Source organism: Amblyomma mixtum, chromosome 10 (assembly GCF_055824585.1).
Source record: "Amblyomma mixtum isolate Tamu chromosome 10, ASM5582458v1, whole genome shotgun sequence".
NCBI classification, from domain to species: Eukaryota; Metazoa; Arthropoda; class Arachnida; order Ixodida; family Ixodidae; genus Amblyomma; species Amblyomma mixtum.
In genome coordinates, this window is record NC_143021.1 from 13,605,504 (window position 1) to 13,677,323 (window position 71,820).

Here is a 71,820-nt window from a genome sequence, read left to right on the forward strand (position 1 = left end):
TGTAACGTCCCGAAGCGACTGAGGCTATGAGGGACGGCGCAGTGATGGGCTCCGGAAATTTCAACCACCTGGGGTTTTTTAACAACTGTGTAAAGGTTTTTATTCTAAGTCCAGCTCGCTGGGCGTCGGTACAACAGCGTCACGACGAAGACGTGCGCAGCAGCCAGTCAGGAATGCAACAGCACTTTGTCTACCTTTTCGCTGCGCTGGGCCGATTGTCTTCGGTGCGCCAAGGGTTCGTAGGGTGTCGTCACGAGTGGAGCACAAAAGGCAGGCCTGCCGCGGTGTGCGGCACAGAAGAGGATGCACAAGGGGCCAAGCCAGCAAGGCCCTCGGCAGGTGCGCCAGACTGTCGCGTAGAAGACAGTTGCTTTCGTAATTCGTCGTAGCTTTGACACGGCTGGATGACGGTAGCGACGGAGCTGTGATTCTTCGCCATGAACGGCCATCAGGAGAGCGTAATCGGCGATCCTTTGAAGGCCTACTTGACTTATATTTTGCAAACCGTAAAATGGTTGTTCTTTCATAGTACACCGCGGATAATGTTACCCTGAAAGCGCTGGGAGCGAAGGGTCAAGGTGAGCTTAAAGTTAAAGGGGTAAATGAAAGCTGGCATCAATTTTACAAATACAGGCCGCTTCATACAACGTTGCAGTTACTTAACTATTAAAATTAAATGTCCAAGGAGTCCAAGGAGATCCGCTTCCTTGGTCTCTTCATACACCACCAACGCAGAGTCGACACCACCCTAGCCAAACTTCGCACGGTGGGAGACCAGGTGGGCCGCATGGTCCGCCGGGTCTCCAACAAGCGGGGCGGATTACGAAGCAAGGATGCACTGCGGCTTGCCCATGCTTTCGTAACGAGTAGAATCCTCTACTCAACCCCCTACTTGCACCTGCGCAAACATGATGATGACCAACTGGAGGTCATCCACCGGAAAGTCATCAAGCGGGCTCTCGACCTACCGGTCACCACGTCCAACCAGCGACTTCTGGCCTTGGGCGTGGTGAACACATTTCGGGAGCTTCGAGAGGCCCACTTAGTCAACCAATACACGCGTCTTGCACAGACCACGTCCGGTCGCCGCCTCTTGGACCGGCTACACATCAAACATGACTACCATATTGAGGAAAGGGAGAGAGTGCCAGAGCCCTGGAGACGCGCCCTCCGGGTCCGACCCCTTCCCCGCAAGATGTCCAGAGAAGACCATAGCGGTCGTCGCCAGGCGCGCGCGGAAGCGTTGGCGCGATACTATGGTAACCAACAACATGTGTATTACGTGGACGTTGCCGGCCCACACCACGGGGTGTGGTACACGGCCGCAGTCGTACACAACACAAACACAGTCAACGGGCTCACTTTCAAAGCCTACAGCGCAACACACGCGGAGGAGATTGCCATTGCTCTTGCTCTCACTACTCCCAAGTCGAAACACATCGTCACCGACTCGCGAGGGGCCTGTCGGAACTACGAGTTGGGCTGGGCTCCCCCGCTTGCCTGGCGCATACTGGAATATAGCTGTCGATCTGAAGATCCAACTCCACGCAACCTGATTTGGGCCCCCGGTCACCAGGGACTCCAGGGAAACGAACAGGCCGATCAGGCCGCCCGCGCACTCTCTCCCCGGGCTATCTCCCTGTCCTTGGAAGGGTACTCCCAATCAGACAATCTGGCCATTACATTCAAACAAATCACCCCGTACGGAAATGTCATATCTGGTTTGATATGAAAAAATCCAGATATGAACAAATAGGGAATTGGGCATATAAGGTCCTATATGAATAGACGGGCGTATATGTCCTGATATGCCCAATTCCCTATATATCCATATCATGACTGAACTCATATATGACAATATATGAATATATCTGGCATATATGGCCTGATATGCCCAATTCCCTATATAATCATATCATGATTGAACTCATATAAGGATATATCTGGCATATATGGCCTTATATGCCCAATTCCCTATATATCCATATCATGATTGAACTCATATATGGATATATCTGGCATATATGGCCTGATATGCCCCATTCCCTATATATCCATATCATGATTGAACTCATATATGGATATATCTGGCATATATAGCCTGATATGCCCAATTCCCTATATATTCATATATGGATTGAACTTATATATGGAAATATATGTATATATGGTCCTTATATAGCCAGATATGTCCTATCCTTATATGACCATATCTGATGGAGCCCATATATGGGATTTCTATATATGGTCTTTATATACCCAGATACGGCCAAATCCGTATATAGCCTTGAAGAAGCGTAGCTTGTTGGGCCAGTTGGTGCATGGTATGTAGAAAACCAGCGAAAAGGACGCAATCACAAGGAGGAGAAGTACACAGGACAACGCTGGAAACACAACTGAAAATTCTTTACTTCGCCAACATCAGAAACAGGGCGCACATGCGCGAGAGCACCACAAATGCTATCAAAACAGCAAAACACAAAACTGATTAAGCGAGCGAAGAAACATGTGGCAATCTATGTCCCATTCATGAAAGAGTACTCTTTTGCCGTGAACCTGACAGAGCTGTCGCTGACGCATTCAGTCCCTAACTGCTTGATTTTAAAAGCTTCTAAGATTTCTCGTTCTATCTGTGTTTTGCCGCGGCCGATGATTTTGACATTATGGAACAGAGGGGTGCAGTCTTTGCAGTGGTTGCAGTGTCTTGGAAGATTTGCTGTGTTGCCTGGCTGCAGCGAAGTGCGGTGTTGCCTCATACGGTCGTTGACGCATTGACCCGTTTGACCTATGTAGGCCTTACCACAGGACAGTGGGAGCGAGTAAACAACATCGGTTGTGCATTTGGTGAACATGCTCTGGTGTTTAACATTGCATTTCTTTTTTGTGCTGATTTTTGAGATACGTGAACAAAGCGACGACAGTTTGGTGGGCGCAGAAAAGACTACCTTAACACCGTATTTCTTGGCTACCTTCCTAACGTTATGTGAGACTTTATGCAGGTATGGCATTACAGCAAGTCTGGATTCCTCACTAGGCGTTTCATCTCTTTTGTATTGTGACTTAAATTTACTGGTCAAGGTCTCAGCAATAGAAACGAGGACGTCCTCAGGGTAGCCCGCTGACCTCAAGCGGTCAAGTTGCGCTAAGAAACTCTTTTGCATACTGTGTGCACAAGACCTGCGCAGAGCATTACCGAGGCAAAGGTTTGCAATGCCTCTCTTCACAAGTTTGGAATGTGAGGAGGAGTAGGGCAGCAGGCTTTTCTTGGTCCGTGGAGAGTAGCTCCAGCAAACATGGCTTTCGTCAGAGAAGGTGAGAGTCAAATCTAAAAACCTAATTGAGTCATCAAGGGGCACTTCATGAGTAAAACTCAAGTCAGGACAGGTATCGGTGAAGAAGGTCAAAATGTCATTTGCGGCCGCTTCGACACTGTCACGGGAAGTTAGTTTCAAGAAAATTAAGAAATCGTCTACATACCTAAAAACTTTCACTACTCGATCGTCAATAAGCGTATCATGCAACAAACTGTCAAAATGAGATAAAAATATGTGGCACAAAATAGGAGCTACACACGAGCCAATGGGAACGCCCTGCTTCTGTATGTACCTGCAGTTTTCATGTTCTACGACAGTGGAGGAAAGGTAGCAAGTCAAAAGTTCCAAAAAGGAATTCACCGATATGCTCGAGCTGTTCTGGAATGCGTCAGCGACAGCTCTGTCAGGTTCACGGCAAAAGAGTACTCTTTCATGAATGGGACATAGATTGCCACATGTTTCTTCGCTCGCTTAATCAGTTTTGTGTTTTGCTGTTTTGATAGCATTTGTGGTGCTCTCGCGCATGTGCGCCCTGTTTCTGATGTTGGCGAAGTAAAGAATTTTCAGTTGTGTTTCCAGCGTTGTCCTGCGTACTTCTCCTCCTTGTGATTGCGTCCTTTTCGCTGGTTTTCTACATACCGTATATAGCCATATCTGCGAACAGTCATATATGGATGAATATACTTATATGGGCCATATATGGCCAAATATAGATAAATCTGTAATGTACATATTTGGCTGGAGCTTATATATGAAGCTAGTTCTATATACGAACATATACTGACAGATCTGCACATAACCTTATATACTTTTGTTTAAATGTTGAGAGGAAATTTCCCCTAGGCAGAGCAGACTTCCATTAAGGTATTAATTACTTATTCGCATCCATCCAAGCACAGTCATACACCATGTCCCCAGACCAGGACGAATCTTTTTACGAAAGAGCAAAAGTTTCTGTGGAAGCTGTGTCGGGTCCCTTTGTAGCCGTGGTACTGCTTGGCGGAATGAAAATGAGTGATTACTCCCTTATTAAAACCTTATAAGCTTTCAAATGGAAATAGATAATAAATGACAGCCTATGTATATGTGCCCTCATACGGCGAGATCTACCGAAGGAGACTGTACAAAAAAAATTGAAGAAATCCAACGATTTGCGGCGCGCTTCATCTGCAATCTCTGCAAGCACTTAAGGCAGACAGCTGGGCTAGTTGGTGTTTAGATTGAGAGGACATAGTAGTAGCGCTTAAAAAACAAGGACGACAGGGTAGCGCCTGTGCTGTCTTTCTCTACCCTGTCGTCCTTGTTTTTTAAGCGCTACTACTATGTCCTCTCAATCTGCAAGCACCTAGGCTCCCCTTCTCCAATGTTGCAGGCTGCTACTATCACATTAGCCAATAAAGAGTGAACCTGGGGCGTGGCGTCTCCAAACAGTGATGGAGGGCGGCCAAACAAAAGATGTAATGAAATTAGTTACAACCATTGCAGAATGCTGTCATACATATGCCGTTATCGCCACATGCAGACGTAAGCGACTGTGCAGTACGTCCTTACCGCTACTACTTCAGATATGTAATACAGCTTAAATTTTTGACGTAGATTTTTATTTTAAAACTTTGAGAGATACGTTGGTGCTGTGTAGGGGGGTTATACAGGATGGTTAACATTATGTAAGCGATAAACCTGATTTAATAGACGATTAATTAACTAACATTAACTAATGAACATTTTATTTTGATTCTAAGGGGCAATATTATGTTGCGAAATTAAAGGCCGTCATCGTAAAAGGTGAGCCCAGTTTCTAACTTTTTTTTTAATTGGTATAGGAGTTTGAAATATCGAGCGCCAGATTTTGCGCATTTCAAAGCTCGCTGAGTTGGTTTACCCGCATTGAAAATGCATAAAACTGTCGGTCACTTTTTTTATGCATCAAACACGGACACCGTTTGTGTATTTTATGATGTAGAAAAAGTTTCTTTGAATTCGGCGATGATACGACGCGCAGCGACGCGTTTATGAATATGCGAAGCGGACAAGGCAATTCACTGAGCTTGCAAGTGTATGTTCAGTATTTCGAACCACATTAACGATTACGAAAATTTAAAAGCTAAGGTTATCTTTCTTTACTGACGGCCTTCATTTTCGCGATACAGACTTACGCGCCGAAATCAAAATTATGAAAGCTGATTAGTTAAATATAATTAATCATTTTTCAGATTATTGAGCTCTATTACGTACATAATGCCCGTCTTGCTGTACGGTCCACCTTCACTGACCAAACCAACATATCTCTCGCACTTTGTAAAATAAAAATCTGTAAACGTTAAAAAATGTCATCCAATACATCTCTAAGTGCTGCTTTAAATTGAAAAACCACTCGGTTTTATACTGCTCTAAAGCTCCTGATAATCATATAGCATAGGTAACACAAGTAACACTACTACCACACAGAAATTGCGCAGGAAATTTTATTGGGGTACATTTAATGCTCTTGTGGTTCTATAGTTCTGTATGCTTCTTATCGTCGATGTTTTTCTTTCTCGCTCCTTATTTCGCTGAGTTTAGTGCCCACGGCCAGCAACAGCAGCTTTCCGGAGAGCTCCCGCCCCTTCTTGGTCGGCAGGGCCGTTGTGTAGGCTGCGTGGGAGATAATTTAGAGCGATCATGATATAAATCTGCGCAGAATTATGCACTGAATCCGAGACAGCCTACCGTAAAATCCATTGTGGGCTATTAAAGGTGCCCTGCGACGTACATAAAGCATGGGTTCTTTAATCTTTGTATGCAGAGTAAGGGACATTGTGAGTCCTGAACGCGCAATGAGATCACCGAAATCATAATATTTGATATTTAATCTTCGCTAGAAATGCTTGTTTCGAGCCGATGGTGTCGCAACGCGGCGGCCATTTGCGGCAGCGGAAATGAGTTGGCATCTAGATAGGGTGCTGCCTTTCTCATTGATTGGGCGTCCAGTTTGCATATTGTTCCTTCATACTTGCGAAATGGATCCAAAATATTATGTCTCTGAGTACTGCAAGCTTTTTCGCATGCCACAAAAACTGGAAAGAAGCAGGGAAAGCGAACGAAAACTAACAAGAATACAGCAAGGGGCGACACTTTCCATTCCGCTTCAAACCTTCATGGCGGCCAGCGCTGTTCAAAAAACGTTGGCTCAGACCAGAAAGCGCGCGCGTCGAGACCGGCCGTGACCATACCAAGACGGCAGCAAAAAAAAAGCCAGTCGACACACCTTGCCCAAAATGTGAAGAGAAAGGCCGGACAGGAGACAGGAGTCGAGTTTGGGGGGGGGGGGGGGGGCTACCGCTGACAGCCTTACAGTCCGACTAAAAAAGAAAATTCGGGGAGCTTCCTTTGTCGTTAGTCACCCCTGCCCTTACTACAGCGTCGCGTACACGGGGGGAAGACGCCGTCAAAATGCGCGGCTGTCTACAGCCCCGACAAAGCAACAACTGCATGCACGCTTTCGCTGCGTGGGCGCTAGGCGCGGTTCTGATTGGTAGCGCCCAATGTCGGTACTGGGTGAGTGAAATGGGAGAGTGAAATGCGTTTTCGTCTGAGCTTTTTTCATTTCGAATTTTCAGAGTGGAATAACTTTCGCTTGCATACCCCGATTTCAATAATTCTTTTTGCTCTGGTCTCTGGAACGCATGATGAATCTATTTAATAATATTGACTGGTACAGAGCAAATCATCGCGATGCCCCTTTTTCGGGCTTTATCATTAAAGTTTCCTGGCACAACCGCGAACAGAAACAGGTATACGCCAATTGTTTCTGAAACACGTTCGTTCGCTCTAGCCACCCGAAATAAAACGCGTACCAGCTCTTCATTCCACTGCTCCTGCTTAGCTGTAGAGCGCAAGCCTTGTGGAAAATGTAATGGGGCCATTGTAACCTAATTGGATACGCAGAACGCAGCAATGCTGATCCCGTGTTAAAATAGAATTAGCACTATTACTTACGACAATGAAAAGGGTTCAGTTCCTGATACGTGCATATGAGAGAATCTATTACAGCTTGCTGTCTACGTCTCGTTACTTAGAAAATACATCCCTAACTAGCCCCGCAATGTGCTTAGTGAGGTTAGTCTATGTTTTTTGCGTTACACAATTCATATCATGCACTTGAACTACCGCTGGCAGGAACGCAACTCGGTGGCGGTAAAAATTTCGCTACTGAAAAATGAGAGATTACTCTCCGACTGCACATAGCCCAGCTTACAAATAAATCATGCATTATGATACCATTTAGCTTAATTTATAGCCCTATCATCGAAAACTGCCGACAGCATTGGCAAAGGTAAACAACAAAGCAATACGGGAAAAACAGTAAATGGTTGTTCACGCTTACCTGAAATATTGATGATTGCAGGTTCACAGAAACCTTGGTAATTCCCGCTCACTTGCACCCTGGATCCTTCCGATGGCTCATCATCCCATGCATGCTTGGCGCAGGTCATTCTAACGACGTCAAAAGTGTCTTCTTCCTCAAAACGCACAAGTGTGGCGCTGTACCATGATTTCAAAGGGAAAACAAGTGGATGCAACAACGGGTATAACCGGAAATTGCTCGCCCGGCACGAAAGTGCGTAGCACACTGCAGAGTCCGGCTTCTAGCTCTGTGCAACAGACGACAGTCAAGGGTGGCGCCACCAATGCCTTCCTTAGCAGATATCTGTGCATATCTGTGCATGTCAGATATCGGCACCTGCGCACGGGCGCTCACGCGCGCGTCAGAAGCGGGGTCCGGTTTACAACAATGGGAGGACCGCGGGGGCTCTCGGGGACTCTTTTTCTTCATGGCTTGAAGCTCTTTCAGCCTCCCCTAAATTTTCTTGGAATCCTTGCAGACCCCCAACCATCTCTTGTTCACGGCTTGACATTTTTTTCAGTCGGCTCCCGAGGGGGAGCGAGCCAGCACCAGGAGCATGGAGGTTCATGCCACTTTTCGACGCCCGTCACGGCGCGTGCTGGGCGCGCAGGCGTGTATCTTTATCAAAATAAATATAACTAACGATACCCCTGCTGCGTCGTTGCTTGAAATCCCGTCGAACCGATCGCCACTCGAGTCGACGGAGCTTTGCGGAAATTGAGAAAAAGATATCTTAGCGGAAAGTTGAGCACTCTTCGGCGTCCGGCCGACATTCGACGGTTTCAAATGCTTACGAAATGCGAACAGAGACCGCCTCCGTCATTGGCGGTGGCCGTTATCTTGCCTCAGAGCCGCGTCCTGCAACTGTTTCGGCCCTGTTGATTTCGACATCTGCTGCTCACTTGTTTCTTCTCCTCTTTCTTTAGCACACTGCTTGCGTTGTCGCTAATTTAGTGCTTCAAGTTAATGACTCGTCATTCAGCATTTACAGCGTGCGCGTGAAATTTCAGCGGCAATACACAAATGTCGCCTGCACTGCAGTACCACCGTTGTCTGCATACCTGTGATCGTTTGTATGGCATAAAACGCAAGCTATGTTAAATATTCCCTTTCTGGTGCGCGGATTGTAACTGTACTTGTTTACAGAGCATGATCACTGCAAGAAGACCGGATGTTTGCGACGAAACACTTGATAGCCGGAGAACTGGCGCTTTCCGGTCGTGGTAGATCCGCTTTCTTCCATACCACAAATATTCGGTGCTGAACTGCTTTATCCAGAAGCATGTTCGACGATTAATCGCATCGACGAAAATGATCTCATTTGTTATCCACGAGCGGCGGTAGTGGTCGACTGTTGACGGCTCCCTAAAGCAATGCTCGGCATGCCGGGTGACACCGGTGCTTCCCGCTCGTTCTATTCGTCCTGCGATATCAGCAATCCTCCGCTAAGGGTTGCAGTTTCGAAAACTTCACTTATGACCATTTGCATTCGCCAAACTTGTGTATTCGCTCTCCACAAAAGCCGAGACCACATACGCGAACAATGCCGACTAGCGCTTATTCGTCGAAAGCAAGGGTCTCATCGAAGCAGCTAATGACGGCGCTGGAGAGCTCGGAAAGCGCCGTGATATGGTCTGGTTGCGTGCACAATGGAGTTCAATTCTAGAGACAAAAGCTATCTTTCTCTGATTTAGTATTTTTTGCAGTAAAATGGGGAGTCATCATACTAAGAAGCAAACAGAAGGATCGTGAGCGTCAGGTTCATTATAAGGTTCAGGCTGTACAATCCAGCCGGAATGAAACGCGAACACGCATATCGCCTTCTTTTTCTATACATTGCAGAGAGGTGTTCACTTGCAGCCAGTTTAAAAATATGTACTTCGGTAGACCCTTCACCCAGACACAGGAATCAGGCTAGTTCTGCACTACAGTTGAAAGTAGACAGGCAAAATATTTTGTTTTTTTCACATGCGCTGTTCGCTTGCCATGCTGTAGACGGAACTAAATGGGCTATTAACATGTGACCAGTAAATAATTTACATTGCATTTTTTTGCTCTGATGGTGTTTCGAATGGGGTTTTAATAGCCGGCTGGGATGTCGAAGTTAAGTATAGGCACCATGCGCTGCAGTTTGGCGAGCACGAGTGACGTCATCTGGGTAACAGGGAAGGGGGGGGGGGGGGAGGTGGACGTTGCTCTCTCGTTCAGTTTGCAGTCAGCTAGGAGAGCGCCAAGATATTCCCTCCGAAACCGTAAACAAACTTCGCTAATGATGGGAGGCTCGACCTACTGCTGTGTTTATATATCAAAATTAAAATTTCATCTCTTTTCATGGAGGCCATGCATGCTTGCGCATGCATATGAGGGTCCACTGGAACGGAGTCTATTTTGGAGCTAAATTCATGAGTGCAAACTGGGAGCGGATTTACATAATCTGGGGTGTTTTCAAGGTGCCATCACTGGTAGGAGTCCTAGGAGTTGTTTTGTTTCTTTGTCTAAAGAGAGGGAATGCGCTGAGTAGTAGGCAGTGGTTTTTGGGGGCGTTCTTGGAGAGGACATCTTTAGTTTTAGACTACGGTTTTTTATACATCTGTGTGGTTCAGCGGGTTCGGGCAGTTTTTTTTACATGCGTGCGTGCGCGTTGTGGGTACTATGTAGTTTTTCTGAGCGTGCTTATGCAGTTTTTCACGATGTTTCGCTTATAAGTTTTTCTGTATGGGTTTGTATCACGTTGCATAGAGCGGATTTAAAATTTTTATATTGATATCGGTGAATTACCGCCATCTAAAACCCTTTTCTGGATCAATAGAAAAAAAACTAGAAAATACATTACATTTTGTAACGTAATTTATTGAATTTTACATCGCTAAACCCTTCCTGAAGTTTACCATCACAATGCGATACATCACGGCCAAATTCCTTTGCTGTCCCTAATTAAATTAATGCCCTGAGGAAATACCTAACACAAAAGTCCTGTAACATACTAAGCAAGAAATGCTTAGTTTTTTTGTTTACTTACACCAATGCTAAATTCTCTGAGCGGAATACATGTACATAAAACAAAGCAGTGTTCATCCTGACGACATCTAGTATATAGCACTACCATTGTCTGTGTGTAGTAACGATGCGTTTTTCGCAATTCCAGCCGACCATGTTATGCAAAGCGGAAAGTTGGGCAAGTTGGATAACGTTCATGATGTAAAAAATAGCGCACAGGGAACACACGGGACGGAAAGTAAACGACGCAGACAAGCGCTAACTCGCAACAGAGGTTTATTGCTGACGCGCGCAATATAAGGTAGTCACTTTAAAAACATAAAAAAAAACAACCACAAACAGTCCCTCCTGGAAAGACCAAGTCAGAGGAAAAAATTGAAATTGAAGCATCAGGCGCCACTCATCGCTGTGGAAGATCAGTTAAAAAAACCTGCGTCGTTTACTTTCCGTCCCGTGTGTTCCCTGTGCGCTATTTTTTACATCATGACCATGTTATGTATGTGGATGTTAGGTATGCGGCTGATTTCATTATGTGAGTGAATTAGACACCTGTCCTTCAATCTGTAAGGGCACTTAAAGGAGTATGGACACCTAACTTTTGGGTGCGTGTTTTCTTCTTTGTAATGATGCGTGAGGCATTATTATACATGGAGTACCACGTGGTGTTCCTACAACTGCTAAATAATTTATTATCGATTTTTTCTCTTGCTGTTTAAAGTTCAATAACTCAACTATGAGTGGGACGTCAGTGAGTGAGGCATGAAAAACTGCGATATAATCGCTGCGTCCTCGTTTTAATTCACTACAATGCTGAAACCAGTCAGCCAGCTTCACTATCCGGACTTGTAACGAATGTAAAACAGCGATTATATTGCACTTTTTTCATGCCTGCTTGTCATTTCCATTTTCGAAATTCTGTGTGGGCACGTCGCCGGCGGAGCGCATGGAGTCAGCAACGCCTCGACTGGTACCCGTGCTGCTCGCGCTGCTGACACTCTCTTTCATTGTGAGCACGTGCCGTCCTGCTCGTGGGTGCACAAAAGAGGGGTTGCCGCTCGTTGTGAGTCATGACTGGAATGCCGCGACGTTGAGGGAGTGAAGAAACGTATTGTTGTGTCGGGTGCTGCCACAATAGTTCTCACAACATCAATGGCCAAGAGCAGCCCGTGGAACTCTATAGATTTCCTGGACATATGTCCCACATTCCTGAAAAAAAAATTCAATACTCGAAATTTGTAATCTACTGCCGAGGAAATTTTGGAGGTAATAGTGAATCTTTTCGATGTGTAGTAAATTCTTGCAGAACTTTTCCATCGCTCGCATCGAGCGATAACAAAAACATTAATTGCAAGACAGAAAAAAACAAAAACAATGCAAGCATGTCGACGGGAGGTTGGTATAGTGAAATCTTCCAGTGTATAAAAAAAAATGCGTTCATACACTTTTTCCCATTCAAAAATGGTTTTCTCGGAATTATTGTCTGTGAAATGATTGAGAAAGAGAGACGGCAAGCCTGGATAACTTCTGTGCGCAAGCTGAAGTAGGCGGTTTTCTCTTCCTAAATTGGTTTGGTATGTTTTTGCGCGTGTGTATTATTTCTGACGAATTTTCATTGTAATTCACTAAGCATGCAGTGTTTAGTCGTACAACTCGCGCTAAGGAAACAATTTTTTTTTTTTGCAGTAAAGCCCTCCGCCGGTTAGGTAACTCAAACAAATATTTTGGAGGCTGACATCAACAGCTGCGTTAGGCAGACGCGTGTGAGGCAAGGTCAGTGATCGCCTCATTGTTCCTTTGTGTGACGCCCGGCTCAATTTCCGAAGTTATTTTGCTAGATGTAAAAAATGTCTCAAAGTAAAAGTAGTAAAGATATTAGCTTGCACATGAGCGAGCGTTTGAATATGAGAGATGGCTCTGTAAATAAATTGTTTTGGTAATGCACGTGCGCTGCAATCGGCATTACATTAAATGTACCAACCACTGCGTAGTGATTGACCAAACTAGAGCATTTTTTCTGTTAGCCGTAAGCCAGCATCTGGTAAACGCATTTCGCGCGTGTTTTGTTTTTCTTTTCAGCCTCGCCTATCTTTATTTTACGTCCAAATAAACACATACTCGTTATTATTCAGCGAAAAACGTAATGAAATTCCAACTATTTGGCAAAGAAAGTTGCGTACATCGAACTGCTCAGCTACCCAACAAAATTAAGTATTTTGCGAAAATGACCGTGCCATAAAAAAAAAAAAGGTATTAAGCTCGAATTCCACGTCTTAAATGAACTTGCCATTTACTTGCGACATACATGTCGGCGCAACGGTGACGGCGGTTTCGTCAAATATCTGCTCCACGAAGTGGACCTGATGCACTGTCAGTTCTCTTTTTTTTTTCAGGTTCGGCGCAGAAAAAAAAATCGCTGACCACTCTTCCTTGAAACCTACACCTGAGAGGGTACTGTCGCGATAGAAGGAAATGCGAACAGCGCGGCGCCTAATTCGAACATAAGTACGCTACAGACATGAATTCCAGTTTCGCAGTGCGTAGGCAACATGCTGTTCATATTATTTTCTATCGCCCTTGTACATTTTTCTAGTCCTCTTAATTTCGTCAGCGTTCTAGCACGAAGGAAAAAGCAAGCGTCAGCGCAAACAGATTTCCAGGCAGTCCAACACGTTAAAGCATGTGCGGAACTGGTCTTTTTTCAAAAGAAAGGGCTCAATAGGAGGGGTGACAGGTCTGCCCGGTCAATTGTGGGGAGTCGCGGGAGACGCTGCTTTTCACTCGCGCTTGTAGGGCCCATCTGCCAAGCTCTGGTTCCCTCGGCGTGCCTTCCGGAGCGAAAGAAAGAGAGAAAGTGACACGGAGCTGGACTAGCCACCCGCCAGCTATCTTCTAACTGAGCACTGCCGAAGGCGGCAATGTGTCGCTTTTCTGCTGTTCTGGGAGGGGGGGGGGGGTTCTCGAGGGTCCGCTTTTTCACCGCCTCAGCAGCGCCATCTCTCGCTCAGTAGGGTAAGGAACATTTTGCCGTGAGTGGTGGCTGACCGTGGACACAGCGGCGACTCATTTATTACGCAAATAAAGTATGTCTTGCTTCCCCGTGACTGCCGGTCTCAGAACTGGCATCTGAATATCGGCCGGCAGGGGAGGGTGGATTATGAAGGGAAGAAAAAGTTGAGGTGAAAAGAAACAGACCAACGCGCATAGTATCAAAAACTATTTGCAGAAGGTTTCTTACAAACTGTTCAGCTGTGGCACAACAGTCGGAGTAGAATGGCGAGCTTGGTCAGTACACCACGGAGACTCGGCGGCGCGGAACAGGCGATGGGTAAAAGATTTGCGTGCAGCTGTGGAGTTTTTCTCGTCTGCATTGTAAACGTTTTACTGGCAACTCTAGATAGATGAATTTCCAAACATTTTGTATTTTTTCTCTGACAATTATACTAGAGGGTTTTAATCTTCATCCCTGTGCCGCAAGCAGCGATGTGTTATTTAGGCTCCTGGACAAGAAATGCCTGTATGCTGCAGCGGTTTTGCAAACGTTTATTGTATGGCATTACCGCAAACAATGCAGGTTTCCCCTTCCTTAAGAACGACATAGTTTTGGGGAACAGCGCCCAAAGAAGGAACGTACACCGCACCACCGGCTTGATGGTTTGAGTATTCATCACGTTTGCGAAAGGGCTGAGTTCGATCCCCAAGCGCTTGTTGTACGTTCGGGACTCTATAATCTATCAATGTTCCTAGAAACTATGATTTCGATCGCAACCAACTCGCTGGACTTGTAATCCGCTTATTTAGACCCAGTCAGGAAGGTTCAGTTCGTCAGGAAGGTTCGAAGTCCACCGAAGATAGAAAGCGCATATATGCATGTATTAGTGCATTTAAATCATAGCAAAGTTTAATGTGATTTATAGCACTGTACTTTAATTCACATTAATTAAACACCACTACGTAATAGCAGTTTAATTTGATTGAAGCCGCAATCATAAAAAGCTTAGTATCTTGTTGTGCGGTGTGTTTCACCATCTTAATTAACCAATAATATCATGTTTGACACAAAGTTAATTATTTAAGTTCGGAAGTATATGGCACAAGAATCCCATATATGAGGTCTGATATGTTCCATATATGCGAGATTGTTTCCATATAAGGATTTGAAGGTCCCCATATAAAGAAAGAGCATCTATATAAGGACGCAAATACGACTATATATAGCAGTATATGCCACTATATAAGGTACCTTATGGCCGTATCTGCCCGTATTTGTGGTCTTATACACCCATATATAGCCGTATATTGCGGCATATCAGGTTTCCCATGGTCATATCTGGCCGTATATACGACCATATATGGACCTATTTAACTGTATATGATCCCATATATGAGTATATACAGCCATATATAAAATATATCTGGCCCATATCTGCCATTTTCGTAAGGGACCGATTACTACAAGGAGGAGCACCGGCGCTACCCGGCCCCTTGTAAGGGTCTGGATCGCGCTGACGAGCGCCTCCTCATCAAAATTCTTACTAACACTGTACTGTGCCCGGCGGTGCTTAAACATTTCAATACATCCTTTGATGGCGCGTGCCAGTTCTGTGGGGAGGTGGCTTCCACATGGTTTGGGCGTGTCAGTCAAACCCATCTATCCCCCCCAACCCCAACCCCACCAGAGAGGACTGGGAGGCGGCCCTGCTCGGCTGTCAGGACCTAAAGACCCAAAAGGGCTTGGTTCATCGGACGCGGGCGGCGTTGCTTGCCAATGGGGCCCCGGAATAGGGGCTCCACCTAGTATTGTTAGGGGAAAGGGCCAATAGGGCCTACCCCAATCACCTCTCTGTAAATATTTATTGCATTATAAATGTTTTCCACCACCACCACCCCGTTTCAAAGGGGGCCTCCTATCCGTCCGTCCGTCCGTCCGTCCGTCCAAACGGGGCGCCGCAGGCGCGCTCCGCTTAGTCATGCCTCAGGAGTTGTACAAGGCGTCGCTGGAGCGACGTGCTGCGCGAAAGCGCCGGCGCCGTGCCGAGGAGACAGATGAAGACAGGCAAGAGCGGTTGGCTAAGCAACGCGCCTATGCCGCAGAATGGCGAGCCCGGCGGCGTTCTACAACTTCTCTTTCTTTCAGTCGCAACAACAAGGCATCGCGCCGAACGGGTGGTAGCGTTCCTCCCTTCTTTTACGGTGCGGTTAGGGTGTCCACCGAGATGACAGAGAATTACTGCGCCATTACCTTTCCTCAAAAAGCCGGTAGCCCCGCGTGACCTGTAGACGCGGCGCACTGCGTTCCAGGACGCTTTTAGTCGTCGCGCAGCGCCGCCTGTAGCCACGCGTGACCTGTACACTGTAAAAAATTTCACACCTTTAAAGGGAACAAAATCACTTACACACCCTTACTCCTGACAAATTAGGAGTTTCTGTTACACATACTCCCATCCCACACCCAAGAATTTTATAAGTTTGCATGAACGGGTGCATGTGGCCCTAATACTCCTGGCAGTGCCTTCGAGGTGCAAGGGTGTTCCTTTCAAAAATGTTAAGTTGGTTTCACCTCAGTGCTGCATGCCTTAGTAATTCGTGAACGGCAAAGTTTTAAAAGTAAATATAAAGCCCTAGTCCATGTGTTTTATGGAACGAAATATTTTGTCGTTATGCCTCTAACAACATCACGTGCACCCTCAGCACTTAATCCAAGTTTATGACCATCGATGCGATTATACACGGTGTCCACGCTAACTTTAGCCAAGGGTTAAAAAATAGTGTTTCATTCAGGACAGGGAAACCACTTACATACGTCTACGAACCGGCTTGCGCATCATAGGCAATTTTTTGTTTTGCTATTAATTAATTAACGATTAGTAGCCCCAAAGAAAGCCCGCGAAATACAAAAGAATCACGTGACTAGCGCATTCGCGCGCTGCGATTGTGCTGCTCTCAACCGTGGCTTGAGTGAAGATATCAGCTGCTGGCAAGGCGCGACGACCTCATTGCTCCGGCAGGCCGATATGTCAGCGGTGGTTGCTGCGCCCACGCGAGCCAGTCTGCAAGCGTGACGGTGCAAGTTGCAGCCACTGAGAGGCAAAAGATCTTCTTTTGCCTCTCAGTGGCGTATAAAACTCGTCGCATTTGTGTTTGTCACCTTTGGCCATTTCATAGCTCACAACGCTCAGCGCGTTCGCTGCAACTTGCACAGTCACGCTTGCAGACTGGCTCGCGCGGGCGCCGCAACCACCGTCACCATATCGGCCTGCCGGAGCAATGAGGTCGTCGCGCCTTGCCAGCAGCTCATTTCGTTCACTCAAGCCACGGTTGAGAGCAGCCCAATCGTGGCGCGCAAATGCGCTAATCAAGTGATTTTTTTTTTGTATTTCGCGGGCTTTCTTCGGAGCTCGAAAAAAAGATACACATGAGGCGTTCTTTATCGCAAATAAATGAAATGGGGGTTTCTGAAGGTGCTCTCCAACTTTGCTATTCTCTTTTGCTGTCTAAAGTCAATATTTACGCATTTAGAAAAATTATCGTAATTGCTAATTAATTAATTGCAAAACAAAAAGTTGCCTATGATGCGCAAGCCGGTGGTTTCCCTTGGTAGTTTCCCTCGGTGGTTTCCGTGGCGTATACCTCAAATACTTTATTTTTTAACCCTTGGCTAAAGTTAGCGTGGACACCTTGTATATTATGCCACAATGCGAACCAAACTTAACGAATTACTTAACGAATTATGAAAGAGGTCCTTACTCTGTATGTTGAGCCTATGTGATGGTAATATCAGCAACAAATGAAACACGAACAAGATCGGGAACTGAAGCACTAACACAAATGAAGCGACATTAGCTCCTGGATAGCAAATACAAGTGAGGCTGATTATAGGACAGCCTTCACGCCTTCAAAGTCAAGGTATACCCTCAACTATAATATTGGGATTTCCATGACCAAGAGCTTCTCATTATGGTCGTTCCCTTCCAAATAAACCACTTGTGAAAATGACACCTCTCCTGTGGTCTTCTTTCTGTGTCTCCATTTCGTTTGTGCCCGCATTTTCATCATGAACATCATCCAACTAGCCCAACCTTCCCTTCTGCTGGTATGCCTAATGGCAATACTGAGCCAATTTGATTGAAAGACACACACAATACGTGCAAGCTTTTTTCATGACCTGCTCTCGTGAAAACAAAAAGTGTGCTTCGTTATTCAATACTAAAAGAGGTCGAATGCCTGGACCTGGTGCTTATGTATCTTTTGCAAATTTATCCACTAATACGTGTAATATATTTGACAGGATTTCCAATTATACTGAAAGCTATGGGAGCCCACCTTACTCATTACTAATGAAAAAGGTGTGGTGATGTTTGACAGTTGTGACATGAGGCAATAGTGTTTAGAGCACCATCTCCTGGTGTGAAGGCCTGCATATCGTAGCAGTGGCCCTCAACGAGAAGCATTCGTAGTCACATGACCCTCCCATGAACAGAACCCGTGCCTGTCACCAGTTTTGCCATCATCAGATAGGGAGCAGAGCTACAATACAGTGCGAAATGACTTGAAACGCTGCTCAATACAACATTCTGAAATGATTGCATGGCATGGCATCCTAAGCACCTGCGCAGCGGCAGCCACAGCAGTTATAAAGCTATTGCCAACGTCAACATGGCACTTAAGTTCCACTGCAGGAGAGCCATGGATGTAGCCAAGGCACATCCGAGCTAATTTTTTTGACAGTCTCTCTCTCATTACTGCTTCTGCCAATCTTCTCAAGATACTTTCATCAGTGTGAAGAACATCATGGACACTCCTGTGCAGACAACGTAAAACTCTGATATTCGCACGCTCAAAAATGACCTCTCATGAATGCAGATGGCAAGTATGGGGCAGCCCGTAACCTTCTTCTGATGCCAGATGTATACTCTGAACTGACTGGCCACTTCTTCCACTTGGTCAGCGTCATTAACCAGTTTTATTGGTGAAGAAATTCTACAGGATATGAACGGTTTACAAGTGTACACACACCAGCTTAGATACTCACACATTCACTCAGTATAAACCACCACAAGCAAAACAACAGTGCTGTGAAACTGGTGGCCTAAGCACACTGCCTTGCGCACAAGCAGAGAACCTGAAGTGTGAATCGTGCAGCTGAGGTGATGGTGCTCTGCTTCTTAGCAGCTGATAGCATTGCGGGCAACACAAACGACTAGGTGAAGAAAAGTGCATTAAGAAAGCAGAGTTTGTATGCCTCATCACCGTATACATTTACACTGCCACCAATGTTCTCCACCATTTACGATGAGCATTTGCTTTGTATACAACAAAGTACCTACACCTAGTGGGTTGAAAGCTCTGCTTTAATTTGCTAAATATACTATTAAAGAAATGTGGTCAAGTAATTGAAAAAAAAAGACACAAAGAAGTTGCATGGAACATATCAAAGGTTTAATCACAAATGCACATCTAGTGCTACAGCCAAAGTTAAAGAAAAATTAAGATATGAATAAGCACAATATACAGCACAAGCATTAGATAGAATCTGCTAGCAGTCAGCACAAATGTTTACAAGAATTAAGCAAGCCACATGTAACGCATATTTCAGGGAAGCACCCTTAAATTACAGCATGTTTTGCAGACACAAGGTGTTTGTCCCCTATAACGTGAATTGTAAAGCTGTCCATCCTAAGACATGTCATGTCAGTCACAACAGTCCTTTGTGAAAGCTTCCTTACCTCATAGGCATGGAAATGTTTATCAAAGTGCAATGTTTCAAGCTTTTGTAAGATGAAAAGCAAGCATCTGCTTGCAGAATAAATGCCAGCGAGCAGGGCAAAAGTGGGCAAATCTGAAGTCATGTCAGTGACTATGATGCTATCAATAGCATATGCATTACTAGCATGACATACTGATTTGAGAGAAAAAATCTCTGTGGTACTCATACCATTTGCAGAAATGTAGTCTTTCACTTCGAAGGGCAAATCTTCAAAGATGACAGATTTGCATCCCACTGTGTGCTCTAAAGTATCACTCTCAGAGCATGACTGCAGATACATCTCATAGGTTTGGTGCCGGCTTGCAAGAGTAAATGTTATATTCTTAAAGCACTTTAGCTTTCGGGCCAAGTCCTTAAAGTACTGATGCTTTGCTTCATACCGCATGGCCCAAATATTGACCAGTGGACCATACATCATCATGTATTTTGGGTAGTGAATCAAAAAGTGCAACTTGCAAGGTACTGATACAGATGGGAACATTCCCTTGAAATCAACACAGAAACACGTAATGAGGCGCTCAAGGTAGGCAATGTGCTCAACCCTTACCTGTCTGCTCATAATTATGTCAACTATTCTTCTTAAAAGAAGGTACAGCTTCCACACCTCTTGTTTTCTTGGAACCAACTCGCCCACATAGAATGGTAGGTATCGAAACAAACAATAAACTTGAGAGGCACTTCCTTTGATGTTCTTTTTTCGCAGCATAGCCACTGACACCAATTCAGGCTTGTTGCGCCTATCACTCTGAGGGTAGGAAAATCCAGCAATGGACGAGTTTAAGCATTCTATTGTGAAAAACCCATCTTTCACGAGAGAAGAAATAGCTAGCTTCAGAAAAAAAGGAAGGACACCTTCATGCAAATCATGCATAACATCAGGTGGAAGGTGCTGTGTAGGCTGGAATCCCGAAAAGTGCACAGCACAGTCGCTGCGCACTCCATACAGAGACAAGGAGCTCAATCCACGGGAAAGCAAGTTGAGGTGCTGGTCATGTACTGCTGGTGTCCTTTCAACAAAGTCTGATGTCCGGTGTTTCCTAGATATTTCATCCCGTAGTGCCATGCAGTGCCGGCATATTCTGCCATGTCTAAAACTGCACTTAAAGCCACCAAGCCTGTGCAAGGAAAGATTGTCACCAGTAACAAAAAACACGGAACCCGTTCTGACTTCTCCATTAATAATGATTCCGACAGTTTCAAGGGAGGCTATGTCTTTACACAGAGGCTTCAGTATCTCATTTAATCCATACTTGGCCACAAGAGTTTCTCTAGCAAGCAATGCCAAGTGGATAGATGACAGCCGTGACCTTGCATCGACTGGAGCATTCAGAACACTGTAATAAACTGCCATCATCTTGTGCCTGCCACGCCTGCTTCCAAGGGGATCGCAGACCTCAAACTCATCGGTATAAAGTTGAATGCAAATTTTTCGTGTATCCCCTTGAAAGAAGGCATGTTCTCGAAATGCAGTCCCATCAAACACATCAACAAGATAATCTCCTTGCTTTCTTTGATGTCTGGAACACAAATCAGTCAAGGACTTTTGGAGTGAGTACTCCACAACTTTCAATACTGGAACATAACTGTAGGTATGCTCTTTTCCACTTGAGTCTTTACCAAGAGAAATAGTCTCAGGTGAAACAAATGGTAGAACAAGTTTCCAGAACTTTTGACGATGGTGTTCACTTAGGAGACATTGTAAATCAGTTTCAATAAAAGAACTGATGTTTCTGGAGGTGCCCTCAGATGCCGTGGATAAAAAATGGTCTGAAAATGATTTCATGTACATAACAACATCAGCTGATATATCTTGGACTGTTGTACTTGGCAGCCGCTTTCCCTCCTTCCATTTAAGCTGAAGAAGGGCGAACTGCTTAAAAAGGTCCGGGTGTTCACTAAATGCAGTACCCGCCATGCTTTGGTCACCTTCTGCACTGTTAAGGTCACTGTTGCTTTCATTGTCACCAGTGTCTTCCACCCTTGCTTGCAAGTGGGACCCGAGATCCTTATCACTGAAGCTGTCCAAGCTGTCTGAATGATGCCTTGACACATGTTTCCGGTATGCTCCGTAGGCTCCAAATGTCTTCAGGCATCCCTGCAGACCGCATAGCCAGTTCCTTTCATGGCCATGCGCAGCATGGAAGTGTCGAAAGAGTGATCTCAGTGTCACCTCTCTCTTCCGACATCTGTGGCACTGAAAGAACCGCATTCCAGGCATCTGAAAAGTGTAAAGAGGCATATATACTACACTTCATTCCCATGTTTTATTAAAGCCTAATTCCAATGTTTCAAACAAAACCAAAGCGCTGAGTCATGGCATGTTGTATGACTACATGAATCATGGCTGTCACTATGAGCCATGACTAGGAATACTTTGTTAAAACTATACACCTTACATTATATTACTTGTAAAGTGCTGAGTCATGCTGGATTGCAGAATTAGTCATGGGTCATGATTATGACTACGCGTCATAACTTTGCAGTTTTACACCTTACATTACATTGCTTGTAAAGTGACCAGTCCTGATACATCGCAGAACGACTACAAGTCATGACTTTGATAGGGCATGGTATGTATGTTTCATCATTCATGACTCTACAGACCTTCGCGACGCAAAACGCGCACTATGCGAAAGCTGCTTGTTATGGGGGCGCGGGCCCGGTCGCTAATGTTGACGACAAAGCGGATTTATAAATAATTTTGGTCATATAAGGAAAGCACACCATCCCAACTTAGTATTGAAAAAGCAAGACTGTCGTATGCCATCTCTGCGTCAAATTCCAGCGCGAATAAGCTAGCGATTTAACCGGGAGAAGTATTTTACGGTGCGCGTTTAGCGTTGCAACAGTTTGTACATGTTGGCTACATGGGTTGTGACATCGTACACCGGCGTACTGCATCATCCGAAGCTCGTGCCATAGGAGGCGGCGGACGGTGAATTTCGTGCCATGAACGGCGACGGACGCCGGCTTTTGCGCCAATGGGACATATAAAGCCTCCGCACTAAAAAAAAGAACAAAAACGAGCAGGAGATGTGCCCTCCATGCGGGATTTGATTTCCGCGAGCGATATACTCTGCGTGTCGAAGTGTGATGGGGGAAATTTCAACCACAAATGACACTTACCGCCGACAGAACGCCAAGAACGCTCTGAAGTAGGGCCCGACGCTTGCTGAATCTTCCGATGCTTACAGCCTTGCTGGGTTTGCCGTTAGTATTTCAATTTACAATCATGCAGTTACGTCAAGGCACTGCCGCTACTAACTCCATGCAAGACACGACGCATGCTGAATCGCCGAATTCAGGAACTATAGAGTATTCAGAACCGCTCAGTGTTTGTGGATCTTAAATATGTTTCTCATCCATGTTATATTTTGCCTCTATCAGTAAATTGCTTTCAATTCCATAGAATAAAGGCTGTAATAAGAAAATCAAATAAAATTTTGCATTTTAATGCAAAATGCAGGAGCGAAAGCAAACGTCGCCCGCGACGACTGAGTGCAGCGTCGTCTGCTACAGCGCACAAGCAGACGCCAGCACCCGCTGCTACGCGTGCTTCATCCAGCACGCTTCGGTCTCAAGAACAGTCCTTATTGATCGCTCACAGAGATAAATAACTCTGTACATGTACGCTTTTCGTGCACTATAATCCGAAAGCAGTGAGAAAGATCGCACGCGGTCAAGTCGTATCTTTTTTTTGGCAGCTGTGACGCTCTTCTACGATGACGTTGATGCTGGCGCCGCGGCGCGCCGAGTTCGAATTCTGAAGGCGCAGCGCGCTCCACGCTCGCGCGCGCCTCTCAGTTCATGACTCAGTGGTAGGCGAAGGGCTGTCAGTGCGCTGCTGTTCAAATGCGTAGTTTGTAAGAGCTCAAGATGGCGTGCGACGAAGGCGCGACTTGTCTGTTGCTGGTGGGCGACGATGGCCCTCGGAGAAAGTTGAAGCTGGCTGAGCGTAGTCTGCGAGGCCTGAAAACCTCCATCACTGCCTGCCGTCTCCTGGCTGGAGAAATTGATGTTGGCGTCGGCCGCTTTCAGGTGAGTTTTTCACTTTTCAACGTGTAATGAATTATTAGCTGATAATTCATTAACGCCTTTCTGAGTCGATCTATATTCACCAAGGGTGTACAAAATCGCCTGTAAACGCTTTTGGAAGTTGTTAGTTGCTTTCTCATTGCGCTGAGGTTAAATTGACATATCGTGAGTCAGGATGGAAGCGGATTATGCACACCCGACAATTCACGGGGAGAAACGAGAAGGAGAGCCAAAGATGGCGTACACGTGCGCGCTTGCATCATTTTCGGCGCATTTTACGCTTATTGTGAAACAATGATAACGCAAGGGCACCAGTATGCGCATCATTTCGCAGGGACTGTTTTTGTTTTCCACCGGAATTTCATTTTTTCCGTATTGTACAGCCGCAGAGGCTTGTGCACTGGCGTGCGTGGTTTCGTTTTGTATGGTGACGTTTTTGGGCCCAACCCCATGCGGCCTTGAGTTGCGGCCTGGTTGAGACAAATCGGACCGCAACTGTTGAGCTGCATGTCAACTGTTGCGGCCCGATATCTCTCAAACCCGCCGCAACTCAAGGCCGCATAGGACCAAAGACGCCACCATACAAAACGAAACCATGCACGCCAGTGCGTTAAATCTTTGCGACTCCGCGTGCACCTCCAGTGCTGCATGATTATATATATGTAATCATGCACATGAAGTGTACGTACGTGGAGAATATTTGGAGAGAGAAATTTGCCCATATAACTCAAAAATTAAGCGGCAAATGCCCCCTTTACCAAGAGGCCCTGCAGCAATTGTGTTATTGTTATGAAGTTATGGTTAGTACTCCCCTTGCTCAGCTAGCTGCAAGGGGATTAGCCGCTGCATTTATGGCATTGGCTTTGAGGTGCAGCACTGCTTCGTTGGATTTTTAGGTATTTGTATGAGAACTTTATTTACTTAATTATTCATGTTACCCTCGAAGATTCACACGGGGGAGGGCAGTTGGCTCGCGGGAGTGGGGCTGTACGCCCGGTAGGCACGACATTCCGTGGAATTGCTCCTCACAATTACCTAAAACGAAAATTCAACAGCGAGTGCTTGTCGCCATTGCGTTCGTTGTTGAGTTGTATTGGCAAGAGGGCCTGTTGCAAACTGTATTATGGTCGTCACGTCAGTCCGAAGAAAGTGCTGGGTAATATTTTTGGCTTAGCCGTGCAGATTTCTGTGCATGTAGCCGCCTCGATCACTGCCTTGGAAAAAAATTATTCAGGGACAGATTTGTTGCTGGCTTTGGAGATGGCAGGAAGTGGAGGGGCTGTTTCATTTGCTCAATGTGTTTCTTAAACTTCCTTTGTAAAAAAAATTAGCCTTTTCATGGTTTTCCCATAAAACAACTCACTAAGGGGAATGAGGCAACCCCTCCTCTAAAAAGGAAAGAAATGCCTGGGTTTTTCATATGCTACTACTGGGTCTTGTCTTTTATTAAGTTTGGCAATAATGCACACGGGTACTGTTTGTTTGCTTGTATTTTTTTTTTTTGCATGCGTTTCACTTGCCTATTTCAGTAGTTTAAAAAAGTACCAGTCCGTTGTTTGCTTTTTGGGCTCTTCAACTTATGTTAGATGTTGAAGAGCCCTAAAAGCAAAGAGAACGGAATTTTTTTCAGTAGTACACTGCTGAGCTAAAAAGAATTAATTTAGCTCATAGCAGTTGCACATATATCTGGCAAAAAGTAATGACAGAAAGCATTTCTCATGTTTGGCACAGTAACACAGCATTTAAAAATGTGATCATGATTGATGTGATATGCACATGGCTATTAATTGAGTGTAATAGAATTTAGTGTGGAAGTTTTATTTTAGGTTAGAAAATGAGTTGCTAATTTTTTATGCATGTTTTTATACATGCGTTTCCCCACACACCATCTCCAACACTATGATGGTGCATGTTCGTGGCTGCATAGGGTAGAAGGATGCCTGCCATTCTGTGGCAACCAAAATCTCCCCTCTTCCTTGACCTCGCAAACATGTGGCTGGCAGGTGCACTGATTCATTTTGGACTCGTGTTGCATATTTACTGTGTTATTGATGTCAGAGCGTGCACTTGACATTTGCTGCTCTAGTATGGAAAAAAATGTGAGGTATGCGCCACTGAGTAGTGTGCTTTAAAAGCAAAAAGTACAGGATTAATTCTGGTGATGGATTAGTGTTTTGGGCACCCGAGAAATTCAGTATAATATCACCAACTTGAAATGATACGTAGTCGATGTATGGAAATGTGGGGCTGCGCAGCTACCAAACTCAATTGTTTTTTTCAATAATCAGTTCACACTAATGAAGCACTTCCGTGGGATCAATGTTGATTTATCCATCTATCAAATGAGATATGCATTTTCTTTAATTGGCCAGTTGGTATACGTAGTGTTGAGTTAAAACATAGGAAATGTGGTGACTTTCGCATCTTGGTTATTTATAAGGATTTATTGTTGGGCTAGTGAGCATACATTCAATGTGATGTGCAGTGCTAGGAAATCAGACAGGCAATAATAAATAGAACAAATTGCCTTTGTACCGCACATTCTTGTCCCATCAATATTCCTTGTGTTGTTTTCCTGGTGCCTCGCATCGTCATAACTTTGCATTTTTGTTATGAACATATTCATGCCTGAATATCAGGGACCAAATTTATTTTTTTTTTGTATTATGTCTTGCAGAGGCTGTTGAATAATTTAAAAAGAAAGGAAAGTTTTGAACGGTGTTTTTTATTTTCCATAGTTAAAGTGAGCAGCAATTTCATGTTTTAGAATAAGTAATAAAGAGAATTAGTAACATTGTTATATTTACACAGTATTGCCGAAATCATGGTTTGACCCACCGGTGCCTGATATGTTGTACCCGGTTTACAACCTTTCTCAAGTCATCTTTGTTTTTACATGGTGCACAGCTCCTAGACAGAGATTTCAATGAGTATGTTGATCTCATGGCTGATGACGATGAAGTGCCTGACAAGGCTGTTGTTCGGGTTGTGGAGCAGCTTACTGGTACAAGGACCACAACAGAGGAGGTATGCTAATGCATGCTGTCGTTGCTATTTCTTGCTGCACAGTGCAATAGAAGGGATGTTTACAAGGGCCAGAGTATGCTTACCAAGTCAATGCACAGTTGACTAATGTTGCACCAGTGCATTGAAAGTAATGTGTGTGGCTTCATATTTGTGCAATATTTTATTCTGTCGTGACGCTGTAGTGACTCATGGTGTCTTGATTAAATCATAGTTGAATATCCTAGAACACCACCACAAGGTGAGCAAATCAGGGACCGATTGTTGAGTCACAGCAAAGATTAAAAAAAAATGCTAAGATTAAACTGTGCAACAGCAAGCACTGGACTAGCAACTGCATTTTTGTTTTCCAGGAAAAAAGATTTTATCATTTTAGCTTTTGATTTCTGCCATAGATATTAAGTGCCTCTTCTGGAATGATAACCACAATTGTTAGTCTCTGCTTGATATGTTGCATCCATGGTAGTTCACTTTGTGTGCCCGTTCATGCTCTGGCAGCCTCAGGCAGTGGTGCAGCATTAATGGAGAAAACGCAATGCCTAAAAGGTGCATGAGTGTTTCTTTGCAGCGTGGCAAGCAAGAGCCCCACGTCCTGTCAGACTGTCTTCTTTTTGAACTTAAGTGTTTGCAGGTATTAAAGCAGCCAAATTTCTCTTCAATAGTGGGTTCTGTGAAAATTCTGTTAACATGATTTTGAACCGTAGATTAAATTTGAACTTTTGGCACTTACTCCATAGTATGTTTGGAGTGCGTTCTATATTACTATTTTTAGTTTTAGGCTCACATTTCTTCAAAGAAGGTACCAACTAATCTTAGTCATATCTCATACCTAGCTGTGCGCCTTGTGTTGAATGCCTGGTGCATCAAGAATATGACATAACTGCTGAAATTCCATGTTGCTTGTTTAAATAATTCAGTGCCCTAGCAGATGAGTGAGAGAAGAAAACTGCTTATAGCTACAGCAGATGCCAAAGCTACTGAGCAAATCTCAATAGTCTGATATCTCACTAGCCATCAGAGCTAAAGCTACAGAACTTATGAACCAGGTCTGATGAAAGGCAAGGAAGGGTGAATAAAAGGAAGTTCACTTGAAGCTGGAACCAATTGTGACCCATGTCTGATGCTATTATTCCGCAGGCAAGGAATGAAAAACTGAAACCACCATGTTAGCTGTCACATTTCCTATAGTCCCACAAAAAGCTAACTCTGTGTTAAAAGTACTCTGAAGGCAGTATGCATGTTTATCTTAAATGGCAGGTACCTTAGTTGTAGCACCTTAGTTGTAGCACCACCTTTTCAGGCTCACAAGATTCATGCCAGAAAAATTTTAAGAGAAATGTGGTCCTGAGTATTATATTGCCATACATGGCCATTTTCTGCATGACAGTGCGGCATGCCCAAACACAATTCTTCTCTTAAATGTCTCCTAAATATTAAATCTTTTGGTGTGACATTCAGTAGAACTGGAAGTGAGCAGATGGAACTCTTGATGTGTGTAGCATTGCTATTGGTGCTCATTTCTTTTTGCTTGTGTTTTACTACTACATTAACTGCATCACTGTAGCATAAGCCAAAATAAGTCACTTGCTCCTGTTCTTCGAATGTCTTTTTCAGGCAGGTACATCAAGTGCTCCCAGCCCTATGACATCTAGTGCTCCCAGCCCTATGACATCTAGTGCTCCTAGCCCTATCCCTATGACATCGAGTGCACTTAACCCTGTAGACTTGTCTTCGGAGGAGCCTGTCAACTTCACCTTAACAGTGAGGTAAATCAGGGTTGTGTGATAGCATGCTGCATTATAGCAGTGGGGAAATTTCTGCTTTGACATGAAATTAATTTGCAGCGGAAAATTTTCTTTTGTTTTTTCAGTTTGGTTATTTGTAAGCTGCGATGTGAAGCAAATATTCACTTATATCACCCTGCTTGCATTATTGAATTTATTGATTTTATTTTGGAAGGGCCTACATAATTAGGTTCCTAAGCAGTATTTCAGTAATTTGTATGCAGTGCTGAGGCCTAGGGAAAAGTGAGAGGTGGTAGGAACAGTGGAAATTGCTAATAATTTTCTTCAAAAGCTGAAGAGGCTGCTTTCTGATAATGCAACCCGTGAAGGGCCTAAGTGCATGTATGAAACCCTCACGACGCACCATCTGGAGGGCAAAAGGCTGGGCTGTTGATTTGAATTTGTTATTTTCTAACAGCGCTGAAGGTGACGGACCAAGAAAGGGGCTAGACAGCACAGTGCTGACTACTAACTTAATCCTTTATTTAGAAAGATGGTTTATGGTTTATAAGGGCTTAACGTCCCAAAGCGATCGACTCAGGCTATCAGGGACGCCGTAGTGAAGTGCTCCGAAAAATTTGACCACCTGGGATTCTTTAACGTGCCCTGACATCGCACGGTACACGGGCCTTTAAAATTTTGCCTCCAGCAAAATTCAGCCGCCGCGGCCTAGATCGAATCCGCGTCTTTCGGGTCAGCAGCTGAGCACCATAACCACTGAGCCACCATGGCGGCTTATTTAATAAAAACTGTTTTTATATAAAGGTTGCAGATGAAAAAAAAAAAGAGGATAAGCAACAAGCACTCCCAGAAGTTAAAAACAAATGAGAACAAAAAAGTTTAAACGGATACCAGTGTGACATTTGTACTTCCACCAGCCCTTCAGGCAAACACAAAATGAAGCTTGCAGGCAAAATGTGTACTTGGAGTCAGTCAGTTAAGCAATTGCAAACAGAGATTTCAGGCCACACTCACATTTTTATATAGGTTTTATGTCTTGCCACAGGAAAGAGGAATTTTATGCACTACTCCTTCCCTGAATGCAAAACCCTTTCATCGAATACTGCAGTCACTGCTGGTGTCATCCACGTTGCTCAGTTGCTCGACTGCTGGACATATCCTTTTCTCCCTGTCTTCTCTGAAAACGACTTCAACCTCATACCTATCGCCAATCTTCTTAAAGATTAGCTGAAAAGGATATGTCCAGCAGTCGGCAAGCAGCTGAGTAATATAGATAGCAACACCAGGAGTAAGTGCAGTTCTGCAGTGCCGGACCACAGGGGTTGTCAGCCAGATTTGAGTCACACGGATACTATACAGAAGTCTGAACCAAGTGTCGTGTAAAATGGTAGAAGCATTTCCTTTCCTTGAAGATGGGGAAGTGTGTACGGCAAAGGCTTCAGTGAACCTGGATAAAAATGAGTGCAGCCCTGCAATCAGTGCAAGCAAGGCAAAACTGATTGGCACCAACTGTGCATATTGCCTGCCATCTTCACTTTGTGTTTTGCTTGGAGGGCTGGGGACGTGTAAAGTTCACACTGGTATCTGTTTAAACCTTTTTATTGTTATCTTTTTAACTTATGCGAGCTTTCGATGCTTATGCTGTTTTTCAACTGCAGCCCATAAAGCATTTTTCTAAAGAAAGATTCAGTTATTAGTCACGTTGTGTTGCCTTGCCTCCTCCTTGGTCTGTCATATTTCGGGCTGTTACAGTATGGCAAATTGCATCATGCCTGCCAAGAATTTGATTCCCTCTCCCCACCATTGTTTGTTTTTCACACCATCCCTGTATGAAATCTTACCAAGACCCCTGTTTGTGTGCAACAGTTTCAACACTGGCATTTTAAGAGGGGTGTAACTTCTTTTTGATCTGATATCTGTTCGCGTCCACAATGCTACTATTTTCAATTAATGACACACGGGAACCCTAGGTCCCTAGTAGAAAGGCATCGCTATTTTTCGAGCATGGTGTAGTTGTTCACGAAGTGTTTGATTCTTTATCCCTGTATGTTTTGCATAGCTTTAGTTCTTAATTCGGACAGCTTTTTTTCTCTGGGTAAGAGGGAGTGGGGGAGGGTTCTTTTTTTTTTATCTAAGATATATCAATCACCTCTTTAGCCAAGAAGATGATGATGGGGAAAATTTTTCCCTCCCGGAGTTCAGCTTCTTGCATGAAGGGCAAGACAGCCCTATTGGATCGTATGCAACAAGAAGAATTGTTGACGCCATCTACCAAGAAATGTTAAAGCATACACTGTAAGCGTGATTCTGTTGTGTTTGTTAATCTTCCATTAACAGTTCAGTATTTCAATATGTATGTTCTATTGCTCATTTATTTTATTGTGAATTATATTTTGCAGGTACCCTTCAAAAAAGTTTTTTCAGAAAGTGGGATGGTCACTTATTCAGCGCCACCCGCACCTAGCTGACGCATGTGGTAGTGGGCATGTGAGTATTTTGCTGAAACTTTTAGGCGATTTTGTGGTAATTTGATACAGGCAGTTGGCAAGGCAGTGTTCTTCTGTTTCAAGTAGACATCTAGTTGCCAGAAATGTTGTGAAGATAGTATGGTGGCTGTGTACGACCATTGTACAAAACGATAGAAAACTGTTGTGCACAAGGAACATTAGATTTCTTTCTAACTTGATGGCCTGTTGAGCAAATGTTTGCCAGTTTCATGCAGTGTGCTATTAGTAATATATGTTTCACGCAGTGCTGAGGCTTACTATGTAATCGTAAAATGGCAGGCTGGATGAACCAGAGCTCTTTTATGTTGCAGAAAAAAAAGGGACACTGATGAGCACTTGTTCTTTTTTGTCAGTCACTGTATATCACAGTTTTTTTCAATGCCACAGCAATGCAGTCGAACCCACTTATAGCAAGCCTTGTGGTTGCATGGATTGATTTCATTGTATCCGAGGTTCCTAATAAGTGGGCTTGACTTTTCACAGCCAAAAATTGAAAGTTGGACAGTGTATTTTGTAAGCGCCTGCTTATTCAAACTGGACCTATTGATGGCGCTTAAGAAGTTGTCCTGTGCAGTCACATGCTGGTCGTCGATACCCTTGCTACCAAGCTGGTTGAGGGATGGAACATAACTAATTGCAGTGGAAAGCTCTCATGGTAGGTGGTAGGCTAGCTTCCTCGTCACCGTCCTCAGCAGATTCCTGATGATGCGAGAGTTCTTGAATTTGGATAAAATTCATGCAAGAACAAGCATACAAGAACGTAGCTTCCAAAGCACTACGCCTTGAGAGTCTTCCTGATGACACAGCGACTGCCGGTTGCTGCCATTTATGCTTGTGCACAGAAAGCTAACACGAAGCTTACTGTGCTTTCCACCAGCATTTGGTGTCACCTTTCAAGGCATGTGTTTTTGACCGCCACATCCGGTAAAAAAAAATTTGTCAGCATTCCATACGTGTTGTATTTTATTTATTTTTATTGTTTACTTTTTGGATGGCCATACTCTTTCGGTATAAAGGAGGGAGGTGATAACATTGAGGCTAGGAGACCCTTGTCGCTCTCTGCTCCTGTAAGAAGTAGTTGTTTTTGAATGTGGGGCAAAGTTTGCAGTGCTTCTCGTTCACTGTAACCAAGTTGTGCAGCCACAGGTGCTCGTAGTATCTGTGACGCAATGCCATTGGACTGCACCGCTGCCCCGTTAGTAATGAACGAGTGTTCATTGTAACAGCGGTATAAGTCTACTATACTTGCACCTTAATTGCAGACTTATATGCCAAAAGAACGATGCTCAGCTGCTGATCCTAAGATCACAGGTTCAATCTTGGCTGCAGTAGCCATATTTTGATTGAGCCAGAATGCATGAATCTTCATGTGGTATTCTCTTACTGGTGCTAAATGGTTGTAGCTGAATTTCTTCTAGATGCTGTTTTGGATTCAGCTTCAAGAAATGGACAATCGCTGTTACGTGCAAGAAGTGTAGCGTGAGGCGTGAAAAAGCTGCAATACCTTATACATCATTTATCTTTCCAGCTCTTGAAGCAGGTGGCTTACCTCTTGTAGTGAATTATAACTATGTATCAGTGATTATATTGCAGGTTTTTTTTATCATGGCTCGCGTTATTGAAACACAGCAGCAAAACACCCTGCTGGGCAAGTTGGTGTGTAACTTGAGAAGGTGAAACAAAGCTCAAGCACGTAGAAGGCCGAAACACTCAAGAGACTGGGATGTGTGCTGCTTGCAACTCTATTGATTCCAGAAGCAGCTGATTATAAAGTGAAGAGGCGGGGGTGAAGGAATGGGTAGGAGGAAAAATATTATATGAGCACATGTCAGGACACGAATAACGCAAAGGAAGGTACACATATAACTCATTTGCAGAGCTGACTGTTTTCTGAATAATCGGATAGGGTGCCAACAGGTGCACTCCCACTTTTTAATCTGGTGCACCGCTATCGTCCGTACTTCTGCTTACACTGCTAACAGTTTGAAGAGTCTTCACATTTTTTTCTGTTCTTCCTTCTGTGAACCTGTACTGTTTTTCAATGCTTGTTTTCTCTTAGGCACGGTTGTTGATACTTTGGCCCATTTGGCCTATGTACACTTACCCATGCAAAAGCGGAATTCTGTAAACAGCCCCCACAGCTCATTTTGCAAAAGGATTTGCATGCTTTGTTTGACATTCTGTTTTTGCTATTTGATCATGTGACACAGTGATGTGAGAGATCTTGGGGAGGAGAAAAAAACACAGGAACTAAGTATTAATTGGCTGCCAGGTGCTACAAGTTATGATAAACTGTGTGAGTAAGGGATCACCACTGGTCTAAATTTCTTTTCAGAAAGTATATGTTCGTCTTTGTTTTCTTTCTTTTTTCACATTTTTCAGTAACTAATCCGTGCCTGAGCTTAACCAAAAAAGGAAAGCCTGCCTGGTTTAGTTTTCGAAACTCATTCATAGCTTTTGCATACAGTCATACAGTGCAGGAAAACTTGGATGGACAGATTCAGAAGCTGAGCCAGGCATGCTTTCCTCCTTTTGTTAAGCTCAATTGCAGAGGAGTTACTGGATGCTAACTCCCATAAAGTTGATAATCTGCATTGCTATCAATTGGCACAAAGTTTCTGTGGTTTTTTCTGCTGCCTCAAAACTCGTGTGTCACTGTGTCACATGACTGAATCTGCTATTACAGAGAAAATAGAATGTCAATTGAAGAATGCGAAGCCTTTTATGAAGCGTGCTGTAAGGTTCATTTATAGAATTCCGGTGTCGTATGGAAGTGCATGTTGGTGAGACGGGCTGAAGTATCATTGACTGTGGCTAAGAGAAAATGTTCCTAAATGGCACAGGTTCAGCATCAACGTCAGGACTGCGGAGAACAGGAAATAAGTGGAGCAAGGCTTCAAGATGTTAGTATTGTAAGTGGAAGTAACGAAGTAAAGACACATGACAGCATGTGATGTGATAGAGATCAGAAAAAGCTGGAGATCCTCTGTCGGCACCCCATCGCTGATAATTCATAAAACTGAAAATTAGTTCAGTATGTTTCAAGAAATTCATGTCAGATGTGTACTTTCCTTAGCATTATTCATGCTCTGGAACGTGCTCATATACATGTTTTTCTTCCTCTCTCGTCCCTCCATTCTCGCCTCAAGGCTGTATAATCAGCCACTTCTGAAATAAGTGACAAGTTCCAAGGGCCGTATGTCCCATTGTTTCTTCTGTGTGCGGCCCTTTTTTTGGACTTGGTCTTCTCGAATGATTTAAACGCTTCGTACATGTCACATTGTTTGATTGTAAAAACAAACGGAAAAAAAAGGAACTGAATTAAATATTATTTACCAGTTGCAGGGAAATATCACGGGGTGATCCACGTATACTAATTTGTAAGGCATCATTTGAAAGAAGAAAACATGAAACAAAAATTTGGCACCTGTACTAAATTTTGAAGAACTCCAGGTGGCCTAAACTATTCTGGAGCCCTCCATTACATCATCTTCTTATTCTATATATGTCGCTTTTGGACGTTTAAGCCCACAATTTATTTAAAAGGAAGACATATCCATTAGCAATTAAAAATCATTTGTACATGTTTTCATGCTTATTACATCCCAGGATTCGTGGATCATGATGATTCGGCAAAAGTTTAAAAATGAGCGGCGCAAGCTTTCATCAGGCAGAGTTGCTGAGAACCGGCTGAAGTATGGAAGCGGCGTGAAAAGGAGGCTCTCTGCTGCTAATGACGCAGGCTTGAAACATGGCACTGTTGGGCACACGTTGGTGAGTGATTGAAACTTAATCTTTCTGTGTTTTTATTTATTTTACTGTTATATTTAATGCAGGCACAAAGTTTGGCTCCTTGTGGGGAAGATTCCCACAGCCTTGCGCTGCACGAAGCTTGGCTTGTGGATGAATTTCAAAAGCCAAACCGAGACACCGCTCAAATGAGCTTCAGGCTGGAATTAACACACACATCACGCGTGAAGCAGCTGGCCAGCATGGCAGTGACAGCTGCTATCGAGCAGTTTCCGTATCTTGTGCACATTGAGTGGGTGAGTACATTAGAGCATGTGTGCAATTTATGTAGGGTTAAGAACCTTGGAAGCAGCTGCTTTCATCGTGAACATTAGTGTTCAATGCATTATAATGGAACCATGCTATAAGAATAAGGGCGCCAGATAACATCACTTTCACAAAATTATTTCCTGTGCACAATTTGCAGGGTTTATTACTTTCAACACTCCTTTGGTCTTCTATTCTGCTAGCAGTGATATTCTAATGTCATCATTCAAAAATAACTTCTACAATCCTCAGCCTCGTTACTTATTTGTGGTAATTCATTCTGCTGTGAATTAACCCTCATATTGTTAAGTTGAACACACATAAATGTACAAATGTTGCAAGGTAGTTGGCCATCTTGTATTATTAGGCATGAAAGCATGAAAATGGATCAAAGTTTGAGGGTGCTTCAACACACCTGCTTATATATACAATTCACATAGCACACATGAGACGGGAATCGGGCACATAAATGGCCCTCTGCTTGCAACTGCTTGATAGTTGGTAACACCAGAGAGTAAAGACATTTTCCATTGAACTTAAGGATAGCGTGCCCGTCACGAGCCCATCTGAAGGGGTGAAGAGGGTCTTAGCATGCTTATTCCTAATATATAAATTACTTTTATGTGGAACAAGTCCCTGTGCACTGATGTGATATTTTATGAGACAATTTGCTGAGAGCTTTCGAAAGTTTTGCTGGGAACTTGCTGAAATGTGTTCTATTGGTTTCTTGTGACATCAGGGAATGCAATAAAGGTAAAATTATCATATACCTATAACTCAGCTTCTATGATAGTCAAGATAATAGTTTTACCCTCATTGCATTCCTTCATGTCAAAAGAAATGAATGGCACTTTGTGCATTTTAGCAATTCCTCTGCCAGAAAATGTTTTGAAAGTTCTTGGCAAAAAGTTATGTAACATATTGCATAGGTGAACAAGGACTTGTTTTACATACAATTAAATTATACATTTGGAATCATCATGTATACATGTTCCCTGAAGATTTCATAATTGTGACTTCATTAACAGAATATTTAAGTTCCTCTTCTCCCGTTATTGCTCCTTGCAGAAAAAAAATTAAGTGATGGTTGCTCACTAAGACACACATTTCCTTTCTTTTTTCATCATTGTTCTCTAGTTCAGTAGTTTTGTGTGTCATTGGATCACCGCTTCAGGCAATAACAACACAAATCAGCAAATCATATGACACATCCACATTCCTTGCAATGTAGCAAAAAGGTGTCCAATCCACTAGTGGTCAACACTGCACCTGTGCTTACGAAGCCCATTACTAAGACACCTACCTATATACGTATGTTACTTATGCTGCCTATGGGAGGGATTCTATACGCACTTTGCACACCTTATGAGTCAAACCTAACAGCCTGCTAATCATACGAAGGGGCCTGCGTGTCGTTTGGGGTGAAAAACTTTTGTTCTTACGAATATTAGCTGTTTGTTCTGTAGTGAGCAACACTTGGTAAATGTACGTGGCAGCTCCTCCTTTTCTTTTTGCAAGCTGCAGCTAATTCATGCCCTTCAGTCTCCTAACAAGTGACATCCACCAAGCCGAGCACATGCCCCAGAAAACCAGCGTTGTGAACCTTGGTGTTTTCTGCCTGAAACTTTCAGTAGCACCATTTAGACATAGCCTGTTGAGGTTTTCTGTGAAGGACAAGTTTAGAGTAAACCTTTCTGCCAGTTTACCTAAGGAAAAGAACTTTCTCCGAGGCTCGTAGTCTTGGCACACATGGCCATTTGTTCAGCAAGGTTATTTAGTCGACTTCTTGCAATGGGCCTTTGAGTCAAAGGAGGAAGAGTTGTTTTTGTTTGCTCAGCTGGCAGAAAGTTCTAGCACTCTGAAAAAAAAAAGGAATAAAAAAATAGATGCAGTACAGCACTGCTTTATGACTTAATGAGTTGTCAGTGTTGTGTTCCCTTCTTTGTCCATTTGATGTTGCACTGTTTCACCATTATGGTTGACCAGCTGGTTCGACAACCAGCTTAGCTTACTGTAAAGTTTATCTTCAAAAACACTGTCAGCAGGTCTGCATAATGTTTCAGGCAGCCAAGTCACAATCTCAGCTGCTTTCTTTTTTTCTGAAGCATGTGTTGGTCTTGACTGAATGACGTATTGAGAGCTGAGGATTAAAAAGAATGTAGTACTCATATATTTCATCTTGCATTAAAAGAAAACGGAGGATAGCATCTCATACATTCAACAGTTGTTGCACACTATAAAGCAGAGGTTATTTCTTCCAGACAACCTTTAAAAGTTCTCTTGGATAATTAAAGCCTCCGGTATGACTACTTGGCTGTGAAAGGAGCATAAGGTCCGACTCATACTGTTGCAAAACGCAAGTTGCTTATGAAATCTGTCTAATATGCAGCATTTGCTACATATGTTAAATGAGCAAGCATGTTATGACACACTTTATGAGCACAGCTAGGTGTAATGTACGTTGATCACTTGTGTGAGGTACATCTTTTGTTGCCTAGAATGCATCTATTTTTTAATCACTTAAGAACAACTATGGAAATCAGAGTACTCCTTATTCTTAGTTGTTCATAAGCATTAGAAAAAGTGCATTATGAATGTGGTCACCAACTAGCCTACTTGAATGTGTTAACATCTTTTGTGACATTGCGAATACTGGGGTGTGTTGCCATCGGCTGAAGTTTCCATTGGTTAACTTATGAAATTGTCAAGCCGGAAGACGGTAAAAAAGGAATACGTGATGGGCACCATTCATGTCACAAAATGGGTGATCTTATATGCCAGTAAAGATTAAATCATGGGTTTTCAGTGGTCATGTTATCCAAAGTAACTGGAAAGTCAATTTTTTGATGTCGTTGAGAAAAATACTTTTTGCATATTCAGTGAACTCTGTGCATTATTTTTCATCTTGACTGCTTGAGAAGCGTGAATCATGTCAAAAAAATAAATATCCCAGCAGGCAAGTTGTTCTGTTTAGTGCATAATTTTTAATTCCTTGTAAGATCAGCTGGAGGGCAAAGTAAAAGCAAAGTTGTGCGTTACTGGAGTACTAACTTCAAATGATGATCCTGTGGTCTGCTCACTTACTTTTGTGCCTGATTTGCATAGACAAGCTTGAGGGGTGTGGTGGAAAATGTTAACTCATTTGTTTGTTGCTTTTGTCAAATCAACTTTCAGTTCCTACAGGATTTTAACACACTCGTGAAGAAAGATTGTGGCAAAGCAGTTGGAGATGGCATTCAGCGAGTCATCAGCCTTGCTGTACTAGGGTCCCTGAAGGCAAGGAACAAGGACCTGAAACACGTGCTACAGGTCGGCCCTGTAGGGGTCAGCCCCAAGCGAAGGAAGCGTAAGTGGATTTTAGTTTGTAGCTAAAAGGGAAGTTTTTTCTTTTTGCTTAGAAGGTATGTCAAAGTTTAATACTTGAAGTCAGTTGTTTATGCGGTATTAATGAAATTTTAACGTTCCAGAAGTGTAGTTCTTAGTTCACAACACAGAACTATATGCTATTTAACCACTGTGTAATCGGAAATTGAAAGCAACAGAAAACAGATATTAATTTGAAGGGTTTCAATTACCATAAGATCACTTCATTTCAGAAGTACAACATCTGGAAGATTTATCTAGGGAAGGGTGATTACAGCGTAATTAATTTTAGGTAATTTTATAATTTGAATGCTGAAGGTTGATGAAACTGCGCGCAAATACCCAGGTGCCGACAGTAGATCGGGATCAAAATACAAACCTGCTCCATCCCTTGTAAAAGCAGCATTAGGACCACAAATTTCAGGCTGCTCTTCCATTAGGGTTAGCATTTGCACGAATTTATCTTTTTATCTCCTGTACCTCTGTCAGCTTACATATTGCCCTTGCATTTATAAACATGCTGGACAAGACTGCTACTTCAGTTGTGCCAGCAATTTACATACCAGTCTGAGCAAAAATGAAAATACGCATTTTTACACTCTGTATAACATTTTATCTGTTTGATGTTATGGGGTAAAATCACCTGTGAAATAATGCAGGCAGCCAACATTTCCAGCTATAGAAATCCAGCTGTGTTGTCATAAGCATACTGTGAAGTCCTTCGCATTGCTGCACTGAATGAAATTTGAAAGTTTATTTCTTGCCTACTTTTCAAAACAGCAAAGTTTTCAAAGCGCTAAATATTTACCAGTGTAGGTAAAATGAAATATGATCTGCTTGCATAATTTTTGTAGCTGTATGTCAAACTAGCGATTTACATTGCCTTTTGTAATTATTTTTCTCCAGACATTCAAGCTACACGTGTACTGCAGCTGTTAAGCAAAATCATCAACCAGCCTGGAGCAATGGAGTTGCTGTTCATTTCTTTGGTAGGTTTCATTACGTACAGTTTAAGAGCTTTTTGTAGGAGGGATGCACCAACCGCTGCTGTTATTTCCTCTTGGCATAATGTGCCAGCTATCAGTGGTAAAAACTGCACTTTGAAAAAAAAAAGCTGCTACCTGTCCCTGTCTTCTTCACATACAGTAGGATTTATTGTCATCAAATTACATAGTATGGTGGGGGATAATAAAAGTGATTACCACTTTAGAAGGTTCCTAGCCCCTGTACAGTAAGTAGTGGCATGTGAGGGCACCTCTTGTCAATTTGGAGGTCTGATTAGCAACAGTATATATAAGAGGTCGAATGACGTGGCAACTAACTGTTTATATGCTATGAAATGAGTTGCTCCTCCAGACTCACTGCATCATAATGGTGGACAGCTGAACCATTGTTTTCAACCAGTTTGTAGTTCTGTTATCTAAATTGTGCCTGAATGCTTAAGACAAAGTATAGGCAAGAGTAAGAAATTAATCTGACAGTTTGCTGTACACATAATGATTCCCTATGCAGCCAGCATTTGTGACTGCCCCGGAAAGCATCGTTATGCCACCATATCTTCTGGAATGGATAATAAGGGCTCAGTTTTTTGCTGAATCAGCTATGAAGAAACTCTGCTAGAAAGGAAGTTTTATGTTATGGGGTTCAATTTTTCAAAGCAATTCTGGCTATGAGGAATGCCGTAGAAGGTGTTGAGCCTGGAAATATTATAAGTACTGCCAACAGCACGTGTAATATCACATTAATTGTGAACAAGTAGTTTTCAGATGGATCATCTTTTTCTGTTTTTGTGCAGGACGCCGAGGTTGGAGTACCGTGTGTCACCCCATGTGTGGCATTCTCTGGAGGGGATCTGGAGCAGGCAGATGATTTGTTCCTCTATGTCGAAGGACGCAAGCTCATGAGAGTCATTGATACTCCAACTGCCATAACTGCCATCATGGCAGCTTTCTGGCTTTTTAATATAAGTTATCCTATCGGGGCTTTTAGTTTGCTGTGTGTCATTGAACATTTGTTCCTTGGAGTGGCAGTATCGAAGCCTAAGCGCAGTGCAAAGCGCTTCATAGCTATGCACAAAAAAGACTTTTAAACTTTGCTTGCTTGAAGGAGGATGGTGTTATCCTAACAGCCACAGTTATGGCTACTTGCAGATGGGGGAAACTGCTACTTTTGCACTTGTGTACGCCAGTAAATGTTGTTATTGCTGCATGGAGAAGAAACTCCAACCGGCACTTTATGTGTGTGTTTTTTGCACTTATTATGTACGCCAATAAATGTTCTGAATGTTTCTACCGTGGTGTTGTTTCACATTGAATGCAACCTTTCTGCAAGTGCATGCCGGCTCCACTGCTATGAAAATTGGTGGGCACATAATTAAGCTACATTATGTATACATAAAAAGCTGTATAAACACGGTTATTTGCTTGTAATAGCAATAAGTACTGGACCCAATGCATGCATTTTTATACCATGGGTGTAAGGGTGCTAAAAACGCAAAAATGCCTGTAGGTGGGAGGTTATGGCAACATGTGCACCCTAACACCTTTTGTTTCAGTTTCATCATTTTTGGGTGTACTGTTTTCATTAAGTACCCTTTGTATGGCGGTATGAACGCATAAAACATCTTTGCGGGTCGGGTGCAAGGGTGCGAGTTATAGACACCTGAAAACGCCTATAAAGGTGTTTTATTTTTTACAGTGTAGACGCGGCGCACTGCGTTCCTTCAGATGGAGGCGCTGCGCGCTTTCGCAACCTACCAGGCTTAACCAAAGCTAAGCCCCCACCAATTTTTTCTTCATCGTCATTATTCACCGGTGAATACACGTCATGCTTATCGTCCCCCTCGTCGTCTTCTCCGAACTTCTTTAATCAATACTTAGATTTCAAACTTCGTGTTATATGTGGCAAGGACCCCCTCTCTCAACAGTTTTTTGATAAAAACTGCTCACATCATCCCCATCTTCAACCCTTCCAGCCAACGGACTATCTTTGTGGCGATTCTGGACCCAGCACACAACACACCGCTGATGTCAAGCACACACCAAAGACACACCAATGACACAGCACACCAAATCGCATTTACGGAACATTAACACATTACTGCCGTTGACCGTACGGTGTCCTTAATAAACATGTTAATGTCCAAACATATCACCTTGATTAAGCGCACAACAACAACAACAAAAAGATACTTCCCAGATATAGCTAAAGCTGTTTAGTTTGCTCTACTCATGAAGTCCGCTCCGCCGTTTTCTGTGCATCTTATATACACTATACTCCGTTTCATACATCAGGTGCAGCGCTGTCAAAGCTACGGCTCTTGTTTACGCTCCCTGCATCCGCGATAAAAAATAGTGCATGCTCGTGGCGAGCGGAAATAATAATTGCTTTGTCTGCAAGCTTAATATATATTACGTTTGACATCAATTTGGTAAAGAACAGCTTTTTTTAGAGGGAAAAGATCGGAATCAGTAGATTTATATGTTTCGTTTGTCGTTTTTGTTCGTGTCGCGTTTTCGCCGACCCGCAACCCTGCCAGCTGTGCTCTCCGTGCTGCGCATCTCGTTTTCAGAAAATGCCGTCGAACGCATTGATCTCGACCACCTCTCCGGAGCGGCTTTTTTCGAAGATGTCCAGACACGCGAAGCAAGTCATTTCAAACGTGTATGCTCGGAATAGAGCCCGTTTCCCGCAGAAATCCGTCCGGGATATTGTGAATGTTGTTAGCGATGATACCGGAGTGTCTCTGCGTACCGTCGCAAAATACAAGGCGAAGCGCCTTTGTGGACCATTCATGTCTCCGAAGAAAAGGCCTCGTCATGTGAGAATCTCAAGTTCACGAACGGTGAAGCATGACAGCTTCACGGTGCATGCCGTTCGACTGAAGGTACATGAGATGTACAGGAAGCGACAGGTATCCACTCTGGAGAGTGTTCGGAAGGCTGTCAACGAAGACGAGGACCTGCCGAACTTCAAGAAAACCACCTTGTGGAGGTTGTTGAAGGACATTGGCTTCGTATTTCAGAAAAGAAAAAGGAATCTTGCTTTCATCGAGCGCAGTGACATCATTGCCTGGCGCCGGCGGTTCCTGCGGGCGATTAAGGAATTTCGTAGACAGGGCAGGTAAGAATAATGCTTTGCATCTTTTCTCACACAGCACGTTTGGATTGTCCCATAACGCGTGATGTTAACGTTTACAATTTAATAACATTAATACGGATTTCTTGCAGAACTGGCAATGAATGTTGCGTCATCAGAAAAAAAAAGAAAAAATTACGAGGAACTTTAACGGCTAAAGTGGTGAAAGGCGAAAGCCTGAGTGCTGCATTCTGCTCTGCGATTGTTCACTTCACATTCTGTTGATGCATTAATAACTGCCAATTAATGTCGCTTAATCTTTGTCTTTAGGAGTGGAACGCGACAGCGTGTTGTAGCGCAGGCAGTCCACGGAACGCCACCACTCGTTCGGCGCGGTACGTTGGCCTTTGAACGCAACGCTTTTTGAGGAAAGGAAATGGCGCTGTAATTCTCTGTCATCTCGGTGGACACCTGAACCGCACCGTACATAACCACCATAACCACCATAGCACCTTAACCACTGAGCCACAGCGGCGGCATCGCTTCTCGGCCTTTTGGCTAAGTGTCGCCTCTAAGAGTGGAACGCGACAGCGTCTTGCAACGCTGCCAGGGAGTCCACAGAACGCCATCGCCCGTTCGGCCCTACGCCTTGCTCGTCCGTAAATTGGTTTTTGAGGAAAGGAAATGTATCTGTCTCGCATATCTCGGTGGTCACCTGAACCTCGCCGTAACGGGAAGGGAGGAAGATGGGAGTGAACGAAAAGACCGTATTTACCAGACGCGCCTTTGTTCATGAATTTTGCTCAGAGATGGCATTTGGTGGCCGGTGATGTTTTATGCTATATTTGGGTGAGGAACTACCTGAGTTGTTCAGAAGTAATCAGTTTAATTCCAACTGTCTGCTACGACAAGCCAAAAACAGGTCTCCACTGGTTGAGGCACCAGTATGCGTATCATCCCGCCGTCACGGCAGAAATGACATGCAGGAATGAATCGTAGTACTCGTTCTTCCGATGGACGCAACTTGGGGCTCCTGGTGCTCGCGTGCATATCATTTCGCAGGCAAAGAATGAAGATAAATCATGAAGTAACATTTCCTACTCAGTTTTTGGCCTATATTCTGCTCTGTGTTGTCAGTGATGTGGCAAGACTCGTATTGCTGCTATGGCATAGCCGTGGGTATGTTTAATGATGTTAATTACCTCATCCGTTATTTTGTTTTGCTTTGTGCAGATCCATCATTTACCTGGACGAAACCTGGGTGAACAGCGGGCATACGAAGGAAACTGTCTGGCAGGACAGAAGCGTGAAGTCCTCGCATGATGCGTTCCTGAAAGGCCTGACAGCAGGACTGCCTGCGCCCTCAGGAAAGGGGGCCCGTTTGATCCTTGTGCATGCCGGGAGCTCTGCAACAGGCTTTGTGCAAGGAGCTGCTCACTTCTTCCGAGCCAAGAAGGGCAACAAGGCTGATTATAAACGCAGTTATAAACTGCGTTTATAACTGCGTTTATAACTGTGTTTATACCTGTGTTTATACCTGTGTTTATACCTGTGTTTATACCTGTGTTTATACCTGTGTTTATACCTGTGTTTATGCTTGTGTTTATGCCTGTAATATGTTCCATGTAAAGCAGCTTCCTGCTAAAACTGTCGCCTGCTGATGTATGCGAGGGCCCTCGGCACTCTCAAGCAGTGAGAAACTGCTTTTTCGCTGAGGTGCCCCCCAACCTAGAGTTGGAAAATAAACATTGAATTGAATTGAATTGAATTGAATTACCACTCCGTAATGAATGGAAAATGCTTCGAGAAGTGGTTCACAGAGAAGCTTCTGCCTAATATTCCAGGCAGCAGCGTTATTGTAATGGACAATGCGCCATACCACAGTGTGGCGCTTGAAAAGGCCCCTACATCATCAACCCGAAAAGCAGATATTCAGCTTTGGCTGACAAAGAAGGGGGTCCCCTGGACTGCCGACATGGTGAGGGCAGAGCTACTTGAGCTCACACAAAAAGTCAACACTCCAAGCATTATCTACAGAATTGAGACCTTGGCGGCTGCCCATGGCCACGATGTTCTCCGTATACCGCCCTACCACTGTGAGTTCAACCCTATTGAACTTGTTTGGAGCCAAGTGAAGGGCTTTATAGCAAGCAGGAACAAAGGTTTCACTTTGGCAGAAGTTGAAAACCTCCTACCCGTGGCGTTGGCGGGTGTAACCCAATAGAACTGGGAAAGCTGTTGTGCCCATGTCCAGCAAATTGAGGCTGAGGCTTGGGAAAGGGACATGATTGTGGACACCGAAATAGATCCTCTTGTTTTCAGTGTCTGTGACTCATGCAATTCCTCGTCTGATGATTCGATTGCTGAATTCAGCAATGAAGATTTCAGTGCTGTTGATGAATTTGTGTCACTTTTGTGAAGAGATAGCTTGTTTGTTTGTTTCTTTGGGGGGTAGTGGTTGGGGGTTTACTGCACTCATCACAAGCTCTTAGCAGTGGGCTGAATTCCTGATCGCAACTGTGGATCAGTAGTCTCAGACACTGCAAACAGAAGCCCACCCTGCAATGGGCACTCCTGAAAACCACCCCTGGGAAGCAGCACGTATCAGCTGCTGGTGGTGTCGTCAGCAGAATAATTACAAACGCAAGCTCAAAATTGCCAAGGTCACACAGCAAGCAGAGGACTGTGTATCGACCCTTTCCAAAGACAGCTGGCTCTCCGAGTGCGGTTCCTTGCGTGGAAACCTCTTACGGCACCCGTCACAAACTATTGTCAGTGCACTGAACCGCTTATTGGTACTGTCAATTAATAGTCTCGTGCACTACAAACAACAGACGTGGGGGGCAGTTCTATCTTGCCCGACACTCGTCGAGCAGCCTTCGCCAACGAAGTCCGGGACTGAGGGCGCCACTACCTATCCTTTTCCCTGAACCCTTTTCTCTAATAAATGTTTTTAACAACTACTGCAAAGGTAGTTGTTCATTGCTACATTGGAGTATTGATGTTTCTCTTTCCCCAGTATGCAAGACGCCAAAATTTTGAATAAAGGCTTCGAAATTTATATTTCCTTAGGCGGGAAAAAACCATTTGAGTGTGGCATAAAGAAATTTCTTTCCTCAGCCAGAAATTTCAGCATCTTGCTCTGCACATAACAGTGCACCTAAAAGCGCTTTCCTTAATGACAAGAAGCAGAATATTGCTTTTTTTTTTGCCACAAAGAAAACTCGCACAAAAATCAACTCATAAAAGTTACGATATCAGTATACCCTGACAAAAAGGAATAAAAAACAAACTGCTCACATGATATGCATCTCGCTGTTCCGCAACGGATATCGACTTATACAAATTATGAGAACAGTGTACCCTGAATAAGGAATGAAAAACAAACTGTTCACATGATACGCATCGCGCTATTATGCAGCGGATATTGCTTTTTTTTGCCAGAAAGAAAACTCGCACAAAAATTGTCTCATGAAAATTATGACATCAGTATACCCTGAGAATAAGGAATCTAAAAAAAAAAACTGCTCACATGATGTGCATCGCGCTATTCCGCAACGGAGTGGCCGTCAGTCCCGGACCGTCTTAAAAACTCGATCCCCTGCTCTGCTGGATGCACGGAATAGTTCATGACATGCCCGATACCTCGACAGAGACAGAGGAGCGAGCAGTGCCGTGGGTTACAGCAAAACGAAAATTACAGATGGCCTGAATCCTGAACGAAAAACCATTTTTCACCGTCGTTTCAGCTTGGTATTGAAGGTATTGTGAGCAAAAAATGATATCAGTTGGCGTCAACTACAAATTCCTAATTAAAAAAAAATGTCGCGAGGTGGATTGCAACCTACGTACGTGAAATGCTGCAAAAAATAAAACAAGCATCCAGGTGGATTCGAACCGACGCCGCCGAACTTCCTAGTCGTCCCAAAGCGACGCCTTAGACAACTCGGCCACGAAACGAGCGCGGAGGGATACAATTTCATTATTTTTTCTTGCGGACTACTTCCGTAGCCTTGACAGCGTTGCACATGATGTATGAAACGGAGTATAGTGTGTCTGCTTCAAAACCTAGAAACCCAGCCTTGAAAACCCAGCCTTGAAACGCGACGAAAAATTTGATTGTGCCTCTTTCATATGTTTTATCATTCATCTTGAGGAGAATCGGTCATATCGCCTGCTTATCGCCTCTCAAGCCGTATTAACCACCATAAGGCCGTCTACGCCCCCACCGCAAGAAATACCCTTCATTCTCGATCTGTTTTCGTCACGACATCCCACGACCCTGCTGAAAAAAAGTTCTATGATGCAATAACCTCATAGATCATTCATCATAGAATATCATACAATCTGTATGACATATCATACGAACTGTATGATATATCATACAGATTGTATGATATTGTATGATTGTATGATATATCATACAGATTGTCTGGTTATTGCGAAGAAAACTTCATGATGCCGCTGTAGAGGTAAAACTACTTGCTTACAAGATGGCTGTGCTTCCAGTGCTGACTTACGCTAGTCATGTTTGGGAGCCGTATACTAAACAAAACATATTGAAATGTGAACGGGTACAAAACAAAGCTCTAAGATTTATTTTTAACTCGTACTCTAGAACCCAATCAACGTCTGAACTTAGAAACAGGGCCGGGCTGACAACTGTGAAGCAGAAAATGCAGCTTAACAGACTGATATTCTTTTTTCATGTGCTGACAGGTAGCTGTAAGGTCAATCTAAACCGATACATCAAACCACTGAATGCTTCTGGCAGCAGAACAAAACACTCCAAACATATCACACCTCTGGATTTTAGAACAGATTCCTTCAAATACTCATTTCTGGTTCGCACTTTTGACGAATGGAACAAATTACCAAAAGAAGTGATTCAATGTTCGGATTTAAAGGCTTTTGAAAACGCCCTCATGAAGTATTTGTGACTGGTTTGACTGGTATGTTTTTGACCCATATCACATGTCATTTTGTGTTTCCAATAAATTTGTATTGTTGTATTGTTTTGTATTTCTCCTAAGGCGGTGATCTGCTGATGTACTGCATCTAGTTCTTGTTTATTTCAAGGATCTCAACTCCTGTCTTGGCAGCAGCTGACAGTATGAATAAATAAATAAATAAATAAATAAATAAATAAATGAATAAATAAATATGTCATACAGATTGTATGATATTCTATGATGAATGATCTATGAGGTTATTGCATCATAGAACTTTTTTTCAGTAGGGGATTGTAATGATCTGCCATAGGATGCCGTGCATCACATCAACACCATGCATTTTAAGAACGCTTTTAAAACCATTGTTGTTCAACTGCCATGCCCATCCCGCATGTAATGCCCCATAGCAAGGGCCTTTGAGGTATCAAATATAAAAAATCTCTATCAGCCCACATCTCCTTGAGTATAGTAAGTGGACATCTAACGGTTCTTCCATACAAAGTCTCGAAGGGAGAGAAACCAAGACTCATTTGTGGTACTTCGCGAGAAGCGAACAAAAGAACTGGGAGGTGTCTATCCCCATCAGTCGGCCTCCTCTGGCACGGTTTCCTGATATTATTTTTTAGGGTGCCGTTGAACCACTTTACAAGCTTATTACAGATGGGATGATATGGCGTTGTTATTAAATGCCTTACTGACGAAAGGCGATTAACCTCGTTCATTAGTTCCGAGGTGAAGTTCGAGCTCCGGTCAATCAAAATTTCCCTAGGGAACCCACAACGCGAGAACATCTCCACAAGGGCCTCCGCCACTTGGATACCGTCATAACGAGTGGCCACGTCGACCAGGGTAAGCACATATCTATTGCCTCTTGCGGATACTGGAGAGATTGGCCCCACAATGTCAATAGCCACTGTTTGAAACGCTCGGTCGATGGCTGGCATCTTGCCCAGAGGTACGGCACCAACTCTTCCCTTTGGAACTGTGCGCCGTCAAACGTCACACGAGGGAACAAAGCGTTTGACGTCACTCTGGACACATGGCCAGAAGAACTCCTCAGTGATTCTAGACACCGTTTTGTGAACACGCTGGTGTCCGGCCATAACTGCGTCGTGTCCGAACCGCTACACCGTCCCTCGCATATCTTTCAGTAACACCAGCTGTTGGACCTGCCTTCCTCAGCTAAGTATGCATTCCCTGCGCAGAAGACCGTTTACGAATTGATACTCGAATGATGTACGACTCCCCTTTCTTTTCACCTTTTTCCAAACTCTTTGGAAGCAGGCTTTCAAGCTCGGGTCTTCGCTTTGCCCAACTACAATTTCGCCCGGTGTTACGCTCAGTCACATCGTAGAAAAGAGTAGAGCGGACGCTGCATTGCTCGGGCGGTCACTTCAGCTCTTTTCTCCACTGCCAACGAGAAACTGACTGCCCCACCACTCGCCTGAGCGGTCGTGGGCCTTTCCATCTTTGGGTGTTCCTCAACATCGAGCATCCTCCACTTGGGATCGGGTTCCTCGGCACTTCTTGAACTCGTAATGTTTCCAAGATTGCGCCTCAGGCTGACGATTCGTCGGCAGACATGGACTTCATGGCGTCCCCGGTAGACGACACTCCATCCCCGGAAATCGGCTGGAGCACCATCGGTGCCAGCCGTAAGCCTGCTTCCGCCACCGACACCGCTCCGAGCTCATCCCTGTTGCCATACAACTCCCTCCTGGTACCCTCAATCCCAAGCTGCCTCGCTACGACGTGCTCGCCGCAGCCACCTCCGCTGCACAACTTTTCTCCAAGACCAGTGCAGACATCACCCTTCAGGCCAAGCCAGCCCAAAGTCTTGTGTTTTTAAAAATTCATTCTCCTCTCACCGCCCACCTCCTCCTAATTTCTATCACGCACCTTCACCTTCACAGTAATCCTGTCAGCATCAAAACTTATTCCCCCCATCCTCCCATCTCATGCCTCGGCGTCATCCATAACGTCGGTGGCCACTTCACTCCTGATGAGCTCATGCATGATATAGAGTCTTTCAAAACAGATATTCTCGCTGCTCGCATGATGGGATCCACTCAATCAGTGCTCATTACGTTCGCTGGTACCGTCATCCCCCACTTTGTATATTTCAAACGCGTTGCCTTCCGGTGCCGTCCTCATAAACCTAAGCCTCCCACCTGCACCCGTTGTCTCACTCTAGGCCACCGCGCCCACCAATGCCCCCAACACAGCGTTCCGGCCAAGTGCCGTCGCTGTGCTGCTCCTCTACCCGCTGGCCCTTCCGCTCATGTGTGTGCCCAGCCCTGGTGCGTTCATTGCAAGGTGAACATCCACCCCTCCCTCGACCCCACTTGCCCCTTCCACCTTGCTAAACAACGCGAGTGTGCTAAAGCTGCATACCTCCGACGCCTAGCTTTGCGCCGGGCCACTCAACCCACCACCCCCTCCTCCTCCTCCTCTAATCATGAATCTCCATCAGCTCCGATCACGTCACCACCAGGCTCCTACGCCGCCATAGTTAAAGGATCCTCGGTGCCAGCGTCCCTCTCTTCCACTACGCCACCCTCTCCATCCTTGATTGACGAGAGCCGCTCCTTCGACCTCCGGCTGGCAATGCTGGAACGCCAGCAGCGAGAGCAGCAGCGCATTTCCCACGATCTACAAGAGCAGATACATGCCTTGACTCAAACCCTCCAGACAACCACCTCCTCTCTTACCTCCCAGCTTAGCAAGCTAAATGAGCACCTTGCCACGTTCACCACTCCGTCCTCCAGCGCCCAGGTCGCCCCTTTGGCTGACTTTGTCGAAACCACCACACAGGCACATCACACTCGCTTGGTTCAGCTGGAAACTTCGGTTCTCCAGATTCTTACCACCCTCCAAGCACAATCAAAGCAATTGGAATCCTTCACATCTATGCTCCAATCCGTCCATGAGTCACTGCCCCCGGCAAAAAAGAAGGAACGCGTAACATCGCGTTCCTCTCCACCATCACAATGGCGCTTGGCGAGGATCTCGAGATTGTGCAGTGGAACTGCCGCAATCTTTGCCACAATAAGACCCCCCTTCACCAGTATGTACTCACCCGCCCCTCTGTGCCTCATTTTCTCCTTCTCCTGGAGACCCGGACGGCCAGCAATGTCCCAGGCTACCGCGCCTACCATGCCACTACGGCCACACCACTTGCGTCTATTTATGTAAGCAGTGACGTGCTCGTAGCGCAAATTGACATCCCCTCCACCCTCCTTAAATATTTAGTTGGTGTGGTTTATTACCACCCTTCTTCCCGCATCTCACTCGTCCTTTTGTCTTTTTACAACCCCCCTGTCACTGAATTCCTCTTTATTCTCTGCTTTGGGCGAATTCCTTCACTCTCTTCCTTCTACCTCCCATCTCCTCTTTGGTGGTGACTTTAATGCCCCTCACGCACTCTGGGGCTACCCGCAAACCCTCAAACCCGGCCGCCTCCTCCATTGTCTGGCCCAGGAAGGCCACCTCACCCTTCTTAATACTCCTGGCTCTCCTACTCCAGCGGGCACTGCCTCACAACGCCCCACGACACCCGACCTCACTTTCTCTAGGGGTTCACTTTCCTTTCACTGGCAGGTGATAGCCGAAACTCTTCTAAGTGACCACTTTCTCATCTATATCACCACCTCTCTTTCCCACATCCCTCGCTGTCATCCGGTTATTCACACTGACTGGCATGCTTTTCGCACTAATCTCGCCTCCGACTCCTTTCAATCCTACGACGACTGGACGTCGCGCATCTCTGCAGCGCTCACGTCCAGTAGCCGTCGCGTTCGCTCTCGTTACCCAATCCAAGGCCCAGATCCTCACCTTCTCCGTTTATGGCATCGCCGTAAACGTCTTCAACGCTCTTTTCGCTCCCAACCACACAATGCCCAACTTTCCTCCCGGATCACTGCTCTGCGGGCCGAGATAGTCGCCCACTGCGCCTCCCTCGAGCACTCTCATTGGAGTGCTCTTTGTGATGGCCTTGATTCTGCATTGCACTCGCGATCCGCATGGTCTCTCTTTAAATCCCTCCTTGGCACTAAGCCTGCCCTTGCTCCCACTCTAGCTAAAACCCTCACTCAGGGGACTCCCTAAGAAGTTTTTGATCAACTCGCCTCTCTCTACCTCCCACCCCCTCTGGCACCCTCCTACCCGGTGTACTGCGGTGGACCTAACCCCGATCTGGACCAATGCTTCACTCTCCGGGAGCTCGAATCTGCTCTGGCTGCTAACGCTACACGCTCGGCTCCCGGTGAGGATGCCATTACCGTATTTTCCTGTGTATAAGACGCGGGTTTTTTTCAGAAATCTTGCTGGTGCGTCCTATACAAGGGTGCGTCTTATATGCGAATTTTCCGATTTTTTTTTGCGAGCTCAGAAATTACTCACGTTCATGTTCAAGCTTTTTTCACCGAAAAAAATATTACTACCAATAACGCGGTTCTAACATGGTTAATACTTCAATACGGGGACCGCCGTGCGCAACTTTTTTAGGTGAACTTTATCATGAAACGGCGGGGTTTACCGCTTCCGGGATATTAAACACGCGGCCGTTTCGGAGAGCCCAAGCAAAGGTAATGTGAAATGCCTAAATAAGGCGACAGTCGCGCTTCTCGCCATTTTCAAGACAAGCCAAGAGAAGCCGATGTTTTTTTTTAGTCACCCTTTGCAAGTACGTAGTGCAAAGAGAATGCTTCAGCTGCGTTGCCTTTTCGATAGCGCATCCGAAGATTAAGACTTTGAAGGATTTATGTAAAAATAAATTGTTGTGGACATAAAGAGTCTTTCGCTTTTTTTTTTCTTTTGTGCTAAAACGTGGGCGGGTATGGCGTGAGTGTTGCCTTTTTCGATCACTTAGCGTTGCTTAAGAACTTCTCACACGTACGGCGCATTTTGCGATTTTCGCATAAGCATGCTTAATTAAGCCTCACTAGCCTAACTGGGTAAATTGGGGTGCGTCTTATACACGGGTGCGTCTTATATACCAATTTTTTCAATGACAGCCGGCATATATGGCGGGTGCGTCTTATACAAGGAGGCGTCTTGCACACCGGAAAATACGGTACATACACAACACTTCGTAACCTTCCTGACTGCGCCAAAGAATTCCTCCTTCAAACCTACAATGAGGCCTGGGAGAGCGGCTGCTTGCTAAGCTCCTGGACATCCTCCCTTATTTCTATGATTCCAAAGCCGGGCAAACCTCCCTCTCTCTCTAACATCCGCCCAATCTCCCTGACGTCGTCCGTTGGTAAGACCCTTGAGCGAATGGCTCCGACCCGCCTTTCTGATTTTCTTGAGGCACGGGAGTTCTTCCCCCATTCTCTCATTGGCTTCCGACGCCGCGTCTGTGCACAGGACATGTTTCTGATTCTCCAGCAAATGTTTCTGTCCCCTACACCCACTCAAATTCACGCACTTCTGACCGTCGATGTTAGCAAGGCCTTTGACGGTGTTTGCCACGGTCACATCCTTTCTCAGCTCGCCTCTTTGGATTGTGGCTCCCGCATGTACTCCTATATCCGCTCATTCCTCTCTAAACGTGTGGCTCGCTTTCGAGTAGATACCCACTTTTCTAACCCACACCACCTCACCCGTGGCACTCCCCAAGGTGCTGTTCTCTCTCCTACCCTTTTCAATCTCGCTATGGTCCCTCTCGCCTCTCAGCTAGCTGAAATTCCCGACCTGCATCATATATTTTACGCCGATGACATCACACTCTGGTGTTCATCTGGCTCTCCCGGTCACGTACAGGACACCCTGCAACGTGTCCTAGATCTCATCGACTCCTTTCTCACCACCGCTGGCCTCTCTCCTGCTCCTGAGAAATCCGAGCTTCTCCTTCTCAACCATTCCTCCTACCAGCGCTCACACAACCACTTCGTTTCTATCCACCTTTCTGGCTCTCCCATTCCTGTCGTCACACAGTGCAAAGTTCTTGGCTTCCTTTGCATGCGGCTAAGAATGTGCAAGCATTCCACCGCGCTGTCACCACCTGCCACTATGTAACTCACCTCCTGCGGCGCGTGGTCACTCGACGCTCAGGTCTCCACGAGGCTCACGCGTGCCGAGTTGCCAACGCCCTGGCCCTCAACAAGGTCTTGCACTTTCCACCCTACGCTTCCTTCACTCAGACTCAACTTAACGCTCTCGAGACTGGCCTTGTGGGCCTCTACAAGGCAGCTATCAACCTCCCTATCACTACCTCTACCACTAAGCTCTTTGCCACAGGCCCCTTCCATCCTCTTCGCTCTCTTCTCAGTCTCCATCGTGACTCGCAGCTTGCTCGGCTTTCCCTTACCCGTCAGGGTCAGTGGTTATTGACTCAAGCGGGTATCTCGCCCATTCCAATCTCCCCGTTTACCGGAGGACGCCGCGTTTGAGCGCAGAGCAATCGGACGCGTGGTGCATCGGCTCCGTAGATTTCTCGGCTGGAACGGCGGCAACCTGATGTAACGCCTATCAAACCTGTGCGACTGCAACCGTGAAGCCAGCAGGAACCTGGAGAACCCGATCACACCCAGGTACGCCGAATTTTTGGCCATTTCGACCAACCCTCCGCATCACCACGTAGCGGTCGAGCCAAGCCTAACGGCTCCGGCTCCTCCACCGTTGGCTGCGGAGAGGCCTGCCGGCCAACCTCTCAACATGGCTCTGCCTGAACAACGCGGATACGACCCCCTGTAAGCCAGCCAGAGGACGGCCCATCCACCATTTCGGCGCAGCAAGCTGCCCTTTTCCAAGTCGTTGAGAGCCGGCGCCGCCGCCGGCAGAACGCACGAGGAGCGGCAATGCCCAAGACTCCTCTCAACAATTCAACAACGGGAGACGCTCGCGCTCCGTCTTCTACACCTCCACAGAAGACTTCTTCACCAGTCTCGAAGTGGATTCCCAAGCCAATGGTCAGGATGAACCCTGACGACTACGTGGTCGTGCTGCGGCCACGCAGTACGGTCTCCCTCAAGACGGCCTTCCAGCAAGGTGAGCTCGGCGCTGCCATTTCGCAATTCATCGGTAGGCAGCACATGAACACCATCACCATTTCACCAAATTGGGAACAAAATATCATCGTCTGTGGCACGCAGAACCCAGAGGTGGTTAAAAAGCTACTCACGGACCTTCAACTCAACACCAGCAGAGGATCGCTCGCATTTCACGGCCACCTCAAGCTCACCGGTGATGTGTGTCGCGGTGTGATATCTGTTCACAACTTAGAAACCATTGAGTCACTAAAACATAATGTGCAGTGGCCCGGTGGTGAACTAGTTCATGTGCGCAAGCTGCGACAATCAAACGTAGCTGTGCTGACTTTCGAGGGACGCACCGTTCCGCGTTACGTCCACTATAACGGAGAACTGACTCCCGTCAAGGGGTACAAAAAAACAGTGCCAGCGTGCTACCGTTGCGGCACACTGGGGCACCGGGTGGACAACTGTCCCACCCCGGTCAAGGAAAGATGCCGCATTTGAGGCCAAAACGTGGGGCTTGGTACTGAGGGGATGGCCCCCACGTCTGCAATCCTATGTGCTTAATCTGCGGGGGCCCGCACCTCACCAGCTCCCGCGAATGCACCGCCAAATTCATTAAGTTGCCGCAGCCAGACACCAGGACGCCATCCAAGGGAGCCAATGCCAGCGCTACACGGGCAGGGCGGCAGAAAAACAACCAGAAGACGCCACGGCGTGGCGTGATGCCTCCCGCTGGCAAGACAGCAACGGTTACGCCACCACCCGGAGCAGCGGAGTTCCCAGCTCTCAGCGCTTCATCTGGCGGCGCCGCCTGCAACCAACCCAAGGTAGGCAGCTGGGCGAGGGTCGCCTCCTCTCCTTCCCCTCCTCCCTCCTCCCCCACCAGCACCGCCGAGACGCAGGAACTCAAGCGCGAGCTCGCCCTCTTGCGAGCTCAAAACGAAAAACTAGCCAGCGAGCTTAACTCGCTCAAATCCCAATTCCATACTCCGCCCGCGTCGAGCTACGAGGCAGAAAACATAACACAGGGAGATCCCTCCTCCTGTGGAGAGTAGCGCCGCGGCCATGGAGACTCGGGTGACCGCAATTGAAACACAATTGGCTGACCTCCCCAAAATTATCCATGATACCATCGCGCGTCAGGTGGAGAGCGTCATCGCACAGGTGACACAAGCCGTAACGCACATTATCCAAAAATTGATAAAAGACAATCCGCGCGTCCTTAAACGCGTAGGACCCATCAGGGACGCTAACCGCCCCTCAAAATTCAATAGAGCTATTCCCGATGAGTTTGACTTTTCGGAAGACTCCTGCACGTCTGCGCCGGGCACTAGCGGACTGGGGAGTCTTAACAACGTGACCCCACCCTCCGCCTCCGACCATGGCCCCCAACCCTAAGTCGCGAGCAAGAACAACTCAGCCGCTTACACTAACGCAGTGGAACTGCCGGGGTCTCAAGAACCACAAGAAGCGGACTCATCTCCGCCTCTTTCTTGAGAACCTTGAGTTCCTCGTCGCCGTGGTTGCCCTTCAGGAACCCGGCGCCGGTACCAAACTCACACACTACACTACATTTCAACACAACCCGCAGACATGTATACTTGTTCACAAGCGATACACTGCGCAGGAGGTCACACTTCCCACAACACCGTCTTTCCCATACACGATGGCTTCAGTGCTGCCCCTAAAGCGGTCTGACCCACCTGTACACATTCTAAATATTTACTGCCCACCGAAACTTAAGAACGTCACGTTCAATGAAATTTTCACTCAAGCTATGCAGGTGGCGGGTAGGGATCCCCTCCTAATCGTAGGCGATTTCAACGCCCCGAGCAGGCTATGGGGATACCCCCGGGAGGACAGGCGAGGGAGGAAGCTTGCGGAACTTCTTTCCACACTTGGGCTCACCCTGCACACTGACCCCGCCAACCCAACACGTGTCGGCAATTCCATTCAACGAGATACTTGCCCGGACCTCACATTTACACGCAAGCAACATACGCCATGCCGACTGGCTGAATACAGAGGACACTCTAGGTAGTGATCACTGTATAATCAACACAACCATTTACATGCGTCCCCTGAAACGCCCACTAAAACAAGCTCGTATCCCTGACTGGACGACTTTCCGCACCTCTGTACCTATCGTAGACCCCCTCCAGTCGGGATACGACGCCTGGTCCAGATCGCTCACGTCTACACTCATACAACACGAAAAGCAGATACAGCTCACAGAAACACAAACAGACGTGGACAACCACCTTCTCCACCTTTGTGAGGCCCGTCGCAGCCTCACGAAGCGATGGAAGAAACAGAAACATAACAGACGCCTAAAGCACCGCATCCTCGAACTCACACAACAGGCAGCGGAATATGCTACTCAGCTAGCCGACACTAACTGGGTGGAACGGTGCAACGCGGCTGCTCGCGAGATGTCTGGCCGCAACACGTGGCGCCTGTTCCGCGCTCTCATCGATCCAATACAAACACGCACGGAAACCCAACGCCAATTACATAGGGCCTTGCACAACTTTACAGGAACGACAAAACAGCTAGCGCACACGCTCAGGGATCGATACCTGTGCACCACTAAGGACCCTCGGCAGGCGGCGTACTCGTATGCAGGCGAAGAGAACACGGAGCTGGACAAGCCTTTCCAACTCCACGACCTCCGGGCAGCCTTAAGCAAAATGAAGCGGGTCACTGCACCCGGGCGTGACAAGGTTACGGTCAAGCTCTTGGCCAACCTTCCCGACGCAGCCTACGCCGCGCTCCTCAAATACATCAATAGCATTTGGGACGGAGAGACACCTCTCCCTCTCGATTGGAAATCGGCTCTTGTGAGCTTTATTCCGAAGGCCGGAAAACCTATTGATGTGGAGAACCTTCGCCCCATCTCCCTCACGTCTTGTGTCGGCAAGCTGATGGAGACGATGGTGCGCGACAGACTCTCCGATTTTCTCGAAACACAGCACACTTTTGCGGACACCATGTTCGGTTTTCGCCCTCACAAGTCAGCACAGGATATATTTCTGCAGCTTCACCACGACATCTTAGATCCTGTCGAATGTCTCCACAACGACAAGGTGGTCCTGGCCTTGGATCTTAAAGGCGCATTCGACAACGTCAAACACGAAGTAATCCTGGACCACCTCAGAAACACCCACTGTGGCCACAAAACATTCAACTACATAAAACAGTTTCTTACAGACCGTCAAGCCTACATACGCATACAAGATGCGGAACACGGGCCATATACCATCGGCTCGAGGGGAACACCTCAAGGCGCGGTCCTGTCTCCCCTCCTCTTCAATTTGGCAATGCTTCATCTTCCCTCCAAATTGTCTTCTTTGCCCGGGATACATCACGCTCTTTATGCGGATGACATTACAATCTGGGCCACGCAAGGTAACCTGGGCCACATGTAATCCTGCCTGCAAGCAGCGGCGACCCTAGTCGACGACTACGCGGCCTACTGCGGACTCCAGTGCGCCCCATATAAATCAGAAGTTGTGCACATACGTCCCTCCCCTCGGGACACAACCCCGCTTTGCATCAGTCTCCCCTCGGGACCAATCCGGGAGTACAAGGAGATCCGCGTCCTTGCTCTCTTCATACACCATCAACGCAGGGTCGACACTACCCTAGCCAAACTTCGCACAGTGGAAGACCAGGTGGGCCGCATGGTCCGCCGGGTCTCCAACAAGCGGGGCGGATTACGAAGCAAGGATGCACTAGGGCTTGATCATGCTTTCGTGGCGAGTAGAATCCTCTACTCAACCCCCTACTTGCACTTGCGCAAACATGATGATGACCAACTGGAGGTCATCCACCGGAAAGTCATCAAGCGGGCTTCACAGTCAGGCGTCCGCTTACCCGTGGAGCCAGTTACGCGCACATCCGTTCTTTGAAATGATATGTGTAAAACATTGTCAACGCCAACGCCAATGAACACAATGAACGCCGATGGCCTATGGCGTCAGCGCCGCGTTTCTGGCACAACGTTGCCAATTCCTGCAGCCCACATCTCTCTCTCTTCACCCCGCGTACCTATAAGCGCGATTCAGGCGTCCACTGACCAAGGGAGCCAGTTATACGTACTTCCTTTTCATAAAATGGTCGGAGTGTAAAAACGTTGTCAACGCCAACGCCAATGAACACAACGAACGGCAACTGCCTATGGCTTCACCGCCGTGTTTCTGGCACAACGCTAACGCCAACGCATGCAGCGCACACCTGTCAGTACCGCCACGCAGCTTAAAGCACGATTGAGGTATGCACTGGTTCAAGAGGGCAGTTATGCACCTTCCCTCTTGTTCAGTAGTCCACCGAGATTTGTGAGACAGATAGTGCGCCATTTTCTTTCCTGAAAAACGAATTTACCAATTTTACCTTCTGCTTTCCAAGCTCCCGTTTCATTTGTTTTCGAGCTTACTGGTTACAACGGATAACGGCGAAGCCGCAAAACGCAGAAACGGGCGCCAAAGAGCTGCGCACTTTAAGTCAGATACTCTTCGTCAGTGACACCTCTGAGCTATTGCTGACAGCCGGAGTGGACCAAGCTGACACAAAGCATTTATTGCGACTGTAGTTGTCCGCCGCGATATCTAGCGTTCTCTCCCGCTGAAGCGAATTAACCCGAAGAGGGCCTTTGCGCCAGGTGGGCACTCACTGTGGCACTCGGGCTTCGCTGCACTCCACCCAACGTCGAACTTGCAGTAGAGGAAGGCGTCTCCCACCAGCCGGTAGCCCCTGTTGCACTCGTAGTTCACGAAGCTCAGGTACTCGTTCTCATAGTAGAACAGGCGGCCGTTCTGGATGTCACCAGGATGGCCACACAAAACCGCTGCAAGTGTTCAGAACGTCACATGGTCGAGTTCTATCCTTCTAGCACATTTATTGCGAGCCCGCCACACCTACCATCTCCCGGCTTGGACTTCAATTGTGTGCAGTCTTGTTCAAGTACTCTAGTCTTCACTGTATCATGCACTTTCCAACTAAAAGCGCTAATGACACAGAAAAAGGCGTCGCACATTGATGAGAAGCTTCTGTTCTAGTCTGCCCCTTTCGAAGTTTCAGATGGAGTGAAAGAGCAATTTGCGTTAAAGGGACACTAAGGGCATCTTCATGCAATTATTTTTCTTAATAAGAATTTATCTGGCTCCTTCTGCGTATGTTAACATCTGACCGGTAGCAAAAACGCGTGTACGGCTGTGGACATTGTATTTCAAAATTTTAACACCACTACGTTAAGACTCGTGATGTCTACACCGAGGACTGTTTTCTTGCATTCTGAAGTGGATATCGGCCTAGCACAGTCTCTGAGATTTGCTCACGCAGTTTACTTGCGGAATAGGTTTTTTCTAGCTTATGAAAGCTCCGTTTTCATTGAAAGTGGTCTGCCACGTTAGAATGCGTAGTCTGTAGAGTTATGCTCAGAGCAGTCTGTAATGAGGTCACTTGCTTTATGGAAGCCTTCCCTGGTAGCCTCCTGGAGCATGCGCTTGCTTGACCGTTTCCTGCGGCTTCAAGGTCACTATTCGCATTTGCTCATTTCCCAATAGCTCCTCTTGGTTTCTCATTGTGTGAGCGATTCGCTGCGTGTTTCATCTGGTCTGCGTAGGCTTCGATCGTATTGATGGAAGTGCCTCCGCTCCATAAGTCCTAAAAGGCAGCCGTTAAATCACTGGCAAAGTGCCGCGTTTTTTACGGCACTCTTATTTCATTTAGGCACAACAGGCAGCAAGCTTATTCTATGCACACGGAACTTGTCTAGTTGGTTGTCTAGCGGGTTCATCATAGTCTATGTTTGTGTTGTGCTATTCAACGAAAAAACAATGACAAATTTCCGCTCTTGTCTCTTTATGTGAGCAAAACTCCATCAATCCCTCAACACAACTGTTTCGGTATACATTGCTCGAAAACCTCAGTGCAGAAAAGCATCTCCCAAGAATGCTATAAATACACCTAGAAAAGTACTTATTGGGCATTTATAAAGATCGCCGGCCCTGTTGGTACGTTCACAACTTTCATTCAGAGTCACAAACGAGGCGAGGGCAAAGCAAGAAAGACACAACGAGAACGGACTATCGAAAAATGGCGTTTGAAGCGGGAACTCGTCGTCGTGGCCCTTGTCTCGTGTGTCGCAATGAAATTCGAGGCGTTCGAAGATTTTTACCTCTAAAGAACGCACAGTTATGAGGTCACGGGATTTGTTGGTTTTAGTTACGGCGTTAAGCCCGGGATACATGCGACGTTTTTTTTTTGACGACATTCGCGCGGCAGAACACGTCGCGGCGGCGCGACACCCGGCCGGAGATACAAGGAGCGTTGAAGCGGCGGCGCGCCGCCGCGTATACCTCGATGCGAAAGCTAATGTGATCAACAAGTGGCAAAAACCACTGTGCAAAGAGGTCTGTGAGAACAGCGGCTCTGACCATTCTGTTAAAATCAGGAAAGTTTCATTTCGACACCACTTTACAAATTTTAGCACGTGCGCTTAAGTATCTATAAAGATTTGCTGCTCGAATGCATGCCGTCGCGTACCTTTGGACGCACGCTAAGCCGCGGACACCAGCGGCTGCGGTTGTTTTCGACACACTCTCTTCAGGGGGGGAGCGCAGGCATTCGGATCCAAGATTCGGCCGTGTTCTCCAAAAAAAGCGACATTTCAAATCTGATGAAGCGTTTATTTTCACGACAATATCATTTCCGTGCCAAAAATACTGCGTAGCTCGTCTGCCATGGCTGCCATGTTGGTGGAGGCAGGCAGAGGACCGGAAAAGCAGAGCGGGCTTACTGCGCTGCTATTGTCTCGCTTCAGCCGCTACTTCCGGTCTCACCAGACGCCGCGCGTCAAAATCCTGATCGGCGGCGGCGGGCGTTTTTCTCGACGCCGGGCGTCAAATCTGCGCCGTCGGCCGAAAATCGCTGACTTGCCGCGATAAAAACGCTCCGTATATTCCGGCCTTTATTGTTTAGTTCCCCTCACCCTTCGAAAGGGGCGCTGCCTCGGCCCGAAAAGCAACCATGTTTTTCACGCATGGGCTTCTACGCAAGCAGCGCTACACCTTTACGTCCACCTTGTGTAACTCGCGCCTGATTTTTATAACTTAAGTGGAAGCTCGAAGCAAAAGTAGGAGTAACAGGGGTAGATGCGCTGCACAAAGTGCTATAAGCACAAGCGCAGCGTGTGCGCAGGCCACAGCCCAATTTTCGCACTTCGCTTTCGCTTAGTTATGAGTTCGATAGAAAAGCCGGCTTGTTTGGGCAGCCATGGACACATCAATTACCGCGGCGTAAGCAAGTGCAAGTTGCAGGCATAACAAGCAAGAAACAAGTATAAACTACGTGCCACTTACTGCTTTCTTGGCAAAACGCTGGTCTGGCGCATAACACGGCTGCCATGGCGAGAAGCGATGGGGGCTTCATGCTTCTGCGTGGCCACGCTCTGTGAAGGGCGCCACAAGAGTAGCTCGCGAATGCGAGCCATGTTCCTTTTAGCGGTGTTTTACCCGACGTTCTGCGATGGAAAGCAGCGAAACTTGACTCTTCACCTTGGAGTCGAGATAGCGAATTGCCGACGGGATGTTAACGCCCCTTCGGCGCTTATTTCAGATGGTTGGTTCCGCTTTTCAATCGAGCATCCTCGGGCTACGTCTCTACCCGGCCGCCGCTGCTAAGACGGGGAACTTCTTGCAAGAGCACGCTGATGATCTTGAGACGCTGACGACGGCTTGAAATCTCGCTGACGCCCTCAAGTCGGTTCAAACGCGCAGAAGATTCATTCTCTCTCGTTATACTACAAATAAACCACCACAGCACTAAAAGGTCACGTAAACTCACCCGCTCTTGCTTCACCCCGTAGGATAGCAAGTCTTAACCTTTTCATACATTTCTCGATTCATTGCCTTCAGATAGCTCGTACTTAAAAAAGCCTCCCGCATTGCCAGTTCCAGCCACCGTAACAGTGTAACTTCCACAAATCCATTCCGCAACTTTTCAGCAGTCATTTTTTCTGCGCACACCATGGTACTGGAATAGCCTGCCCACCTAATTTGGCAGTTTCAATGAACCACTAGCATTCAAGCGGCTCTTCGAAAACCTTTCACGTAATTTTTATTGAATTGGTTTGCCATAAAATTCCCACTGTGTCATGTACACCAATCATTTTCCTTTACATTTGTTAGTTTGTTGCCTGCAAATTTATGTCAAACCTTTTTTGTTATCCGCAAACCGTCGTGGCCTATAATTGAAGACAAGACATAACTATTATACGCTATGCTTTCGAAGGCAATGGCAATGACTGAGATGCTATTCAAGATCTCGGAGTATTGATCTGCAAAATGGACTTTATGGATCTCGGTATTTGAGCTAATGGCTAGAATGGGCGGCCGCTACCTGCCATTTTGCTGCATTCAGGCCTTTCTACTTCCCAATTTTTAGCCGCTGCGTTGGCTCAACGGTTATAGCACTCTGGTGCTGATTCGAAATACGCGGGCTCGATCCCGGCCGCGGCTGTCACATTTCCATGGTGGCGAAATTTTAGAGGTCCGCGTGTACTGTGCAATGTGTATGCAAGTCAAAGAACCTCAGGTGGTCGAAGTTTAGGGCGCCCCTCAGTACGGTGTGTCTCATAGCGTGAGTCACTTTGGGACGTTAAGCCCCTATAAATCAATCCAACCAAACATGGCTTCCAAGCTTCCAAGATGTGTTGCTCAGATAAGATCAACACGTCTGTGCACTCCCACCACGCCCCTCTCAACACATCGGTCATCCGTTGAAAGTTTCACGCCAGCGTGCTCGTACGACTACTTTTTTCACGTTATTAAGGCGGAAGCTTTTAATGCCTCATCGTTGTAAGCAGCAGTTGTGGACAGAAATGTCACGCTTTTCAATTGGTCTAAGTGGACCTGACGTCACAGTGCGCGAATTTCAAACAGGGTCAATTGTGCTTTGGCTAGTAACCATGCAATTAAAGTGATGGTATAGTGATGCTGCTTGTAAGTGGGACTTAGTTTAGTTAATTAGTTAATTATCAAATTAGCAAAATTAACCTTTCTAATCAGACAAGATAAATAAATAAAACCGAGTAGGAAATTGGTCGAGTTCGGGAATCGAACTAGGGTCTCCGCAGTGCGAGATGGATGGATGGATGGAAGCAACCTTATTACACACACAAAAATAAAATCTTCCAGGGTGGTCCCCTACTGGTCCAGGAGTCCACGGGCTTGTGGGTCACGTAAAGCGCGATCCACCAGCCATTTCTGGCCGGCGGGCTGAGCGGTCCGTAAAGCAGCATGGCAGGAAAAATGAGTGGGATTGGGGATGGGGGGTACTGCCTTTGTGGAAGGACATTCCCAAAGGTAGTGGAAAAGTGATGATCTGGGCACGCCACAGGTGGTACAATTAGGAGGAAAGGTGGGGTGAAAGCATGAGAGACGGTGGCGGGAAATAAAACAGCCAGTCTGTAACTGTCGCCATGTGGCGCTGGATGAGGGCGACAAGGAACCATTCTGGAACCATATAAGCTGGTTGGGAAAAACAAATCAAAGAAAGCAGGAACAGATTATAGATGCTGAGGGAAAATGTTTGGAGGGAGACGATGCTGTGGACTACATTACGTCATTTATAGCTGCGTCTTTTAGCGACGCCAATGGGGTAATCTCCCCAAGTGAGGCGGCAACAGAGGACAGCACAAAAGAGAACAGCTTAGAACTGACTAGTCTTAACTGGGAAAAGGCGGAAGCGAATATTCCTAAAACCACATCCACAGGGATAGACGAAATTCCAATTAAGCTGATTAATGAACTTGGCCCAAGAAGCAAGGACGCGCTGATAAAAGCATTGGAGGCAGTCATAACAAATCAGCAAATTCCGCACAGCTGGAGACAGAGTAAAATGAATTTGATTTATAAAGGGAAAGGAGATAAGATGAACATAAAATCCTTCCGTCCGATTACGATAACATCTGTTATGTACAGGCTGGCAATGCAGGCGGTGAAATTAAAAATGCAGTCATGGGTAGAAGGGAATAGGATACTCGGAGAACTTCAGAATGGGTTCAGAAGGGGTAGGCGGTTAGATGATAGCCTGTTCGTGCTTACCCAATGCATAGAAATAGCTAAGGCGGAAAATAGACCTCTGTTTATAGCCTTTCTAGACATAAGCGGTGCATACGATAACGTGAACAGGGAACTCCTGTGGAGCATATTGAAAGATTTAGGTATTGGTGATGAGGTAATTGATTTTCTACAGGAAATCTACCGAGATAATGAAGTTGAAATTACATGGGAAGGGAAAAAAAGTACCACAACTGTAGGGGTGCACAAAGGATTAAGGCAAGGTTGCCCTCTATCACCGCTGCTGTTCATGCTTTACGTGATAAATATGGAAAGAAGGCTAGAAGAAAGTAATCTGGGTTATAATCTATCGTACAGATTAGGCGGAAATGTAGTTGAGCAGCGACTCCCGGGTTTAATGTATGCGGACGATATTGTACTGTTAGCAGATAGCCAGGAAGATTTACAAACTTTGGTTAATTGCTGTGGAGACGAAGGAGACGCTCTAGGATTCAGTTTTAGCGATACTAAATCAGGTGTGATGATTTTTAACGATACAACTGATCAGGTGCTTACAATACAAGGCCACGAAATACCCAAAGTGGCCGAATACAAATACCTCGGGATATGGCTAAACGAAGGGCAGATATACACGGAAAAGCATGAACAGGCTCTTAGGGCAAAAGGACGAAGAGACGCCGGGATAATGAAACATAGGGCATTATGGGGGTACAACAAATATGAAGTACTAAGAGGTATTTGGAAAGGAATAATGGTGCCGGGACTTACTTTCGGCAATGCGGTTCTGTGCTTAAGGGCAGAAGTTCAGTCGAGATTAGACGTAAATCAGAGAGCTGTTGGAAGATTAGCACTAGGTGCCCACGGCAAAACCACAAACGAGGCAGTACAAGGGGATATGGGCTGGGCATCGTTCGAGGCACGGGAAGCTAAGAGTAAAATACTATATGAAGAACGCCTGAGGAAATTGGACGATAACAGATGGGCAGCTAAGGTATTTAAATATTTATACAGAAAGAACGTTGACTCACAGTGGCGGAAAAGAACTAGAAAACTAACCAGTAAGTATGCCGGTCATGAGGACGGAGAGAGAAAGAGCATCAAACGACAGGTTAAAAACGCGGAAGTTAAAAATTGGATGAATTCAATGGAAAAGAAACATAGTGTAGAACTATATCGATTCTGGAAAAGGCAGATCAGGAAAGAATTTTTCTATGATAACTCAAGAGGCAGTGCCCTACTTTTTGAAGCTAGATCAGGGTGTCTTAGAACGCGCAGCTACAAAAAGAAATTTAACGAAGAAGATGACACATGTGCAGTGTGTGGTAGATCTGTGGAAACAATTGAACACCTCATAATCAAATGTAATGGTATCCATCCGGATGTCGATGCAGGCACAGTCACTCTTTCTGAGGCCCTAGGGTTTAAAGATAACAATGGTCATGTAAATAAATCTGCAGTGGAAGTCAGCAAAAAGCGATTGGAGGATTGGTGGCTGAAAAGCAGAGATGTGGCATAAGGTTAGAATAGTAGGAAACCGTAGGCAAAGTTGATGGAGAATCTTAATGAGAATTGCCAACACAGTAAACAAAAAAAAATAAATAAAGAAAAGCTGAGCATGGTGGCAATTGCCACCACCCCGTTTCAAAGGGGGCGCTCCTATCCATCCATCCATCCATCCATCCATCCATCCATCCAGGTACTGTGGGGTGGTGGCAGTGTCATGCGGCTTTGTAGAATGTTGTAATTTAATGATACGTAGAGAGGACCGATGGGGCCTCTTTCGCAGGGTTGGGTGCCTGATCATCCGGGGTTCAGGAGGAGAGTTCTCGGGCCAGCGCATGAACGCGCCCATTACCGGGGATCGAGGCATGCCCAGGGACCCACGACAGAGTAACCGTTCGGTCGAGAGAGGTGGCCGTGGCAAGAATACGGTCTGTTGTCGGCATTGCCCCGCCGTTTAGGTAGTGGCGATACGTGGCCTGGGAATCTGTGCAAATTTCGTTTACGGTGTTGTCAATGGTGGAGTGGGCCAGAGCAAGTGCGTTGGCAACTCCTTCCGCTTCTGCAGGCGAATTAGTTCGGATAGTGGCGGCGGCCCCCACTGTGCCGTCTTCATAGGCTGCGACTGCCGTGAAATATCCTGCTTGAGAATTTTGTGCCGCGTCGACATAAAGGATATCGGAGCGGTTGCTGTATATTTTGGTGTAATAGCTCACTCGTGCCTGCCGCCTACCGTGGTGGACACTAGCACTCATATTGCGTGGTAGGGGCTTCTGATATATGTGATCCTGCGTGCGCAGAGAAATCATGTAAGGTGTAGGACTTGTTGGGGTGGGAATGGTGGATTGAGACGTAGCTGTCGCAGTAGCCATTGTCCTGTTTCCGTGCGACTCACGCGGACTAATTGGTTGGTGTGTTGAGCCTGTATTAATTCGATCACTGTGTTGTGGGCACCAGTGGCCAGGAGACGTCTCGTGCTAACCGTCCGTGGAAGACGTAGGGCGGAGGTGACAGCTGTGCGTATTAGGATGTCTGCCTGTTGTCTTTGCCGCTGAGTTAGCATGTGGTATGTAAGGTGGTATGTAATGAGGCTAATGATTAGTGCATTTGTCATATTGAAGGTCTCGCGTTCAGACAGCCCATGATTAGGTGCTGCCACCCACCTGACAAGTGCAGCAACCTGTTTGGCCTGTCTTTGCAAGAGCTGAAGGGTGGCGGTTGCATCGAGTGTGTTGTTAATGACAAGACCGAGAATCTTCACCTGAGGCACAATGGGCACTGGATTCCCGTACATACCACTCCAACATTCCAGCTTAATGGCTTGGAATGAACAAAGGCGCGTCTAGTGAATACGGTCTTTTCGTTCACTCCCATCTTCCTCCCTTCCCTTACGGCGAGGTTCAGGCGTCCACCGAGATATGCGAGATAGATACATTTCCTTTCCTCAAAAACAAATTTACCGACGAGCAAGGCGTAGAGCCGAACGGGCGATGGCGTTCTGTGGAGTCCCTGGTAGCGTTGCGAGACACTGTCGCGTTCCACTCTTAGAGACGAAGCTTAACATTTTAACCACACATCACTGACACAAGCAGCAACACCGCGCTTAAGGCTTCCGCTAGCCCGACATTATGGCAAGAAAACAGGTGTATACTACGTGGACGCCTCCGGTCCTCACCACGGGGGATGGCACAGGGTCGCGGTAGTTCACAACAGTAACACAGTAAACAGCCTCACCTTCAGAGCCCGTAGTGCAACACAAGCAGAAGAGGTCGCAATTTCTCTCGCGGCCTCACATTCCGATTTAAAATACATAATCACAGACTCGCGAGGGACCTGTCGGAACGTCGAACAAGGCTGCACTCCATTCCTAGCCTTTAGAATCTATCAAAACTGCATACGGGATACGGACCCCGCACACCGTTACCTTAATGGGCCCCTGCTCATCAGGGGTTGGCAGGAAACGAGGCAGCAGACGCAGCCACCCGCGCGCTCTCTCACAGGGCTGTTTTCTTCTCCCCACCCGATCAGGAACCCGATGCTAATCCGATCTATACCTTCAAATATACTACAACCTTTTATCAAGACAGTCACCGTCTTTACCCTCGCCCATGTAAAGGCCTGAAGAAGGCGGATGAGCGGCTCCTTCTCTGCCTTCTCACCAATACATTTCTGTGCCCGGAAGCACTAAAACATTTTGACCCTTCCTTTAATGGCAGCTGCCCGCACTGTAGTGTGGTGTCTTCTGACACCTATCACATGGTGTGGGCCTGCCCCTCCAACCCGGCTATTCCCCCCATCCCCTACCCAACCCGGAAGGACTGGGAGGCGAAGCTGCTCGGCTGCCACGACTTACAGCCCCAACAAGCCTTAGTCGGGCGCGCCCGGCCGGCGGCCACCTCCACTGGGGTCCCATACTAGGGACCTCCACCTAGAGTTTGTAAGGATGAGTCCCTTAAGGGCTCATCCAAACATCCTCCTGTCCCTTTTAATGAATGTTTTCAGCACCACCCACCTCACCGCACTTTGGGTCAACAAAGTGCACCCCTGAACTTTTTTTCCTACAAGCAGCAAGGCATTGCAGCGACCTTTCCCAGAAAATTGCAATCATCACCTACGCATCAGCTTTACGAGAGAAAGCGACATAGCAATGTATCTTTGTTTATTTTTGCTATTGCGTTTTGTTTTGGTTCTTTGTGCGTCTTACAACTTTTACAGCAACTGATGATTCTAATATAACAAGTCCATTTTTTTCTTAGATTATCATTTGCCACATGCCCTGCATTCATGCTAGTAATAAGTACCTTCTCTCTATGCTAATTTTTGTCTTCAAGTTTTGCCGCCTACAATAGTTTGTTTTTGCTTATTGTGTTGTATCTCATGTTGTATCTCATGTTGTATTTCATTAGTTTCTCATGTACATTTGTCATTCTTTGTCCCCCTTACTCAGTGCCTTGTATGCCCTGTAAAGTATAATGAATAAATAAATAAGTAAATACTCTCACCTTTTAAATAGTACCCCTCCCCCCCCTAAAAAAATTTAGCCTTTAAGGAAATAAACGTGATGTGAGTGAGTTTTTGTTCCCCTCCTACAGTGTTCAACATTAGTTTAGTCTTCCCGCCCAGGGAAACCTGTAGCATGCGAATGTTGGTGAGGTGCGTCACCCCGGGTTTCTCAGCAAATTTGGTATAAATGTTCTATTTTGGCTTTCCCAATGATCTATAAGTAATTTTGCCTCTTCTGGTCATTACGCTAATGGCGCTTGAGAAATCGCAGGATTTTGTTTTCAGATAAAATAACGCTAGAAACATGTTCGCTACAAGTTAAGTCATGAATTACAATGATACCTAACTATTTATACGATTCTACCGGATTGTTAGCAGTTCTCTAAGGTAAAGAAAACCAGCTAAGCCTATGGTGAAACGAAATGAGCTTTCATTTTTTAGGTTTAAGTGTCATCAACCAATCATCGCACCATTTTACAACCCGATAGAGGTCATACTGGAATGCTTTTTGGAAGAATTATTATATAAGAGTAGATAATCCAGTCCTCGGAAATTGTATGAAAGATGTTCTGGCAAGTCTTTCATGTATTCATGTATATAAGGAAGAGGACTATACCTGACAGAGAAGCCCGCGGTAAGCCTGAGGTTAGGGAAACTGATGAGATCACTGGCAGTTAATAGCAATTGACTGAAAGCGATCAGTTAGAACTTCTTGAATCGATTTTAAGATGCTAGGGTACAAGTTCAGTTGGGCATCAAACGTCGATGGGAAACTTTGTCTAATGCTTTAGCACAGTATAAAAAATGGCGTCATTCCGGATATTCCAGTCGAGGTTGGCATGGAGGTTATGATGAAAGACTGCTAATTATGCGTTATAGGAATAGTTCATGCGGAATCCATGTTGTGAAGTTTCAAAAACATTTTTAGCATCCAGGAACTCCATGATTTCGTAGTAGATAACATGCTCCACGATTTTGCGGGTATTCTTGTGAGCGAGATAGGACGATAATTTAATGGTGAATTTTTGTTACCCGATTTGTAGACTGGAACGACCTTTCCCTCCTACCGTTCAACTGGTATGGTGCCTCTGACAAGCGACTGAGCAAGCAGTACCAATAAATATTTAGCACAAGCATACTTGGTGTTCATTTGAAGTCCCGAGTTTTTTCTTGAGGGCTCAAGATGAAAGTTGAATTATGACGATTAGAGACAATGCTCAATTAGCAGAAACACTGCTTGCAGGCTGTCTTATTGAGTACACCAGCTTCACCGTCGAATAGTCTCTCGATGTCAAAGGGAGTGCTTTAACATTTTGTTTCACTGTATTTTTAAACGCGAGGAGAGGGGGGAAGGAATATTTAGATTAGAAGACGCAGAAACAAATCTCTCGGTGAAAAGCGATGAGGTATGGGTGAGTCTAGGACCCTTCGTGGGTTTCGAGGAATGAATCCGTGGACGAGCGTGTTTTATTGACGCTATAGCGCAAGGGAGCCCGCGTTGCAGAAAAGCCACCGTCGTTGTCATTTGCCATTACCGAAAAATCTACAGAAAATCTCCAGAGAAACAAATTCGGTGGGTGACGTAGTTGACGTGACCTTGTGGCGCCATCACAACCTGCCCAGCGGTTTCTGAGCAAACAGCCCACCATGGCGGGTGGCAGTTAAATTAAAGACTGTCCGCGAGAGGTAACTCGGGAGGAGCTATTTGGGTCACACAAGGCCGACCGGTGGCCGCAATTGCCATCGAAGGTCTCTGCCACATTAACCGCTGCACCACAGCGATGGGGGCTCGCAGGGATCTTAGTTTAAGTTTAATTTTATTTACCTTGGATGAGAGTTATACAAACAGGGTGATAAGAGCATCTATGAATTTGATAACAGCGGATAACAGCGATCGCGTCTCATGTTGTGTACTAGAACGGACACTCCAGCTGCGGCGGCCGAGGTCCACTGCCACGTGCCGGGACGCCTGCGCCCTGGTGCTCCTGTGATGCCGCGCGGCGCCACCGACGCCCCGAACCCCGTTCTTGCTGTGCCCGTGGCCCCGCCCACTGACGCAGTAGGTGGCGCCGTCCATGGAAAGTTTTTATTGTTCGCGGCGTCCTCGCTTCGGCACCTCCATGTCCTGAGGCATTTACCCTTTCCGCTTAACGTCATCGCCGCGGCGCATGGCTATAGCGACCTAATGAAAGCCCAGCTTTTATCGGGAAGCTGCGCGGGCCAGCGATGGAGCTGGTGGTGTACGTACGTGCCCAGCCAATCTGGGCATTTACGCATTGCTCGCGGAGGTCCTGCGCGAAGACTACGCTGCCTCGGGACACCCCCGATGGTCGAAGGAGGCGGTGCGCCAGACTACAGCCTCAACTACCCTCTCCACATCTAAGACGTCTGAAGCAATGGCGGTCGGGCGGTCCCTGGACACCCGCATTCTTAGGTTGGATGCGCTGGGTGCTGTCGTGACCGTACTTCTAGCCACGTAGGCCCGACCAGCAGCAACCATGAACAATCGACGAGGCCGACAACCTCGCGACGGCGGTGGTGAAGTGGGGTGCTTGGAATGCCGCCCTCCGAGCTAAATGGATTAGTGTAGCGGAGTGCAGGTGACCGCGGCAGTAGCGGTGAAGGCAGGAGCCAATGTCAGCAGCAACCCCAGCGGAAACGGAGTGCAGGTGACTGTGGCAGCAGCGACGAAGGCAGGAGATGCGCAGGGGCTATTGTCCGAGCAACCACAGCGAAGCGGAGGCGACGTGGCGGCGCCAGTCACGCTGGCTGTTAATTGAAGACTGCTGTGTTCCCGACTCGTGTTCTGGACAACAGGCGGGGAGGCAGGTTCATTCACCTGCTGGAAGACTGCGGGAGATTACTTTCCAGCCGGGCTGGATGAGTCAGCATCTCCCCCTTCCCATCGACCCAGCTGCGAGAGAGTGGAAAAGCCCGCACCTGCCCGGCCGTGGGTGGTAACACCAGCCTCTACTTCGGTTCATCCGATTGGACAGTGCTCTTCGAACATTATTCCCCAGCCAGGGATCTGGGG

General features: G+C 46.0%; 2 protein-coding genes and 1 long non-coding RNA gene across 4 annotated transcripts; 2 read left to right on the top strand and 1 right to left on the bottom strand.

Annotated features, from left to right (window-relative positions):
• Positions 1–5,810: 5,810 nt before the first annotated feature.
• Positions 5,811–8,257, bottom strand: LOC149325171 (uncharacterized). The gene is made up of 2 exons (XR_016286334.1): positions 7,681–8,257; positions 5,811–5,948 (listed from the first exon to the last, which is right to left on the bottom strand). It is a non-coding gene; the product is annotated as an uncharacterized LOC149325171 (long non-coding RNA).
• A 15,039-nt stretch (positions 8,258–23,296) lies between these two features.
• Positions 23,297–40,481, top strand: LOC149325172 (uncharacterized). The gene is made up of 8 exons (XM_089562449.1): positions 23,297–23,500; positions 26,405–26,524; positions 28,136–28,287; positions 30,666–30,753; positions 34,383–34,547; positions 38,004–38,175; positions 39,099–39,181; positions 39,988–40,481. The coding sequence occupies exons 1-8, from the start codon at positions 23,339–23,341 to the stop codon at positions 40,279–40,281; spliced, it is 1,236 nt and encodes a 411-aa protein (XP_089418575.1). The 5' UTR covers positions 23,297–23,338; the 3' UTR covers positions 40,282–40,481.
• A 1,342-nt stretch (positions 40,482–41,823) lies between these two features.
• On the top strand, positions 41,824–45,341 carry LOC149325173 (uncharacterized). 2 transcript variants are annotated; one of them, XM_089562554.1, is made up of 3 exons: positions 41,824–42,314; positions 43,503–43,741; positions 44,042–45,341. In XM_089562554.1, exons 1-3 carry the CDS (start codon positions 41,986–41,988, stop codon positions 44,491–44,493), a joined length of 1,020 nt encoding a protein of 339 aa, XP_089418680.1. In that variant the 5' UTR covers positions 41,824–41,985; the 3' UTR covers positions 44,494–45,341. The 2 variants fall into 2 exon arrangements, with proteins under 2 accessions (XP_089418680.1, XP_089418679.1); XM_089562553.1 differs by lacking the exon at positions 44,042–45,341 and adding an exon at positions 42,600–42,664 and having other exon boundaries at positions 43,503–43,633.
• Positions 45,342–71,820: the final 26,479 nt, after the last annotated feature.

What these genes read in the sequence shown, in the direction of transcription:
- LOC149325172 (XM_089562449.1), top strand. Translation starts at nt 23,339, where the DNA reads ATGGCGTGCGACGAAGGCGCGACTTGTCTGTTGCTGGTGGGCGACGAT. An exon ending in TTGGCGTCGGCCGCTTTCAG is followed by an intron (nt 23,501 to 26,404) that starts GTGAGTTTTTCA and finishes CATGGTGCACAG; the next exon opens with CTCCTAGACAGAGATTTCAA. An exon ending in CAAGGACCACAACAGAGGAG is followed by an intron (nt 26,525 to 28,135) that starts GTATGCTAATGC and finishes TGTCTTTTTCAG; the next exon opens with GCAGGTACATCAAGTGCTCC.
- LOC149325173 (XM_089562554.1), top strand. Translation starts at nt 41,986, where the DNA reads ATGTCTCCGAAGAAAAGGCCTCGTCATGTGAGAATCTCAAGTTCACGA. An exon ending in GAATTTCGTAGACAGGGCAG is followed by an intron (nt 42,315 to 43,502) that starts GTAAGAATAATG and finishes TGCTTTGTGCAG; the next exon opens with ATCCATCATTTACCTGGACG. An exon ending in GAAGGGCAACAAGGCTGATT is followed by an intron (nt 43,742 to 44,041) that starts ATAAACGCAGTT and finishes GAATTGAATTGA; the next exon opens with ATTACCACTCCGTAATGAAT.